Consider the following 72089-nt stretch of genomic DNA (forward strand, 5'->3'; position numbering starts at 1 on the left):
AAGGTTTAAGGCTGTTAATTTGTTTGATCGTGACTTTTGTTTCGGTCTTTATGGTGCATACGTCTGTACTATGTAACCCCATCCCCATGACCTCATTGGTGTGCATTTATCAAAAGACAAAAAGAAAAAGGGGCAACACGTCGAAGTCTTAAAACGCAATTATTTTCCCCGAATCGCATTACTGCATCTGATTAGTACATAAAAAATGAATTCAGTTCCCTTTCTATATAGTAAAGTAATGAAATCGAACATCTATCTATCATCAACAGGTATATTTTTTAAATCAATGAAATTAACAATTGATGAGAATGTTCAAAACACATTATATAGATTATATATTATTATGCCTCCATTTTTTTTCTTCAGTCATATTTTTCTTAAATAGAAAATATCTGTTTTCCTTTTTTAATAAAATTTGAACATGAACAATCATAATCTTAATTAGATAGGTAAACAAATATATATGGGAGTTTAAACGAAAAATTATGGATTTTTTTTAAACTTTGCCAAAATGTTATGTATATTGTGAAATTAAAAAAAAAGTATCATTATGTAAATTGAAGTTAAACTAATCATGAATGATTGTTTTTAGATAGAATTCGAGAAGATAGCTCTTATAAAATGCTTTCAAAACATCAAAGGAAAAAATGGGGTCACCGTACGTTTTTTCGTTCTATAACATAATATGAAAAAAAACTGGTAGATTCCTTTTACTTTTTGAATCGGGCGTCACTGATGAGTCTTCTGTAGACGAACATCGCGCCTCGTGTAAAACATAAGTCTTGTGTCTTTGGTGACTTTTTTTTACCACTGGGTCGATTTCACTGCTGGTGGAGATTCCTTCACTTTTGTGTTGACATGACATATCAAGATAAAATCATATTTATAGATTTACTGTTTCCAAAACTTTGAATTGTTCGAAATACTAAATTCTCTAACCAGGGAATAGATCACCTTCAGTTATCTATATTTGAGAAAACCTTTTGAAATTATCCTCAATGCTCTTAAACTTTATTTGGCTTTTTAAGTTTTTTGATTCAAGGTTCACTGATTAGTCTTTTGTAGAAAAGCACGCCTGATTATTTTACAACTACTAGGTCAATGCCACTGCTGGTGCAGGTAACTTCTCCAAGGGTATCAACAGCCCAGAAGTAATCAGTTGAATTGATATATCATCGATATGGTCATATTGTGTATTTTAATGCAAACTTCAAAAACTCGCAAAATGTTTTGTTCTCTTTGCCGATTGACAAACCGTCCAACAATGTGGTAATATTATGATGTAAATAATGCATCGAATATCCTAAGGATGAAATTGTAAATTCTTAAAGATTGAAGGCAGTGCGCTGCATAGAGAGTATAATACGAGATAATCATAGATTACCACATCTCACATTAAGGCCTCCTCTGAACATTTCAAGGTCCTTACTATGAATCTGCTACCTACCGAAACAACATGAAAACCAGGCAAATACCGTTTTAATCGTTTTTGAACGATTAATCTATAAAGTGTTTTTTTTACAGAAAATAATGAAATTAATTAATTTTGTAGTGTAAAGAAATCCTTGAACGTATAATAAGATAAATTACTACTTTTGATGGTTCTTTCAATCTGGTTGATATTTGTGAAATTTTTTGACTCTCTACACAGTAGGCATCTTATTCAATTAAAAAGCTGCTTACAGTTGAGTTGTTTTCCACTCATTTAAAGCTTACTTCTGCAAGAAAAAAAATATGCTTGATATACTTACTGGAACTGTGATTAAATGTTTAATGCTCTCTTTTCTTGTTGACAACATCTATAAAAAATAAGATTTGTGGTATGTACAAAAATTAGGCAACTATCCACCAGACACGAACAGTCAATACTGTAAACATCTACATGGTATGGTACGACCTACAAAAATGAGCAAAACCCATACCTTAAAGTAAGCTTTGCATGACAACATGTGAAACAATTGTATGATTTATGCTAAAAACAATAAACGAGAATCACAAATGGCGAACACCAAACCACGCCAACGACTGAATAACACACAGCAAACAAAAACATTAAATAAAAGAGAAAAACACAAGTTACCGATCTGAGTGAACTTGCAGTAACAATGTATGTTTCAGGAATAAAGTTAATGGACAGACTAAAGGTATTCTTTGGGCCTTACATTGTGCCCCTTTAAGAACAGACTTGTTCCTACATTGCTATGAATGACATTCAGTAAAATAAAAAAAATCGGTTTAATTGAAAAAAAAAAGATTTATAACACGACCCGTTACCTCGACGGTGTGTTGGCTTGCAATAAAAACTACGATTTATAATTTTGTTGCGGCCTAAGCGCTTCTATAGGATAATCTTAATTAGAAACTTGTACATCCAAAACTGTGTACAGCACGGATGTAAAATATTTAAAAAAGAAGGTCCTAACAAGAAAAGGAAAATCCCATCTAAGGCCAATATTAACTATGGGAATCTTAGTTTCTTAACAATTTCTAAAGTTACAAAAAAGGGTTAGTGTTAAATCATGGCACTGACTACTGAGGTGATGATACCCTGGAGCTCCGGACTACTATTCAACAAGAAGAGATATCGACCAAGTGCTATTATATGAAAATAGAACTTAATAAGAAAAACGAAAGGAATGAATTCAAAGGGAAATCAAATTAATTCATAAGTCGAAAACAAACTGGCAAAAAACGGCAAAAAACAGTACAAACCTAGTGATAAGTCTTATTTGGTAGGTTAAATTCGAGGAAAAGAGGACGTGATTGTGTTTACGACACTTGTAACAAATCTGCCGTCATCTCCGAAACATATTCCCATTACAGTCAACAAACTCGTGATAGTATCCCTAAAATTTTCCTCGGGATAATTCCAACTTCCCCATTTGTAAGTCTTGGTTTAATAACTTCCTTGAAAGCAAAACCTTTTGTCAAGGAAATCATGATAAGTAGTACAAGCTCTAGAGTATCCTGTCAAATAGGAGCTAGATAAACTATATGCACGCTCTGCTGTAATGTTGCTACATAGAAATAGAAATACGAAAATGTAATGATAACACAATAATTAAGATGTTTGTAAATTACTATAAACATTTTGTCAAGGGAGATACCTTTAAAATAATCTGATATAAACAGTAATAATAATCCATTTATAGATAAAGATATTTTAGATTCAAAGGAAACGTCTATGCAAATATTTGCGCCAAAATCGACGACTTTTTTATTCCATGTTAATTTTCCTTTTTCTGATAGTGATGTTCCTTTAAACCCTTCTTACGATGTGTATATTTCCCAACTGGTTCGCTATGCTCGTAATTTAGTGACGTTTTCGATTCAATTGAACTATCTATAACTGGTTATTTATTGAGTAGGTATTTGGTAACCGAAATTTACTCAAAATCGTAATGAATTCACCAGCTGAATTGACTATCAATGGCAACTGTAAGCACTTTTGGATCGGTACTTTATGTCTCTTGACTTTTTGATAATTGGTTATTATTTTGTTCATGTCAATCTGCCTATCTAATGAGTGAAAAGCTTCCCAACTTATTTGTAGTTTGTTCTCATGCTGTGCATGTTTACCACTGTTCCAGGTTATGGTGCTCACAAACAGGTTTAACCAAGCGACATTCTGTATGTGCCTATCTTAATCCCGGTGTTTGTAATCCAGAGGTTGTCGTTGATTGCTGTCTGCCACATTTTTGTTTTTTTTTCGTTTATTGTTTTATCATAAATTAGACCGTTTATTCTGCCAATTGTATCACATTAATTGTTATGCCTGGTCATGTTATAGCTTGTAGACGGAATGGGTTTTGCTCATTGTTGAAGACCTTATGATAACCTATAGTTACTTATATCCGCGTATTTTAGTCTCTGATGGATATTTGTTTAGTTGACAATCATACGTAATCGCCTTTATTTTATAAAGATTTCGAAATACGAACTTGAAAAATCCGCTAAGCCGCGTTTGTAATGTCACAATATATGAATAATTCGATTGGGCTAATCTAACTGGAATATATCCTTGCTAATCCAACAAAATCAGGACGGCGTCCGTAGAACTTCCAACGGGATGACTTTAACTTTTATGTTTGGAACTATTGGTTCAATAGAGTCTGTGTAAGCAGCAAATTGCTATTAAAAAGAGGCAAAAGAAACCAAAAGGACAATAAAAAAGAGTCGTACAAAAAAAAAAAAAAAAAAAAAAAACGAAAAAAAGTTAACAGACAAACAATAGTTCACAAAGCACTACATTGAAAACTAAATACTGAACGTCAACAGAAACCCTACCAAAATAATGGGATGATATCAGGTACTGCGGTAGGGTAGAAAAAACATGTTCCACATGTTGTACCTGTCGTGTTGCTTATAACATGTAACAGTTCGATGAAAAGTTTCATTAGGTGATGTCACAATCAAGGAAAAGAGAACGGGATTGTAGTTGTGACCCGTCTTTAGCACCTAAGATCACCCCCGGTATTTTGTTATGTACATGTTGCTCAGTCTTTAGTTTCTTATGTTGTGTTGTGTGAACTGTAGTTTGTCTTTTGGTCTTTTTTCTTTTTTGACATGCCTTTATCAGTTTATTTTTTACTTGTGAATTTGAATGCCCCTTTCGTTTCTTTCGCCTCTCTTTTGTAGTATAACACATGAAACGCGCATACAGCTGACGTCTATAAATATTTTTGTAGAACATAGGAACTATTATGTGATTAACATTTCCTTCAGTCGAACCCAAAATGACATGTCGCTGTTTTTCCTCACATCTAACGAAACCAGTTTTACATGTCGTCGTTTACCCGTCAATCAACATATACTGAAATTTCTCAGGATCAGCTTACTCTTCCGGAACACCTGAGATCACCCCACAATTTTACATGTCGTCGTTTACCCGTCACTCAACATAATCTGAAATTTAAATATGATATAATACGAACTGTTTGTTTAAAATTGACTTGTTTTGTAGATGTCATTACTTGAAAGAAAACTTCTACAGTTGACGCTTCTATTTGTTATTTGGTCGGTTGTCATGGAAACGGCAAGCGGGGCATGTTGTCGTTCAAGGTTCGGAAAGTATTGCTCGGATTGCACTCGCACACATTTTTGCTGTGGATATCGCAGTTGTAACATATTCTGTTGTGGGTGTGAGTGTCGTAAAGCACCAAAGGGGAAACGTTGTTACGTAGGTGAAAGTAGATGCTGGTGTTACACAGCCAAAGGAAAACGTCATGTTACATTTGATACTACAGATATTTCTGCCTATCTTACATATATTGGACTAGATATTAACAAGTAAGTATAAACTTCACAGATTTTCTCAATTGAAAATTAAAAAAAAAAGGTCACATCATTAATAATTATAACCAAACATATCTATGATATTGTTTTCTGTATTGCTGTCCTTTAACGTTTATTCAATCAATCCTTTTGTTAATATGAATGGCACTTTTGTATACAAATGTTTCTTAATGAATGTATTGCTTTCAGTTAAGAATAAAAAAGACTCTTGGCGATGAAGTAAAACATCATTCACAACTAAAATAGATGAATAGATGGTGGTTTAAAAGGGCATAATTCAAACTTGATTAGACCCTTGGTTATATAGTAGGACATCATTTAATCTTGATTAGACAGTTCGTTTTTATAGTAGTACATCATTGAACCCTCGATTAGACACTTGATCATGTAGTAAGCCATCATTGAAACTCGATTAGACCCTTGGCTATGTAGTGGGACATCATTGAAACTCGTTTAAACACTTGTGTATGTAGTAGAACATCATTGAACCTAGAATAGACACTTAGCTATGTAGTAGGGCATCACTGAAACTCGATTGGACGCTTTGGTTATGTAGTGGGACATCAATGAAACCCGATTTAACACTTGGGGTTTTAAAGGGCTTCATTCAAACTCGACAAGACGTGGAGTGGAAAGGCATTATTCAAACTTGATAATACGCTTGGATATGTAGAAAGACATCATTAAAAATCGATTACACACTTGGTTATCTTGTAGGACAACATTGAAACTCAATTAGACACTTGGTTATGAAGAAGAACATCATTGAAACTCAATTAAACACTAGAGGATGTAGTAGGTCAATGTTGTCAATATAATGGAATTTGATGCGACTGTCGTACAAGTGAGAGGTTAAGCGCTATAAAACCAGGTCCAATCCACCATTTTCTACATTTGGAAATGCCTGTACCAAGTCAGAAATATGACAGTTGTTGTCCATTCGTTTGATGTGTTTTATCATTTGATTTTGCCATTTGATAAGGAACTTTCCGTTTTGAATTTTCCTCGGAGTTCAGTATTTTTGTGATTTTACTTTTTTTTATCATTGAAACTCTATTAGACAAATAGTGAAGTAGTTAGGCATCATTCAAAACACAATAAGACACTTGATAATGTAGAAGGATACATTTCAAAACTCGATTAGACAAAAGCCTATGTAGTAATGCATCACTAGATTGGATTTTTTTCTTCTTATTTCTTATTTAAGTGCAAACGTTTTTGGCTCAATATTTTGTTGTCGCAACATGTGTGTATGTGTAAAGCTATGTCATTGGTTGACAATGTGCAATTATATCTAACAATAGATTCATTAAATGAATGGTTTACAAAAAATTCCACAAAACAATTCACCAAAAACTAAAGATAGAACCACACCAAACATCTAGTCAGCTTAAGATGTCATTTCCAAAGACCATACGGTGATAAACCCAAGTCCTTTTTGTTTTTTAACTGTTACAATAATATAACTAATGAATCGTATTTATTTTTTAAAAGATCAATAAGACGAGTGCAACTTGTTCATGCTGACCATAAACATTTACTAAAGGATGTTTGCTACTCTTGTTTTTTATTTTCTTTAGAAATTTGGAATCCTCTTTGTAATGCCAACAAATGTTTTGTTCCCAACTCAAATTTTCTTTTCATAATTTTATTACATATATTTTAATAAGCCAATTTGAAAAATCTATTTAAAACAGTCTTCTATAATTGTTTACTTTTTACACATTGTGACTTGGATGGAGAGTTTTCTCATTGGCACTCATACCACATCTTCTTGTTTCCATTATATAAAAAAGCTACTTATTTAGAATTAAAAGAGCGAACATCTTTAGGTATTAGATTAATATCAGATTTATACGTATTATGCAATTAAATAAGTGACTTAACAAAATCAAACTAGCGTTTTATATGTAAAAAAGTCATATAAATTCCTCAGGTTTATTTTTTATTTTCACTTTGTACCTTTACAAATCTATAATGCCTGGCGATAGAAATCCCTTGGGATTTCCAAGATTTTTATTTATTATAAACAGTTAATGTATTATACAATAATTGAATCTAATATATTTCAAAAATTATTTTTAACTCTTTTTTTTTCCAAAGAAATGGGATGATGGAACAGTTTGAGTTCAATAAAGCCTTGGAATATATGCATATAACGGACAACATGACCGTGCGTCATCATTGGTCCATCATGGACGGAGATAAAGATGGAATTATTTCTCTGGAAGAATTTGATAGAGAAAAGTAATATTTAACTAAGAACATAATTCGTTTTATATCTAAAAGTGAAGATTGAAAAGGCAGAAAGTATTCAATTTTGAAATTAAATAAAACAAAATAGTGCATTACTTCATGTTTTTTTTTTGGTTTCATTAGAATTATTTTTACCTTCGCCAAATATCGACAAGTTTCGTATAATTACATTGTTTTTTTTTATTTCTGAATTTAATTTTATCATTGAGTAAATACACAAGACAACTAACAATGGGAAGATGATAAAGAGGGGTCGAAAAGTCGAAGATAAACAATACGATGACAAAAGTAAAACTACGAAAAAACCAAAGTCCACAAAACACTTCACACAGAAATTAGCATCATTTGTTTTACATTCATCACTGCGGGTTCTTTTATAGCTTGCTATGCGGTATGAGTTTTGCTTATTGTTGAAGGCCGTACGGTGGCCTATAGTTGTTAACTTCTTTGTAAATTGGTCTGTGGTGGAGAGTTGTCTCGTTGGCAATCATACCAAATCTTCTTATCTTTATAATTAGTTTCTTCTTTACTAGCGACACCCGCTGTGTTATTTTCATTAAAATACGTTTATATGTTATGTCATGTGATAAGAAATCGTACAATGGCAGATTGGTGGATGCCTTTTTTGAAACGTGACGTGATTACAATAGTCATCATTTATCGGTTTAAATTTGAATATAATTTTTTTTTCGGGAGAAAGGATAGACTTCTAGAAACAACACAGAAATTGAAAAAATCATATAAAATAGCATTAAATACAACACTACAAAAGTAACAAAAAAACCTATAAAAAATTTTAGATTGTCATATGTCATATTGACATTTAGATAGATAAAAATAACTGTGATGTCAACATTAATAGAAGGCAACCCAAAAGCTCAAAACCAAAAGACTAAAAGAGTTATATATCACCCAAAATCTTCTTAGAAATTTAACAGAAATATTTAAATATTTGCCCACATAATTTCCTAAAGGCAAAAGCAACACGAATTCCGCAAGTTGGCAACTGACGAAGTTCCTCACTGGACACAGAGCTCCCATTGAAGTAACTGAGGCTGTTGCCTCGATAAAAACAGTTTAGAAAAAAAAAAAGAAACAGTAACTACCCCTTGTTATGCAGTTCTAATGGACGTAAGCTAGAAATATTTCCTGAACATCATTTTTAATAGCATTCAAAGCCGGGCTTCAGAGTTTTTGTAAAACTAACTACTCTAGTGTAAATTAGATGTGGATACCAAACAATTTACTGTTTAGTCTATTTTTGGTAATATATATTTGGCTCGGAACTTATACATCCCGTCATTGTGTTATTGTGCTATAGTAAGTTTTTGTATGCCTTTTTTAGTCAAAGATGTTCACTACTAAAATTTGCATTCTCATTATTGACGTCTTTCAGTTTATAATGTTTAATACACTAAAATCGTGTAAAAATAAAGTTTTATCTACTTGTTGTTGAGAAACATGGATCTTTCCAAAATACGTTATGAAATTAACATACAACTATTAAAGATACCCGTCCATTGATTTGATTTAATGAAGGTTCTATACAAATATACCCTTGGTATTATCGAAAAGGACATTAATATAACAGAGGGTAGTTATTATAACAACAGGACATATTTCAATATTCCATTAAATTATACTCCTTTCACAATGCGAAAGAAACAAAAGAACGTTGGTAAATGGAAAGTCTACATGACAATACATGTATAGTATTTGATAAACCGAAATTGTAAATTGCTGTTTTTTGACAATATAGGTCTCTGTAGTCTTCAACGTTGTCTGAAGCAAAGGTAAGCCTATTCTGTACAGTCTTTATGCATGTATGCTAGGAAGGTATTCATTTTATCGGTTATTTGAAAAGGTAAGCGTTTACTGTACAATCGTTAAACATATCTGTTAAAACGCAAACCGTTACTTATAACTGAAAGATCAGGATAAAATAAAGAATATGTCCGGAAATGAAATACCATCGGTTTACTCTTACAAATTTATTTAATTATGTGTTAAAATTGGACCTACAAACGAGTAGACGATTAAATTACATTATTGGCGACATGCATATTTATCAATATGAACATTATAAATTCAAAGGTTTTCTCCAAATAAGTAGCGGAAGTAAAGCAGAAGGATTAAATTTGAAGAGTAGTTATGTAGACTTGATGTATATTGATACTAGATATAAAGTGTATGACTGCATAACAATCGCATTAGTATAAAACTATTTTAAAATCTATAAATGTATATTATTATGTAATATAAGGACACAGATGTTACACTTTGCATACTAGAACTAAGTATCAAATTATCGGTTAATAGACGAACGCATTATTGAATAGTAACTTTACCGAAAGAAAGCTAAAAGTACATATTTTGCTGGTATAGAAATCGCGTGCAGTTCCTCATCAAGTTATTCTGTTACAGTTAAATCTAAGATATTGCCATTGTAAGATAATAAATATTAATAAATATTGAATTACTTTACCCTATGCTTCATAAAAATACGGGTGACAAAAAGTAAAATTCCTATTGCATTGATTTTTAATTATGATTTCTTAGGATTTCAACGTCACAAAGAACAAAATTTTAGAATTTTCACTTGATACAGAGATGAAAGAATGTTTAAATGCGGAAGTTATGTTGAGGTGAACAAATTCTATCTACAAGTAAGCTTTTTATGTGTTACAATTGCAAATACATTTGATGATCTCTTAGTATTCAATGTCTAGTTCGAGCAATTATATTGAGTAATTAATGATTGAACTGCAGTGAATGGAGCATTACAGTAAGCTAAGGTATCATGTACGTTGTAAAATATACAATATTTCGACGAGATAACTCGGTTTACAAAATAGAAACACAATAAAACAAAATACAAGGAACAAGCTTCACGGCTAACTAACTGTTTGCAAACAAATTATAAAGATTAAAACATAAAATCCGCATGAAACACACGTAAAGACTATCAAAGAGAACAAAAAGTCCAATAAAGAAACCGAAAACGGAAACTCTAATCAAATCATGAAAAATCATCTGATAATGATGTATTTTCCATTTGGTAACTGTGGTAAAAATTTGAATTAAACTTTAAAAGCGCAATATCTTGAACATGTTGAATATTTGACTGAGACATAGCAAGTTATATAGGAATCGAATTTACGTAAACGCAGAGTAACTCTTTGTTCGATGTTTTTTTTAATTGCCTACTGGATTTGCTAAACATTGCTCATACATTGAGTTTAAACAATGCAATGTGCTTCTAACTTAAAGATATTTATGATAATAATTATTTTACAGCAAAAATACTCAAATAATAGTGATGATACAACACTATAAAATATTTTTCTCTGAACTAACTAGATGAATAAGCCAACGGGAATGTGGATAGAAAACAGTGTAGTTCTGACAAAAACTTGTAAGGTGTAGAAATCTTGTATTATAGTTGTATAGGGAGATAATTCATTGCACTTGGATATCAAAAGTAGACAATAACACTATAAGATTCACACGAAGAAATGTAAAGACCAGAATATTTCAATGAAAACAATAACCGAACAATTATAATCTAAATTTGGAAAGAAAAATGATTGATTAATTGTTGTTTGATTGTCGTTCAGTGGCAAGTATTTCATGAATTATTAACAAGAGAACAAATTATCAATTAAGACAATAGACATGTCCTTTAAAAAGGAACGACCTATACGAGGGCGATGAATTTGAAATGCCATTGGAAAATGAGTGTATATTTAATAGAGACAGACCTTAATATACAAATCAGGAGATGTGGTATGATTGCCAATAAGACAACTATCCACCACAGTTCAAATGAAGTGGGTATTAGCAATTATAAGCAACCGTATGGCCTTCAGCAATGAAAAAAAAAACCATAGCGTATCATCGGCTATTATAAGACTACTGTAAGATTTGTTGCAAGTCTGACAGAAAGACATACAAACCTTCGGGATATATATCAGCCATGCCTGAATAAATGATAACGACAATACAGGTAATCGACAGGTTGTAGGTTTCCCCATTGCACCTACTATATCGATCATTCTAATAAACTTACTATACAGTAATTAAAAAAAAAACATTTCGAATTTTTTTTTAGCTTCTAGTAAGTATTCTTTGGCTTATCTATTCGTGCTGTTTTTCTTTAATAAAGCATATTAAAATAATGGAATTAACAGTTTGTGAGGCCCAAATACACTTTGATAAATAAGTGGTTCTTTTTATGTCTGTTGAATTCGGTTGACAATTTTGACTTTTCGACTCTGTACACAAAACTTCAACACAATCTTTTCAAACAGAAGTTCTCTAATTCAAATAAAGGGTTTATTTAGAAATCTGATTGCACATTCAGTTTCTGCAACACATATAAAGCCTTCTTCTTTAATGTAAAAGGGAAATTCGCTTGATATACTTACTGGAACTGTGGATAGATGAATAAATGTGCAAAGTTTCTCCTTTACAACATCTATAAACGTTTTGGCAATAAAGTTTATCACATGTTGCGGGCATTTCTAAATCGGGACCAATTGCGCCCCTTTGATGACAGACTTCTTCCTGTATTGTTATGAATAACAGTTTATTACCAAACTGGATTAACATCCGGATCCATCTTATATAAATTCAAAAACACTTACCGTTACCTTCATAATATATTTGCTTTAGATAATAAGAATTTCCTAAGTTTACCTCGGATATTTACCCAGAGAAACTTACTTAAAAATATCTTATTAAGACCACAATAATTGTCCTCTTTTTAATTTGAATATTTCAATTTCATACGGGAAACTTTTTTTCAAGAATTTACGACAAAAGAGACATTTTTTCGTTCCATATTGAAAATTTACCATTTTGGACGGTAATGTCCCTTTGGACCCTTCTTACGGTGTGTTTATTTAACAACTTGTTCGCTATGTGAGTGTCTGTAGTCTCGTTTCAGAATTCAATGAACGTAATTTGTGCATGTTACTGGTAAATAATTACTTATTATTTTAAATCTTTACTAAATGTTATCATAGATTTGGTAAGGATGTTTAAATATACTTGTAGAGTTCGTGTCAAATACGAGATATCACATACTTATTTTAACAGTGCTATCATTTATAGAGACCATACATTTTTATACGACCCTTGTTACTTCATTAGTCTTTTGAATACCGTTATTCTTTAGGATTATAAATTCAACACCGTAGCACAATCTGTAAACATTATTTTAATTGGTACCAACATTGACTTTGTTTTAAAAAAATAAACAAAAATAAAAATATGTTGCTCTATATGTAAAATTTTGAGAACCTATGATCTTATATATTGTCAATACTGTTAACTTAAATCATGGCATAGCACAAGATCTTGCGTTTCTCAAGCTGTTTATGACGTCTTTACACTTAATCCATTTGATGTGTACTGATTGATACTTTATTTTGTGATAACATTATTTATCTATTGCTGTTATTGGCTTTGAAATAACTTTCGATAACTGCAAGTACTGGTATATCGGTGCTTTGTGTCTTGTGTTAGTTGTATTTTGTGCTTCGTATCAATCTCTTGAGCTTTCCATTTGTAACTCTTTTTTACATTTTGCTCTTATAGTGTGCTGTTACACCATTGTCCAGCTAAGAGGATGGTTGAGCGCTTACACATTGTTAACTATGCCACATTATTTGTGTGCCTGTCCCAATTTAGGAGAATATAATTCAGTGATTGTCGTTGGTTTGTGTCTGTCATATTTGTTTTTCGTATAATGAATTTTTATCAATTTGGCCTGTAGTTTTCTCGCTTGAATTGTTTCACATTTATATTTCTGAGCCATTTATAGTTGACTATACGGTACGGGTGCTTCTCATTGTTTTAGGCCGTATAGTGACCTAGAATTGCCTATTTGTTTGTCATTTGAACTCTAATTAATATTTGTAGAAATTGAAATCATCCACATCCTCTTATTTTCATACCTATGGCTCTACTTGCTTGTATGCCGACATTGAACAAGGTCATACCCTGATAGAGTGTTTATGACGTCTTTACACTTGATGTATTAGATGTGGTCTTTCTGATAAGTTGTCTTATCTATATGTATTGTTTACTAATTGTTAGTGGCTTTGAGCTAGCGTTTAGTAACTGCGAGTACTATTAGATCGTTTCATTGTGTCTCAAGTTTTTATGTAAGTTTTTTTTTTATTTGTTTCGATCTGATACTAGTTTAAGACCTTTTTACCTGACTTGTGTCTTGTATTGTGTTGTTACAGCTATATAGTAGGGTGCATGAGGTAAAAGGTTTCGCACCCGGTTACATGTTTCGTCACGTCATATTCTGTATATGCCTGATCCAAGTCAGGAGCTCGTAGTAATATGGTTATCGTCTGTTTCTGTATATTATAATTCTGTATTGTTTGTTTTTTTGTACGTTAATTGAGCCGTTTATATTTTTTCGTTTGTCTTACGTTTTGTCATGTTGGAGTCGACTATACATCTTGGGTTTTATGATTGCCAAGAAGATAACAATCCAATAGTCCATACGGTAACCCATATTTTTCTGAATCCTCCAGCTCCTCAGTTGGAATTAATTGGATGTCTATAACATTGGCAATCATACTACGTCTTGATTTTGTATTATTTTTCAAGAGTATTTTTTTTTGCAGGATGTAACTGTTCAAAGATTTTACCATGGTAACTTTAAACATTTATCAAAATAAGTATATTTATCAAATGCCTAACACATGTGTAAATAAATAAAGGCAACAGTAGTATACCGCTATTCGCATTGGTTGTCTATCCATATGACTATAATTGGTCATCATATCCACATCAATACCTTAACACAAGAATGTCAATTATCATAATTTGTAAGGCAAATCGAGAAATGAACAAAATTATGTATACATGTAGCATTTATATTTATACATTTCACACATGTGTTAAACATGTAAAATGGTACTGAATACATTACCCATGATGCATATCTCTAAAAGTAAAAATGACAACAATGTACTGCACAAATTCATTGTAACGTACGTTTTTTGTTTGGATAGAAAATTATGATACAAGAAAAAAAGTTGATGACGCAATCAAGCACACACCCGAAGGGTTGATTGTTAGTCAAATTCCAGTCGCAAATAATAAATTGCGATAACGGCGAATGATCTTTTGATATATTTACTATACTTCTTTTATCATTTGTCTTCACAATATTAATTTCTTCTCATTTTCAAATGTACAAGAAATATTGATTAATTCAGTGAATATCTAGTTGAGAATTTGACATATGCAATGCTTTTTAATACTTGGAGACGAATAAATATAATTTAACAGCTTGTTACCTAATGCTATTAAGAATTAAACTACATGCTGAAGTAATTAAGTATTACATGAATTTATCAATCATACGGATCAATGTTACATGTGTACATAATTTTGTTCATTTCTCGATTTGTAACTATTGAGATAGGAACACCTCACCCCTTCTTGCCTTTTTCTCTGTTGTCATTTGCGTTACTTCTTTAAACCTAAACAATGTTTTTTTAAGTATTTTGTGACTTAATGTTTAGCTATGGGCTTTTTTTTTTTTTTCGTTGTATGTGAAACTTTCAACAATGGTTGTATCTTTCATTCATTTACTCACGAATCGGATTGTCCATTTAATAAATTTACGACTCTAGAAAAGTATACCGATATAGATAAAAAAAATTACAAAAAGAGAGTAACGATTCCATGGGGTCAACCACTAACTATAAGTGGAACATAAAACCACCATTAACATCGCCAAATTTAAGGGAAAAAGGCTGGCGAAAGGACATACATGTCAACAAAACACTACAGAGAAACAGGAATAAACAACATTTCCCCAGGTCCCTAAGGAAGAAAAAAATTCCAAAAAAATACACAATAAAGAGAATTGGGCATTTCGAGAATATGAGCATTTCGTAATTCGATAATTTAACCACATTTTGCACAATAGAATACATATTAAAACATCAATACACTTGTTGATATTTTTCCTCAGTAAAGCATAAACCTGGTTCGTGTAAAATTCATCCACTTGGTGCTTTCGGTCCGTGTATTGAACTATGTAGTACAGAAAGCATTGTCCAGGTATAAAGAAGTGTTAATCAAATGGTTGTGGATATGATTGCTTTTTTTCCAAGTGAGACAATATTTAAGCCTAATCATCATTACCTTAGTTTATTTCAAGGTTCAATGTATAATTTAATGAAAAGTAAAAGTGTGTGACAACTATTCGATTTACGAAAATATTCATAAAAATCTTGAGGATTTACATAATTATAAAATGATAGTTAATTGACACTTATAAAAATTATATGTAACTTATCATTTTGGCCAATTATCTCACATCCACCGTTATCTTAATTAATCTTTCCAATTTATAAAATAAAAATCTCAGTCAACCCAAAGCCTGGTACTTGTCCTTTTCTTCCACCTGATACCGTCGGTACGTGCGCTGAGCAATGCAGTGTAGACAGCGATTGTCAAGGTGTACAGAAGTGCTGTTCTAACGGTTGTGAACATGATTACTTCTTCCCAGGTATGTCATACATATGAGCACAGAACAACTAAATACTATACATTTCTGATTCCATCTCTTTTCCATTGATTTGATTATGATCACATGATTTTTTTTCTTTATGTTTTACCTTTTTCATTCCTTCTTTGTTGATTCCCCGCCAATTCTGTTGTCGCCTTTCTTTCTCCTCTCCTAATGTGCATGAAATAATTTCGTCGTGACGTTAAACAACAACTCATCATTGTCATCATGTCATGATGTTTACAAAGATCAGTGTAACGTTTAACGGCATTGCGTGTGTTTATACAATTCATGCATTGAAACAACAGAGGACATGCACATCACACTCATATTCACACTCGTTTAGTTCGTTGTATGATTTTTGGAAAAGCTAGATTTGCACACATTACAACATAAATCTACATACATCTGAATTACAACAATCGATTCAAATATTTGAAACTCATACGCTATACCTACGAAAATAATAGATATTAGATAATCTTTCCTGATATACTATTAATAATTTGAAGCAATAATCTAACCGCAGAAATGGTTTTAAGATATAACGACACGTTAAAAAACAAAATCAATATTTCTTTCTTAGTCGCTGTAAAGCCTGGTACCTGTCCAGCATCTGATACCTCCGAGACATGTGTTGAATTATGTAGTTTAAACAGCGATTGTCTTGATGTTAATAATTGTTGTTCTAACGGTTCTGGACAAGATTGCCTCTTTCCAGGTATAGAACGTACAAGAGCTGAAACAAAAGCATTTACCTGAAGCCTTGTTAAACCACAAATATATGCTGATGATTCTGATGTGGTAACAAACCTAGATTGAAGTAACTGTGCTTAAGTTTCTTTAATATTGTGGGCACATTGTTGATTCCATGATATTGTATTATGTTTTACAAAATGCATTTTTCATAATTCGTTTATAAAAAAAACCCGTGGATATACCTTATAGTCATTATCATAGTCGTTTGTTTCAATAAATATAAAATAACAAAAATATCGATCTCCAAGGAAAATTCAAAACGAAAAGTCCTTTAACAAATGGCAAAATCAAAATCTCAAACACCTGAAACGAATGCCTGGAAAACAACTGTCATATTCCTGACTTGGTACGGACATTTCCTTATGTAGAAAATGGTTGATTATACCTGGTTTTATAGCTAACTAAACCTCTCACTTGTATAGCAGTCGTATAAAATTCCATTATATTGACAAAAATGTGTGAGCAAAACAAACAGACATAATAGGTAAAAATGTCAAAAATTGGGGTACAGCAGTCAATATTGTGTTATAATCTTAATCACTATAAAACCAAACAACTATGTCAACAAAGAAAAATAAAATGGCATGTAGACACTCTAAAGACAAAACACATAAGCAAAATAGAAAGACAAGATTACAAAAAAAAAAAAAACGACCATAGTACAAAACCACAATGGCTGGACGTGTAAATACTGAGCCACGCCAAAATGATATCACCAAAAATTGACTATTCAATAAGGGTTAGAAATATATAAAGACCAATTAAAAGAACACTATACTACGTTATTAAGATGATAAACAACGTCAGTACCTAGAATCTATACTTCAAGACCATCATGTATTACTTGAGAAGTTGATACGGAATATTTATCAACAAGGTCTTTGTATCTTCCGATAAAATTTATCATTATGGAAATGTAAACGGTTACACAATTTCGATGGATTCAATAATTGGATGTTGCTTGCTGAATGTCCAGTTCTCAAAGTTAGATCAACTGATATGATAGCGAGAAGAAAATGTTACCTTTCAAAAGACCACCTACGAACCATCAGTTAGTTGTGCAAGGGCCTTTTACGTACATATTGCATGACACTCCTCCTCACACGAGGCTCGGATTTAACTTTCCCTTTCAGACCGCACGTGACCATAACTGTCAATTTAGCTAGATTCATCGAGATCATTGAAATCGCAATGCTTCAGCATTAGATAACAAGCATATTTCCAAAAATCAAAAAAAACTTTAACGCAACATGTAACTTATGTTACAAACAAGTGAAGTTCAAGAAAACGATGTTCATTCGTATTCAAATGTGGTGTCAACAGAGTATCAGTAGTTACTGAAGAAACATATTTTACAACCAAGATTGTTTGGTTTTGTATTTCATTTTTAGAAATGTTTGCACATTTAGGTAGTTATCGAAGACGGAAACAGGAACACATTTCTTATTTTCTTTCTTCGTGATCCGTGTTTTCTAACAAAATGTGAAATCCTATGCTGGCGCTAAACAAAAATATAAATTGTTCTTGCCTATAATATTAAACTGATTTCATTTACGAATCTCTTTTCATTGCCTTGTACAGAGACCTAGGTAATTTCTAACTGATTTTCTGTTGCAGAACCTGAGTTCTGCCCACTGTGTTGTGGACTTCCTCCTTGTTGCAGTCCCTGCATAAGTAAGTACCATATTGGCAAATTTTGAGGTTATTATCTGTAATGTGAGCTTTTTGTGCAGCTACACTGTTCCCGGAAAAATATCTACCGTATAACATAATTATGTCATGTTGTAATATCCAAGTAAATGTCCAAAGTAACATGTATATCGATAACTCTCATAACGTTTACTGATTGTAAATATTTGAAACTCATACGCTATACCTACGAAAATAATAGATATTAGATAATCTTTCCTGATATACTATTAATAATTTGAAGCAATAATCTAACCGCAGAAATGGTTTTAAGATATAACGACACGTTAAAAAACAAAATCAATATTTCTTTCTTAGTCGCTGTAAAGCCTGGTACCTGTCCAGCATCTGATACCTCCGAGACATGTGTTGAATTATGTAGTTTAAACAGCGATTGTCTTGATGTTAATAATTGTTGTTCTAACGGTTCTGGACAAGATTGCCTCTTTCCAGGTATAGAACGTACAAGAGCTGAAACAAAAGCATTTACCTGAAGCCTTGTTAAACCACAAATATATGCTGATGATTCTGATGTGGTAACAAACCTAGATTGAAGTAACTGTGCTTAAGTTTCTTTAATATTGTGGGCACATTGTTGATTCCATGATATTGTATTATGTTTTACAAAATGCATTTTTCATAATTCGTTTATAAAAAAAACCCTTGGATATACCTTATAGTCATTATCATAGTCGTTTGTTTCAATAAATATAAAATAACAAAAATATCGATCTCCAAGGAAAATTCAAAACGAAAAGTCCTTTAACAAATGGCAAAATCAAAATCTCAAACACCTGAAACGAATGCCTGGAAAACAACTGTCATATTCCTGACTTGGTACGGACATTTCCTTATGTAGAAAATGGTTGATTATACCTGGTTTTATAGCTAACTAAACCTCTCACTTGTATAGCAGTCGTATAAAATTCCATTATATTGACAAAAATGTGTGAGCAAAACAAACAGACATAATAGGTAAAAATGTCAAAAATTGGGGTACAGCAGTCAATATTGTGTTATAATCTTAATCACTATAAAACCAAACAACTATGTCAACAAAGAAAAATAAAATGGCATGTAGACACTCTAAAGACAAAACACATAAGCAAAATAGAAAGACAAGATTACAAAAAAAAAAAAAACGACCATAGTACAAAACCACAATGGCTGGACGTGTAAATACTGAGCCACGCCAAAATGATATCACCAAAAATTGACTATTCAATAAGGGTTAGAAATATATAAAGACCAATTAAAAGAACACTATACTACGTTATTAAGATGATAAACAACGTCAGTACCTAGAATCTATACTTCAAGACCATCATGTATTACTTGAGAAGTTGATACGGAATATTTATCAACAAGGTCTTTGTATCTTCCGATAAAATTTATCATTATGGAAATGTAAACGGTTACACAATTTTGATGGATTCAATAATTGGATGTTGCTTGCTGAATGTCCAGTTCTCAAAGTTAGATCAACTGATATGATAGCGAGAAGAAAATGTTACCTTTCAAAAGACCACCTACGAACCATCAGTTAGTTGTGCAAGGGCCTTTTACGTACATATTGCATGACACTCCTCCTCACACGAGGCTCGGATTTAACTTTCCCTTTCAGACCGCACGTGACCATAACTGTCAATTTAGCTAGATTCATCGAGATCATTGAAATCGCAATGCTTCAGCATTAGATAACAAGCATATTTCCAAAAATCAAAAAAAACTTTAACGCAACATGTAACTTATGTTACAAACAAGTGAAGTTCAAGAAAACGATGTTCATTCGTATTCAAATGTGGTGTCAACAGAGTATCAGTAGTTACTGAAGAAACATATTTTACAACCAAGATTGTTTGGTTTTGTATTTCATTTTTAGAAATGTTTGCACATTTAGGTAGTTATCGAAGACGGAAACAGGAACACATTTCTTATTTTCTTTCTTCGTGATCCGTGTTTTCTAACAAAATGTGAAATCCTATGCTGGCGCTAAACAAAAATATAAATTGTTCTTGCCTATAATATTAAACTGATTTCATTTACGAATCTCTTTTCATTGCCTTGTACAGAGACCTAGGTAATTTCTAACTGATTTTCTGTTGCAGAACCTGAGTTCTGCCCACTGTGTTGTGGACTTCCTCCTTGTTGCAGTCCCTGCATAAGTAAGTACCATATTGGCAAATTTTGAGGTTATTATCTGTAATGTGAGCTTTTTGTGCAGCTACACTGTTCCCGGAAAAATATCTACCGTATAACATAATTATGTCATGTTGTAATATCCAAGTAAATGTCCAAAGTAACATGTATATCGATAACTCTCATAACGTTTACTGATTTATTTGTTATGCTGCTAATGTGAAATTGTTAGATATATAAAAATTTTATATTATGTTCTTTTTATCATGTTAATAGAATACAAAGCGTTCTTAAAAAAGTAAAATTATACTGTATTAAAAGAATGATGTGTAAGATAGATATATATTTCTTAATTCCGTCAATTTGATTTAGATATTGATGACTTCTGTAATGATATTGGTAATTACATCACATTTTAATATGTTGCTTTAACTTGAAATTAATAATTCAAAATATAAATTTTAAAATCTAAGCCAAAAATATAGTACAAAAAGTTGTAAAAATCATTCATAATTGAATACTTTTATTGCATCAATTGTATTGTATTGCGCATTATTCGGATGATTAATTATTTGATTCTTGAAAAGTAATAAAACACGTCAATTGCCAATTTTCTCTCGTATGGCTAAATGTTCCGTGCAGTACGTAAAAATTCACACCCACATTCGATCGGAAAGGGGATATTAAAAAATTATTTTTGTTTTTCTTTAGTCATGCTCTGCTCTTGATTCTCGCTAGGAAGGGTTCTTAGTTATAATTTTACAAGACCAAATTCCTGCCCTATCCCGGAACCATCTGTATCAAATCAAATGACAGCCTAAATTTTGATACTTATATCTATATCTTTTCAGCGCCTGCTGATTTATTAGGTCTTTCCACTTTTCGGTGGAAAGACCTATTGTATTTGTTCTGATTATTAGGTCTTTCCACTTTTCGGTGGAAAGACCTATTGTATTTGTTCTGATTATTATTTTTTTTTCTTCTTCCGCCACTTTTATTTCTTGTGTATAAATTTTGTTACGCAAGATGTCGCTTAGATGTTTGATATATGATATCGAACAGTTTATGCGCCTTTGAAATTCACCCTGCGTAACTGAATACTTTTCTTTGTAGGAGTTATCTCCCCGAACACTGTTTTCCTTGTGACTGCATCTCCTCTGTAACCGTAAAAGAAAGCGACAAATTTTATTTCCATATGAGAGTTATTTCCCCTTATGCGTTTGTTATTAGTGATATGCATTTCTATCTTGTAAACCATAAGTGATAGAGACCTAGGATCTTTTGATATTTTTACTAAATTGAAAGTTGCGACATGTCGTAACACATACATTTTGGTTGAAATGGTACGCTAACATTAAATTGAAGTTTTCTCCCTCTTATGTTAAAAATTAGGCGTAAAGTGATATAACTCATTAACCATATATAATTAAGACCTATGGTCTTTTGATTTGAAGCCCTCGGTTTATGACCTTGAAATTGAGCTAAAGGTCATAGGTAAATTTGACGTTCTAGATTTTGACCTTTGCGTTTATCTCGTAAGTATACGTGATAAAACCATAATACTTTTTGCATTACGTTGCAAGCAACTTGACCATGGAAAAGCCAACCGGAAGTGACCTTGTGTAAACCGGAAATAGCTATTTTTTGTACTTATTTAATGTAAAAGTATATCAAACCATATATTTTTGGAATCAGTATCAAGTAAACTATCAAATAAAACCGGAGGTGACATCTTTCAAACCGGAAGTAACAATTTATCTCCATTATTTTGAAAAAAAAAATATATAGAAACCATGTATTTTTGGAATCAGTGTACAATAAACTATCATTAGACGCTGAATATGATATTTTAAACCAAATTTTAATAGTTCTATTTCAAAATAGATCTTTCTGAAAAATTGGTTTTTAATTGTTTATTTGTTATTGTCTTGTGTGAGTTTGAGATATTTTGACACTGGACTTAAGCATGCACCAATTAATCAATATTTCTTGTTTTATTATGGGAATGTGTCTACTATATCCTTTCATAATTAGAACAACATATGTACGAATTCTTTAAATAGAGTTTTTCATATATGCAACCTTAAAATATATATTGTGCTTCCTTTCCACAGCTTGTGAAATCGGAGAACACCAACCAAATATTTACTGCAATAGTCGTAACCAATTAGTGTGTGCTAAGAGTTTTTACTGTAAGATATATTCCCCTTCCGAAGACTTTGGAGTTTGTTGTAAAGGTAACGTATATTTTTGTACTTCAATTAAACTCAAACATATACAATTTATTTATCTGTGAATTAACCTCTTAGATACTATTGGAACATGGATTTTGTCGTCAACCAGAATAATCCTTTTAAACAAGCTTAATTTGAAATTCTGAGACGTCACATTCTGTTGTTTATGTAATCGATTATGTAAGTGCAATTGTTTCTAGCTTATTGACGTATTCTGGATAGTAAAAAATGCATTACTGTTTACAATTCGTGTCGGCACCCTTATCTTATTTTTGATCATTTCTGATAAAAAAGATTTTTTTTCCGATTTTGTCAAACTTTATATGTATTTAGGAGTAATACCACCATTGTTTTTCCCCTATAAGCCTTGTGTTAAATTGGCATTTTAAAAAAAAAATTGAAAAATTTATCTTTGTTTCAAATAAAAAAATACTGGGCATGAGTAAAGTTTTATCCTGTCCAGTACTACAGTGAAAATTTCACATGACATTTAATTGCATATAAAATAATAACCATCACCGGAAGTAAACAAATCAAATGTCCACCCTTTTTATTCCTTTTAACAAGCTTTAGTAATTATGTCACCTCAAGTTTTCAAAATATTTTATAGACACACCAAATAAAAAAGGAATGGTGCTTTGAAACATCCAAGATATATGTTTATGACTCAGAATTTTTTTTCTGCAATGAAATGCAGGGTTAACATCCTACAACTGTCAAATTCAAAGGAATACTTTTTTCGACCCTTTTTCGTATGAAACCGGATGTGACGTACTATGATGGATTCAACATACCAGCGGAATTTAAGAGTAACATTCTTTGTTATTATCTTACGAATTCCTCTATTCGAGAAGCAAGTACGACTATCATACATGTTATATTTACTTCAAAATATTTTGCGGAAATAACTTTTTATATTATTTGTTTGCTTAGTAGTAGCCGTGTTCGATTAAAATTGGTGTGATCAACCATCGCTCTTAATATAGAATACAAATGTATATGTACAAAAGACCACATGATTTTGTTTCAGTTTCATATTTTTAAATTGATTTGTGGTTGTAATTAGGCTAAATATACAGAAACATTGTCCAGATGAATAGGGAGATTGCCGAGAAAATAAATATATTTCACAAATAAACTTTTTTGAAAACTTTCTTTGAAAACTTTGAGGTAGATACTTCAAGATAAATCTTAGATTCATAATGTTCCAGTCTCAATTATGTTATATATGCATCACAAACCACGTGTCCACAGTTAGTTTAAATATAAATGCTGTGGTCATGATTATTAATAATCTGTTTACAAAACTGAGCATTTTTGAAAATATTAAAAATTTTGTAACGCAGGAATAAATACCTTAGTTGTATTTTGAAAAATCTTTATGAATTGTGGGTCATCAATGCTGCTCAACTTCGTACTTCTTTCGGTAAAACATTTTTTTTTATTCGAGCGTCACTGATTAGTCTTTTGTAGACGAAACGCACGTCTGGTGTACAAAATTTTAATCCTGGTATCTATGATGAGTGTTTATACTATTCCAAATTTGATTAAAATTTTAAAATATCTTTTTGTGAATCCAAAAGTGAATCATTAGTTATAATTTTTGCATTTGGAGATTGCAATAAGATAATGGTTTCTATTTCGATTTAATTAGTCCGTTTTGAGTTTCATTTTCTATTCGACTCTTTGCGAGATATCCATTCAAACTGGTTGCAACAGCGTAACTGGCAGAGCCTGTGTCAGTCTGACAAATCGAATTTCATCGACAGCTACTGTTTTTAATTTGATTTTTTTTTAATATTCATTAATTTAACTCATTCCTCAGTTTCGCACATTAATGATGTGGTCAATAATTTGAAAGTCTATCTTGTTTACAAGTTAATCATTTTTGCGTTTCGTGTTAACCAGTGTTTGTGTGTGAATTGTTTTGAATCCTTGACTTTAAAAGTCTTTTTTTTATTACCCCATTGTCCAGCTGATCCATTTCCAAATTCCAACTGTTATGGACATTACCACAGATACTGTAACGATGATTCATCATGCCTTTAAAAGACAAAAAGTTGTAAGCAGGGATGCTCCTACAAATATGTCACTGCTGTTCAATGCATTAGTAAATGTATCTCTTAAAATTAAAAATTTTACACTGTTAAATATTTCTTTTTTTACTTGTGCAGCTTTGCAAAACAATTTTCAAATAACAGGTGATGCCCTTAGAGGGCCAATCACATAAACTTACGATAAAAGTCACTCTAATAAAGAAGAAACTGTATAAACGGCTGCTATTTTGATAAGTAATTATTTATGTTTGAAATCTTCCATCCGTCCGACACCAAATGACTCTCTCCTAATTAGTCACAATTCATTGTTCTCTATGTCTGAGTTCAATTCACCAACTCTGATGTTTGTACTTTAAACTGTTATTGTATTCATGATAAAAACCATACAACAGTAATTAATTAATAAATATTATTATTGAAGGTCATTAACTTAAATTAGTAATGATGGTCAGAAATAAGACCAGGGCGGCCATGTTTGTTGATGGATATAACAAAAAAACATTGGTACTAGTTACACTTATGATTATTCAGCTAAAGTTTGATTGATTTTTATTGTTTTGTAACACCAGAGAGATTCTTTTTTAATTTTGCGAAAAAAAAAAAAAAAAAAAAGAACACAAAGCGATGAAAATAGCTTGCATTGCCCATAGTTAATAAGCAGAACGATATTAAAGGTCATCAATTTGTTTTTCACATATTCATGGAGAGTTAATGATCCAAGGTTTCAAGTAATGGTTAAGTCATTTTGGTCTTGTATATTAAAGATCATTTTGACTCATTACAGTTTTTGTCAAAAAGTCAATATTTTGCAAGATATCAGACAGAAACATTTACACTGGCCTATAATCTATCATGCTTAAGTCAAAAACTATTACGTTGCCAGGCATAGATGGCTATGGAGATATTGCATTGCTGGGTATTGATTTTGGTGTCGAGGCATGTGTTTATTTAAGTAGATAAATTTTGGTGCTGCGCAACAGTTAGTCGCAAAAGTATTCATCTATTGATGTTATATTTTGTAAACAGGCTGAATTTTGATAAAATGCGTTAATCGGTTGACATGAAAACCATGTTTTTTCAGGCCGATTTTTTTTATATGTTGGCGGAAGTATATCGAAGCTACATATTTACTATCATTAATTGCGAAAACATTAGGAGCCAGCTCTTAATTAGAAGAAAAAAGGTTCAATGATAGTATAATTCTCGTAGTTCTTTTATTTTCTCAATGTAGCTATTCACCTCAGCGTGATTTCGTAGACATGTTAAACCTATTGAAGACTATTTGAGTCAAAGTAATCATGAAAATTCTAAGACCAGGCCGAAATCATTAAGATCAGAGGAAAACTGTATTCAGTGTCTTTTAATAAAAACACACCTAGTGTTTCATCAAATTTCACAATCACCGTCTTATTCGCGAAGCCCCAAATGTTGATTGCGGAATAGAAATATTGGATGTATGAATACGCTGTCATGTCCGGTATGAATTGACAGTTAAGTTAGATACCACCTGTAGATAGAGTGCTATGATCTCTGCACGTTAAGTAACCATTGCAATACCTGTGTGAAGGGTCCGGAGGTGACCTTTTGTCAGGTTCAATTTATATTCCTATCCAATGCAATCTTTTTAAAATGGCAGTCTACATTCCTTGCCCTTCAGCCTGGTCGACCCTTTTGTACACGACCTACCTATTGTCTCAATCTCGAAAGTCAAGTTTATGTAGAATGCATTTTCTGTTAACCTTCTTATATTCAGAGATTTCGATTGATTGATTGTTTGCTTCACATCTTAGGGGTCGACAATGATGAAGGACAAAGATAGCCCAACATACCAATACCTTATCCAGATTTTTAAAGCCGGTCATAACCAGTATTTCGTCCAATGTTAATTGTCTTAAAAGATATATCCGCAGACACATGTCTTTAGTCATAGTTATGTATAGATATTTTCACGAGGGTTTTAAGCAATGATATAATTGTCGTCTTTACGCTTTTATGAATAAAAAAAGAGGCTGTAGACACAAAGGAAAAATTAAAAACTCACACGTCGAAGAAAAAGCTTGATAAACGATATAAAAGGAATTCCAGTAAGATTCTCAACGGCTCTTGAACCAATAAGTAAGTGAGTTTTTCCGTTTTATTGGGTGTATAAATACGCAGCTATGTCCCGTTGTGATGGGGACGTTAAAGAAAATGCTACTTTCAACTGTTAAATTTATATAATTTTAGTATTTCAGTTGGCTTAAAGTCATAATGACAGAATATTAAAAAAAAAAAAAAAAATGGAATGGTAAAGTGCATAGAAATATACATTTTGTTAGGTCAATACGCATTTAATATAAAGTGCTCTTTTTGATAACAAAGTTGTTCGTGAATAGTGATTGATGTGAATAATTGTATTTGCTAAAGGAGGTTCTTTACATGATTTTAATAAAGTTTTGTTGAAATGCATTGTGATCCCAGAAGGAATAAAAATAAACCAAATCGATAACATCTGGTTGATGTTATTCGCCTTAGATAATAATTACAGTAAAACAAAGATATGATTATAGTAAAGACATTCTTACAGTAAAACAAAGGTCTGATTGTAGGAAAGACATATACAATCACAATGTTGGTACCTACAAAGCCCTATCGTTAATGTAAGCACATGCTCAGTTGTAATTATGAAGTATGTTGCTCAATTTTAGTTTTCTGTGTTGTACTGTGTACTGTTGTTTTTCTCTTTGTCGTTTTTTTTTTTTGGCATGGCATTGACAGTTTGTTTTTGACTTATGAGTTTGAATATCCCTTTGGTATCTTTCGACACTCTTTTTCTGTAATACAAAGCAAAATAAGCATGATGAGACCAGAGGGTAATACAAGATACCACCGAGAAAATATCATAGATTGGGAATGATGAAAAAATAAGACAACTATCCTCCAACATGTCCAAGGACAAAACGAAAACATTAAAACGGATATTTGCGGCCGTCAAGTCCCAATGGCTGGTGGCAACTTTTCAAATACAGTTCTGTTATTCCTATTCTAATGCACCACAAAAAATAGTACCTAAGAGCTTGTAAAAATTATAATTTTAAGAGAAATAAGAGAACTAAAGGGTCCTTTAACATGTGATCAAATGTTTGTAGCATAAATCGTTATAAGCAACACTTTTTTTTATATTATATATCACCACACGATTGTATCGACTTTTGGAAATGGTTCAAAACCATTGATTACTAATGATTGAGACATTTCTAGTCATTGTGGATTTTCTTGGTGGTTGATAACATGCATAGCAGGAGACACAAACCCTTCCGACAGACCCGGTCCTGTTTCTTTTGGGTCTTACAATGCTCTCAGTTTTTGTTTGTTACCTTGATTTGTATTGTATTATTTCATTTATGAGATTTAAACATCGATTATTGTTGCCTAAATTAATAGTCCATGTTGTTGAAAAAAACGTTGTTGTCTTTGCGTATTGAACATTGTGTGACGTGAACAGAAACCCATACCTTTTCTTTTCAAATGAAAGAAGACTGATATATGTGTATTACCATTCATTTATCAACGTACCCAAGGTGAGACTCATATACGTATATTGTCTTCTTAGTCTTCTTTCGACGGGCAGTCAAACTCTTGCAAAAGTGGGGAGTATGTTTTACGATGCGGCATGTATCAATTCGCAACCACGTCCGGTTACAATGTGAACTCCGATGCTTCGTGTGGAGAGAGAGTACCAAGCTTTTTGCAAGTTAAAAACACTTTCAACAACTGTTTAAGGGATGCATTGGTGGCCAATTGCAAGGCAAAACATGCGGGTTAGTTAACCACAAGCGAACGGAATAACAATTGCCATGTTTATTATTATGATGAAAAAATTATATTTTCTATCCTTTATATATTCGCATAGTTCTTAAGAAACGCGTGTTAGTGAATATTTGGATTATGTTAAAGACTCAGTAACATCATATTGATTTTTTCCAAATCTTAAAAATAAAGGAAGCTCTACTCTGTTTTGTTGACGTGCCAATTTTTTTGGAATTGACCTGATCTACAACATAAGGGACATATGTGAAATTCGAAGTATAAACTAATGGAGAGGTATAATGTGGACACAATAACATCAATAATGGTCGAACATTGACCTCCTGGTGTCGTTTTGGTTTGCTGCATTGATGTTTACCTAGTTAGTTTGGTTTCTATTTACTTTTATTGACATAACAAAAAGGCAACTGGTGTAAAGGATAATTTTTTTCATTTTGAACTAAAGACAATTTTCAGTGTAGAATATTTCTTATGTGTAATAAATTAAGACCTATAAAGAAAAAAAAAAATGGAATTAGTTTAACATCATAACTTTTTAAACTTCTTACAAAATTATTTTTAACACTTGAAATATATCAATACAGACAATTTTGTCTTCATGTGCTTCTCAAAATTCTTGCTTTTAATGAAGTTAAGGTATTGATGCTGTGTTTCAATTATTTGGAAATTGACGATACATGATACAGTTCTATATTTCCTAGGGGTATATAATGTACAAAGATATATTGACATTGACTATAAGGAATATCATAAAGACAACTAAAGTTAATCAACAATGAAATATGTGTGTGACGCATTAATCGTGATATTATCAAGTGAAATATTGAAGCTAATTTGGACTTCCATTTGATGAAAATTGTCATCTTCTGTTTGCTTTATTCCTTTGTTATTGATTGTAATGAATTACAGGTTATGTGAACATAAAAGTACTACTTGAAAATTTGATCCATGAAAGTTCGATTTTCTGTTGTTCCTTTTTTGTATCCATTTTTTCTTTAATATTGCTGATGTTGATTGTGTGTATCTCGTTTTGGTTTTTTGTTCCGGTATTTGAACATGATTATCTTTCCTATATTACTCAACACCTAACTTAGCACATTGAGATAACTAAAGTATGTTGGACATACTGAATAAGACCATAAAAGAGAGAGAAGGTGAACCAGAATAGAACAGAGCACTTCTACTTTCCTGGTGTTTATCAGGGGACTTATCAGGACTACTTGGTTGAACGATAAAGATTTTTTAAAATGCAAATAGAAATGCTACTACGAGAAAGACTGTGCAAATATATTATCAGCTGACAACATCTAAACGACTTCATGGGTTGAAAGTATTCAATACAGGCAGAACTAAAATCTTTCGCGACAAAACAGGCACATCTACTATACTGGTGGTTGTTTATTATGCTAAACTCAAACAATTGGGATACATTTATTAAATGGTAACAACAATGCTACCACCAGAAAAACAAAGACAGTCTCACATACATGATTTTTTATTAGTTGTTATTGACTTTTAACTAGTTTAATTTTCGTAGGGATGTATAAATGCCCTGCCATGTCCGGTGTGTGTTTTTGTTACTTATTTTTCTGCTTTGTATCGATCTGATCAGTTAAGCCTTTTTCAACTGATTTTTATAGTTTGTTCATATATTATACTGTTATGTCCCAAGTCTAGAGCCTGTAATTCAGTGGTCATTTGTTGATGTAGATCACATTTGTTTTTTTGTTCATTGTTTTTTTCACATAGATCAGGCCGTTAGTTTTCTCGTTTGTATTGTTTAATATTTGTCATTTCGGAGCCTTTTATAGCTGACAATGCGGTATGGGTTTTGCTCATTGCCGAAGGCCGTACGGTGACCTATAGTTGTAAACGTCTATGCCATTTGGTCTCTGGTGGGGAATATTCTAATTGGCAATTTTACCACATTTTCTTATTTTTATAAAGACAAGTATATATGAAATCAACACACAAAACTATAAAAACAAAATTGTGTACAGATAAAACTCCAAGGGGACAGAGATACGAATACAATACTTTTAGGCAGTAATAATATGATATTCTGTCATATCTTAACTTAAATCGTTACCTGCCACTGCTCCTTCGAAATCAGCATTATAATCAAGTGCAACCTCGTTGCGAACGTAATCTGTCCGTACGTCATCGTATTCATCGTTTTGTCCAGGACCTCCCACTAACGCACCTTACAATACGTGTGGATTCGGATATTTCATATCTAGGAAATCATGTGAACAAGTGGCTGGAATAACTGGACATGAGCTAGAAAAAAATTTGGTATGAACTATATTGAGATGTTATTGTATGTACTGTATGACCATCTGAGATCACCCCTGTTTATGGTAAGGTTTATGTTGCTTACTTTTCTATGTTGTGTTTTGTAGACAGTGTTTTGTCTTTTAGTCGTTGTTCAACTTTTTGGGTCATGTAGTTGTCAGTTTGTCCTCGACTTATGAATTTGATTATCCATTTGCTATCTTCTGTCTGTCTTCTTTGACAAAGTTGGAAATTGTTTTTGTCTCTGTTTGCCTGTGGTTCTCATTCAGAATTTATACATATATATATTGATTTACATGTATAATTTTTAATATTTTTTTCATTTGGTTCTTTTATAAATAGTGTTTAATTTGTTCAAAACAACAACACAAAGATATTTCATAAACACAAATACATACCAGCGCAATTTGGACAAATGTTAGAGGTAAGTTAATTGGTGATCTCTCGAATCAAGGTAAAAATGTTCATGAAATTGGACCATACAATACTGCATTTAATATAAAAAAAAGTATAAAAGTCAAAATCGAATAATCGACACAGTAAGGTATAAATCAGTAGAATACATGTTATTATCGCCAATATTGTTCTATAATTTCACGTTACACTTTTTGGATAAATACTTAAAATTTTTAGAATATCTAAAAATTGCGGATTTAGGCATTCTTTAAACGTGTTTACAAGTTGACTCGGTTTTTGTTGTTCAGTTTTAAGTTTTTATGTTGTGGTTTGTATACTGTTGTTTGTCTTTTTGTCTTTTTTTTGTTTTTGCAATGGCGTTGTCATTTTGTTATCGACTTATGAGTTTGAATATCTATTTGGTTTCGTCCGTATTCTTCTTCTTTTCACTTGATTATTAACAGCAGTATATTTTCACTAATTGTTTATCAGTGTATAAATAAACAATAGAATAACGATAGTAAAATAAGTAGTTATGAATAAAATATACCGTGTGGCAAACGAATATAAGACAACCACTAAAATAAAAAAGAAAAACATATGTCAGCATACCTTTAATCCAGTGACTGCCTTAGAAAAATCAAGCTGAATTTTCCATCCGACTAAATCTTCAGTCAGGTTGAACATGAAGTGCCCATTGAATCCTCCATTACCAGTGTTCTTCACTTAAACCATTGGAATGTCATCAAGTGCAACCACAATGACAGGCAGTAGACATAACCAGTGAATCATCATCATCATCTAAAGCTTTCGTACACAATATTAAATGAACAAATTTATAAAATATAATTTAGGCTTTTCAGTAATCTTTCAAAAGGTGTTGCCAAAGTTTTATCATAAGCCATATACTGTCGAAACTTGGGTCTTGTACAATAAATTATAAGTCTGGTATCTTAAGGTTGATGACCCCCTCTGTAGACTTGTGAATGACAAAAAAGTGTTATAAAAAGAACTTTCTTGCAGAAGGTCCATCGATCTCTGCAGGCACTCTGGCTTACTTAACCAATCAAAACTGACCAATAGGAAATATCCAATAGTGCTGAAAGTTGCGTCAAACACCAGTAAATCAATCTTTTAATCATATACAGTGAAACATAGTTTCTAATGATACAATAATGTAACTATGCTTTCCATTACTTAGGTTTGCAAGACATTCACTCTGGTTTATGTAGAGATATATTAAATGTGCTTCGCAGACATTTGTTTAGAGGAAAATTTCAAGTGTTAGTTGTCTTTTAACAGATGTTATAGGTCGGTAGTATTTTGTTACCAAATTATAAGCTGCAATGAGTTTTTACACTTTTAAGTTACACAACGCTTTATTTTCACTTGGTGTTTTATTCGCTTAAACAGTAGGGATTCTCTTACAAGAAACCCAATATTCCGGAATTCATTACTTAAAACAGCTAAAATAAAATGCTGTCTTTTCTCTCATTTTTTCCAAACTTATCATATTACTTTAATTATTCTGATGATTTATTATACATTTGTTTTATTTCATTTATTTATTTTCTTTTTCCCTTTTCTTTCTTGGCCTTTGAAGGGGGTCTTTGTTCAATATAGATAGTAGTGCCTTTTTTTTGTAAGTGTAATCCCGGAATCTGGTCATCAATAATCATGGTATGAAAGGTTATTTTTATTTTGAATTTTATACTTGTCGATGGGTTGAACTATATTATAAATCAAAATTTAATTGTCGATATTAATAGGTATCTGTGTCTATGATGTTAACTATATGTATTTTTCTGTAATTAATTATTTACCTTGAATACGAATTACCTAAAGCTTTAAATATGGTATACTCAGAACAAAAGCAAAATGGTTTTGTAGAAAAATTCTAAAAAAAGGAACTTTTCACCGGTATACATGGTTGAGTCTGTAGATATTTATCCGTAAAATGTTGCCCATTTACCTTTCCGTAATAATAATCTGCGACGTCATTGGCACCTTGAATAATTTACTTACCTGTTAAAGGATATTCCAAACACTGACTAAGATAGCACAATACCTTATCAGTGATCCAGATTTTGAACTCCAGTTACAACACTTCGTCCAATTCCAAAGTATTTATCTGAGGACACATGTATGCATCAGTAGATACGCCAGGATAACTTACACGAAGGTGGTATGCGATGACAAAATGGCCGTTTAAACGCTTTTATAAAGAAATTGATATTCAGTGAATGAGTGACTTTTTGCAAGGCATAATTTCTACCTTTATCTAGTGTATATTTTTTGAATGTGGCATAGGGAATTCCATGTTCCAACTTACACATTGTACATCCGGATTCATTATAGATATGTTTTTTCCAGAATTTACATGAAATTTTGAACAATATAACCATATTTGATGAGGACATCTTAATTTTTACATTCTTTTTTATGCCCTGCGTCAAAATGTCGAAGGGCATATTAATTTACCCCTGTCCGTCCGTCCGTTCATCCGAAGATACATGATATGTCCGGCTATCTCCTCCTATAGTTTTTGAGCTACAGCTTTGATATTTTGTAAGTTGCTTCTACACATTCAATGTGTCCATGTCCAATGGATTTTTAAATATTCTCCAAATGCCAGGTATTTTGATTTTGTCCTTTTTTGTATTCAGAATAAAAATAAAAGATAGATTTTCAGTAATCGTGTTCATAGTGTTAAATGTATAATTTCTTATGGTCAGGTGGAGGCATCATGTTTGTCTTACAGACAGCACAACCAATCCATTTTGTACTTCGACATCACTGTTTTTCAACTCTAAAGTAGGTGGAAAAACTACTCAAGCATATGGCAGAGCAAAGTGGGCATCGTCCATATCTAGTTTAATGATAAATTAAATCAATTGAAATATCAGTCTGGCATTTAGGTAGCATTTTGAATGTATTTTTTTTTATCCGTCATCAGTCCATTTGTTCGGTCGTCACGAAATATCTCAATATAAACTGATCATGATGTGGTATGGTTGCTAGTAATACAGCTGTTCCTTAGGGTCTACATGACGTTAATTAAGACAACTTCAGGTCAATACACGGCCTTAAATAATGAGAAAAACCAACACCATCGAATAAGCCCTGATATGACAACATGTGAACAATTCAAACGGTAAAACCAACTGACTGGTTTAGGATAAAACAATAAACGAAAAACCATAAATATGTATTTAATGTTATATATCAGACAGCAAAAAACGACAACCACTGAAATCTTGCAGGCTGTTGACTTTGGACAGGTACATATGCTACCGGCCAAATTATATGTGTAAGTGCTTAGCCCATCCTAACATGGGACGGTGATGTATAAGCGCAACAAAAGTAGGAATTGGCTTGACTCATCGATCAGATTGGCACTTTGAACAAAATAACAACTAAAAGACAAGAGACTCAAAGTATCGATCTAAGAATACTCGAAGTTTGATCCCAGGCAAAAACAATAAATCATGTTATCCTAGACTACAGTGTCACTCATTATACATCCAACGGATGTAGTGTTTAAACGTCATAAACAGTCTGAATAACCTTGTTCAATGAAGATATGTAAGTGTATGATAGCATCAACAGCATGTAGGAACATGGATTTTCATAACTGTATGTAGTACACATTTACTTATGTTTTAATTTAACAAAACAAAATCAATGTAAGTACCGATATAAACAATCTTCAAAGATCGTACTTCGATGGTAAATTGATACCCTTTAAGAATCCAAATGATTTTACATGTAAAGTATTTAAATTTAAACAGAGCGTTTTTATTTTTTTCATTTTCAAGTCTGCTTATTAATTTTTAAATAAATTTTTACTAAATGTTGAGTTTCACGTTGCGCTATCAATAGATTTTCAAGATGACGCAAGTTAAAGGGTTCATCGTTTTGAGTATGCATGTTGCAGAAACGTCATTTTCCATACTGATATAAAAATATGTAGCCACGTCCGATCCTAAGGGGAAAGACAAATTTGATGTTTCGAGTCGGAGCAGTGATATATCTATTCTGAACACGATCGCAAAACCTCTATGAGGGATCAGTAGGTGGCTTGTTGTAAGCAAAATTGACTTCTATCGTATCTACACTCTTTTGTAGTGTCAATACACATTTCCCACCTATCACTACTGTCGACCAACTTCCCAGACCTATTGAATTTATTACTTTTTTCTGCCCTGATCTCGTATAAGTTCATTTTGGCTACATGAACGTTAAGGGAACAACAATCAATCAATAACACAACCATCGAAAAATACTGCATATATAATTGCCAATGAGAAAAACGAGTAACCACAATCCAAATGACGTAGTTTTTATCAACTATAAGTTACCGTACAATAGAACACTATAAAGGCCACTGACATAATAATAGGTCAAACAATACAAACAAAAAAGCAAGTGGTATGATTTATGTACAAAACAACAAACGAAAAACGAATATATAATATGCAGAAACAAACGACATCAACTGAATAACAGGTTCATTCAGCGACGATTTGCAAGTGTCAAACAATGTAGTCAACGATTTTAATAATTGAATAGACTAGTTGCCCTATGAGCCTTAACTGCTCATCTAGTAGAAATATGCCGTATTGATATTTTCTAATTAATAAGAAAAACTGCAAAATGACTGGTTTGGAACTTCAATAACACATTTCTTTTCAAACATGAGTCATACACTAATATCACAGGTATATCAATTTCAGCAACTACAAATTTTTTTCATCCAAGACTTTAGGTAATCATATAATTCCAAGAGGTCTAACATTTCTTCCTTCAGCCATTTTTAATTCATTTTCCGATGATTTGAGCTTGTTCTAGTTATGAACAGGTTTTGGAGTGCAGAACACTCATTAAGGCTCCTGTGTCAAATAAACAATGTAAAGTTTGTTGATCAAATTTCAACCTTTACATATAAAACATCATGTTTATGCTCTTCAACTGTATACTTGTTTGGCTTTATTACTATTTTGATCTGAGCGTCACTGATGAGTCTTATGTAGACGAAACGCGCGTCTGGCATATCAAATTATAAGCCTGATACCTTTGACAACTATTATAACTTTTAATTGTAAGAACATTGAGTTCTTTGTTGTTATTAATTAAGACCAACTGAAAATTGACCCACATTCCAAGTATTCAACAGTTTCCCTGTTTATCCGGAAATATTCCTCTTCCTGATTTTTCATTTTCATACATAGTAGTATTGGGGAAATTGTCTGAATTATGCTTTCTATATTCTTAACTTTGGTTCCTATTTTTATCAATGTAACGTTCATTATTTCTTTGATGTTTTCTGCATACCACAATAATGAAATTCTATCTGACCTTTTCTCTTATTTGTAAAGATTTCTTGTGTTGCTTCTGAACAGTGGTTTCCTGCTCAGGAGATTGCCCACTGGACACTTGTCTAAGAATTGGTCTTTTATAACATGTATAACTTCGGTTAAACGCTTCATATTTTAAAGCTAAATTTAAACATTACCTTGACAAATTGCAAATGCTAATTCTTTGTCATTTAAAGCTCCCCTAAAAGTTATGTAAGCTAGACTATCTCTTACATCTTGTTGTCCATTGGGATATGCTAAACGGACAATCCGTTTTATATCATGGGCCAGTTTAGGTAAACTCTCACCTTTTTTTCTTATACGAGCATCCATTTTGTTTCTATAGAGTTCCATTTGATTCTTTTAACTCAAACCTTTTGCTAAGTGTACTTACTAAATCACCATTTAAAGGTGGGCTATTGGTATTAATTTCCCCTATGGTACTTAAAGCTGCATCTTTTATACAAGGTATTAGTTTCATTGCCTTGATATTCCCAGATCAATTATTATTTAAATTTGCTACTGTATCAAAATGAACTGCTTGTTTTACCACCAGTATCATGGGGTTTAGTTGTATCAATATTACTTGGTACCTTATGTACTCCTGGAGTGAAAGTTTCATTAACCGAACTGGTTTAAGCAATAGGTGTGAATGCATTCTGTCTGGTTGTGACAGTATCATGTATATTTGAAATGCTGGTAGGTGCATTTAGCTTTACATTTGGAATACTTGTACAAGATTCTATCTGAGTGCTTCGATAGAGCCTAAATTTTGTACATTTTTATTAATGTTCATTTGTTGGAACAAAATATTTACTTGTGATTGTACAATCTTCAATGGATCAGTTGACATTGAACCGCTTTTAGCTGCATGTGTTTCAGGTGGTGACCAATGTATTGTTTCAGGTGGTGACCAGTGTATGGCTTCAGGTGAACTGACACGAGAACTTTGTAAACTATGATTGAAATGAATTAGTGAATTTTGCTCACTCATATTGAATGTATTAAATTCAATTTATTTGAAAATTTTATTTTTTTATTTTTTTAAATTAAAATTTTCACACAAGTTAATAAAACTTATTTATCTATCTAAAAGTGAAGAATCAAATTCAACCACCGGACACCAATAATATAGCGTGCAGAGGAACAAGTTACTAATCTAGTTTAATATGTGTCACTGGTAGCGTGATCAAAATCTAAAACTGTTGGTAACACAGTGTATAACTATTGGTAGCATGGCCTAAAGGCACATATTTTATGCTATTTAATAAAGGACAAGAACTGTTTACATCTTGCAAATAAAGTTTAATAACAACATATTTAAATATAGTAACAAAAAAACAAAAAAAAAAACAACCAGAACAACTGAGAACCAACCTTTTGTAGAATTTAACTTTGTGAACATTAGCGTAAAATCAACGGACAGACGTAGTAAAATTTTTGGGTCAAAGTCATAGGTCAGTAAATATAATTAAGTACAGGGGTAAACGTACACAGGTATTTGTATAAAGCAACGCTATGGTATATTCTACAACAGGTCAGTCAACTCAAAATTCCTGGTAGCAGGTCGCAATCTTACTCATGCAGACGATGCAGGGGTTTAAATACCCCATGGGGACCTCTGGGGAACTACGGAATGTTTCATTGGTTAAAGGTCCCCATCTATGGTAACGGGGTTCTCACACCATGCCAATGTGTAATTTCTGACAGGAAACCAGAAAACAGAAAACGGAGACGAACTTATGCCTATCATTCCCACAATGTACAATAACAATCAATACATACAATATAAAGTAAAGCGGAACGCGGTACCTGCGATAGAAACAGTGTCATGTAGTTCATTCATTCAGCACACACGCGATAATGATATAACAAATCACAAAGGAAACGAACGTGTAAAAACAAGTAAAAGGTGTCTGAGTTATCATCAAAAGGAAGAGTAAACAGGAATATCATACAATTCTACATAACCCTTAACCTTATCATTATCCCTAACGTTACACTGCTATGGCGACGATGTTTTTCGACGAATATGCACTTGAGTGACAACACTTGCAAAAAACCTTGGACTCTAAAGGTTAGGATCAAAATGTAAATAAGGTAACCATGTGATCATTTTAGATGCATGGCGTTCATTCAGAGAGAAGAATGGTTTGAAATTACAAAATACACCCAACTGAACGTATCCTTTAGCATCGTTAATGCTAACACATTAGTTTATTCCTACATTCACAATTAAAATATATAAGACAATAAACGTTTAGTTTCATATTAATGATTTCCCTGTATTTGGTCCTGTTTAGATCAATAAAATGGTAAATACTGACTAACATTGTATAATATCAGGAAAGCATTAAACAATAATTTAAAAGTAAAAATACAATATACTTGCGGAGCAATATAAATGCATATAAAACAAATCAGACAATCCTTTAAAATGTATTTAATGGTGTGTTAAAATAAGCAATTACAGCCAATCTTCATAGAGGTCAAAAATGAGGACGCAAATTGAAAACAATGTAAAACTATGTCAATCAGTTTTCAAAATAACCAAAGATAGTAGTCATGTAAATTTTCGAGCCATTAATCGCAGACATTAACACAGGTTGACATGTCATCTACATTACTAGACATCCTTTTTTCTTTGATTCATCGGGTATGTTTTCATGATGACCACCATAGCTAGAAAAAAAAGATAAATAGAAGATCTTCATCAATGTTTTCAGACCTACATGTTTATCATTACTATCATTATCAACTCTTAAACCTTTACGTTACAAAAAAAAAACAAAAAAAAAAAAAAAAAAAACCTAAAAAAGTAGGAGATAAACACCAGTATACAAACACAACATAGACAATCAAAGAATGAGCACCATGAAACCTACACAATAGGGATGATCTCAGATGTTCCAAAAGGTTTAACATATCTTGTTCATTATGTGGCAATCGTGTTGCTAACATAGGTACATGATTGTGGTTACGACAATAGGAACATATCAGTATTCATCTGTGAAACAGATATTCTTTATTGGTATTACTTGTAGCTGTTATGACATTAATAATCTATACATTACATTATCATTTAGAGGCGTGATATTCAAGTATCCAATTTGTATTTGCTAATATCATGAATTAAATGTGTCAAAGTTATAATGGCATAGATACAAAAATCAAGAATGATGTGACCTTCGGGCAATATGTTCAGAACAAACTTGAACGGATTTCTATTTGAGTTGTAAAATAAAGTTATGTTCGTACGATTCTTCAAAAAATACCCTCAAAATGGGGAAAAAAAAACTTTTGAAATATTACATATTTACATTTACCTGTCAATATGTTCCCAGAGAGTGAATTTTTGCAATGCCAATATTTGTTCCCAGAGAGTGAATTTTGGCAATGCCAATCTTAAATTGTTTAAATGTTATACCAACAATTCAATTTGCCGCTTTACATATTTAACACAAGAGAGTGAATGAAAATAGATAAATCAAACACGTAAGTACATAAGCTTTTTTGCAGTAATAATGTTTGCATTTATCATGTTTATATCAACGTTCTTCCTTTTTTTACGTTTGACCTGTTATACTGAAGCGAAAGCTTGAGGCCAACTTGACAAAATTATCTGTTTTCCAAAAAAAATTTAAAACAAATGATGAGTTAGTTTGTGTTTCCTTGATATATAATGGCAGCAATTGTTAAGGATAAATTACAATTATATCGATTTCAATATGTCATACTTACGTCTGCAGGTTATCATCAATATACGATGTAATTCTACAAGTAAGCGCAACAAATATATTAAACGGATGAACATTTGAACAACATATGAATTTAATTCTACTGTTTTTAATAAGTTTCATGAAAAGCTTATTCTTACATTTCTCATTACATATGACACACTCCGTGGTGTGAAATATGACAAGAATATCTAAAAGTGTGCATTATTTAACTTTTTACTGTCTAAAATAGTATTTTGTGGAAAGGTTTGCAGGAAATAGTATCTATTTAACCTATCAAATTAAAGTTTGCGATGCTTTTCAAATACCTTTAGGTATAACAATGCCCAACGAATCAATCATATGATATACGTTAGTTATCATTGTCCTGTTACATAACAAAAGAAACCGTAACTGAAGGACCGGAAGCATCACACGATTAAATTGTTATTGTGTATGAAAAATACAAGTCACTTTAGATTTAACTTTATGAAAGGGGGTTTGATATGTTTTTTCCCTTACTTCATAACATTATTTTTCAATTTTTAAATGATTTTATTTAAATTAATTTATTTTTGTTCTTTTTTGTCTGGCAATACAAACTATTAAGTTAATATGAGAAATTAGAAGAAGTTGTAAATAATAATATTTTTTTTTTGTCAGTTGTTATAGTGATCAATATGAGTCATAAAGGCAATATTTGGTCACTGGTGGACCATCACAGTGATCGATTACTCAATAGCAAGAACTTACTTTCACTGGTGTATACAAATCACTACTATCGAATATCAAAGAACCTTGATATCACTATGTTAACACACCATTAAGCATGTGATAATGGACATTAAACATTAAAGTTGTTATAAGTAGAGTAATAAAATCAGCGTCTCTTACACATGTTTTGCATAAAAACTTGAAAAATTACAATTACGTATGCTTACAATGTTAATTTGTATACAATACCATGTTGTTGTTTTTTAAAAGAAACAACAAGAACTAACCGTATATTTGAATTACAAGTATAACACTCCCATAGACCGTGTTGTTCAAACATATCATCCCCACTGACTATGTATCAAATATACGCGGTTACCATGTGTTCGCGTTTAATCAAAAATATTAATTAAAGTTTATAGGAAGCATTCATACGTTATATGACATGGACATAAACGCAAACGAGTATGTATGGGTATATCAATATCTACCTGTTGTCTGTCGATGATTTAAGGTGATTAGAGATAACTTACATTTTATCTAGTGCTACTGTTGCATCAATATTCTCATATGAAGTCTGTCCACTGATTGCCAGTCCTGTTACACAGTAACATGCAAAATGTTCACAATTAAATTTCGTTAGGTTATATTCGACCTCAGATCTGTCAAAAATTAAAACCATCATTTCGGCCCTCTCCTTAATAACTTCATTCGAAAAAGATAAACTGTCGTAATCATAGTAGAAAATGTCATCTTTAAATTTTATAATTTTTTTTTCTATTCTAGGTTTAATATTTTTGCTAAGTACTGCTGCAGAAATATTGGCAGTTGTATCAGTGGCCGTTAACTCAACAATTTCGAATTTTCTACTGATGTCATAAATATTTATGATAATACCATGATGCTTATAAATATAGTTATTTCTCGCAATCTTCATTCTTCCAAATGCAACTTCAAGTCCAATCTTTAAATCTTTAAAAACATCCAATCGTCTTTCTGTTTTGTACTTGGTCTTCAATCAACAAATAAATTGTGATAATTATTTCCATTACATCTTACAATGCCCTTTTTTGTAACAAAACTTGGCACACTAACAGTGTTTGACTTTTGAGTTTATGTATATGAAAAATGCCTGTCAATATACCTATATGTGCTGCTTGTTTCTCGACAATACTACAAAGGGAACAGTAAGCCTAAATACACTCATAAATGCTCAGTTTGTATTGTTGACTATAAAATCTGAAAGCATCAGACCTGCTTTTGATATAACACACGCAAACAAAAATGAAACTATCAATGGGTAAATATACATGCCTACAGGTAACCGTTTTAAAAATTGGACGATATTTATAGTGTTGTCAATAATCGTTCAATCTTTCTCTGAGACAATGATGTAACAGTAAACCAATACAACAACTTGTAATAAAAAGTGAAATAACAGAAATACCGAACTCCGAGGAAAATAATAATAATAAAAAAAAAACAAAACGGAAAGTCCCTTATCAAATGGTAAAATCCAAAATTCAAACACATCAAACGAATGGACAACAACTGTCATACTCCTGACTTGGTACAGGAATTTCCGAATGTAGACAACGGTGGATTAAACCTGGTTTTATAGCTAGCTAAACCTCTCACTTGTATGACAGTCGCATAGAAATTCCATTATATTGACAACCATGTGTGAGCAAAACAAACAGACATAATAGGGGAACATGTCGATAAACAATTGAACTTGACTTCTCTCACCAGATTGCTGTGATGGACAACAACATCTTAATGTATCGAACTGTACCTTATGCATGTTTAATAATCATCTGCTGCGTTTTCCAAATTTTCTGTGAATTGTGAATGGAAAAACGTCTTTGACATTTTGTTCACCTTGGAAGGAAGCAGTCTATACATGTATCTATTTCGCGAAATTATTTTACAAAAGTTGATGAATATATCAGATGGATGAAATATCAAGAATGTTAGGAATTGCGAGTTATCAAAAACGTACGGCGAACATTGTCTCTCAATTAATCCTTTATAAGGATTAAAACTGATCAAAAGGCGAAATAACACACAAGGTTAAAGTAAAAAAAAAATCGAAAATTAGCGCCAATTATGAATAAGGCCATCTATGTATAAGGTAGATAAACCTGTGGTTTCGAATAGTTTTGTAAACAGAAAGCTTTCAGAAAATGATCATTATAATGATAATTCGTGTCAACACAAAGAACTGTTGATACCCTCTGCTACGAAACGTTAACCAACACTTCCCAGTGATCAAGTTGCTGTAAAAACTCATCAAATATAGATGGTTAAAATTATTTACGCACAACACCTGTCTCGTCTGACACTGAATCAAATACAGAACGCCAAATAATATCAATCCCCCAAAGTACATTTAAGTCTTCTTTGAGAATAAAGAATAACACAATTTTAGCGTGACACCTTTAGACTACTTAGTATTGGGTTTAATTCATTGACAAACATATAAATGTCTAACACACTATCGTTTTTTAGCCGAACAATATGCAGTTGAGAAATTGAATAATGTGGAAAATATTGATTAGCCACTAAAATTTCAACAATTGTTAAAGAACATCAAATGTGTTTGATGTTTTGTTATTCAGTGACTCTCGAATAAAACAACTTAAAAAGGCCAAATAAAATACGAAGTTGAAGAACACCGAGGTTCCAAAATTCCGCAAGGTTATACCAAATACACCATGAACATGTCTATGACATCTTTTGCCTGATAATAATATGTTACATTGTACTCACTATACTATCCTTCCCTGAAAGTTGACAGAAATACACGATTTCATGAAAATAAATATACCCAGTAAAAATATATATGGTATTCAGGACTCAGACAGGGTATATAATGCGAAATTCCCAGCGAAGTGGATATAAACCCTAAGCCGGGAATGTCACATTATATACGCTGTCTGAAACCTGAATTACGGATAACCCCTGCCTTAATGGTTTTTTTGTCAAGTACCAGGTATTAAAAATTTTCAACACTCCCCATGCAGTATATATATTCAGTATATGTTTATTGTTTTAAGTAGAACAGAAAGTAATGATCCTTCTAGAGTTCACTGATGTTCAAGCATCTATCCCCAACTCCCCTCTCACTTTCCACCACCATCCCCACCACCACCCGTTGTTTTGTTGTGCTTTTAATACTCAATCTATCGTTTTCTGTGTAGTGTAGTATTGTGTTGACTTTTATCTTTGTCTTTTGTCGTATTTCTTTTTGGTCGTGGTGTTGTTAATTCATTACTCGACTTATGTTTTTTGTTTTGCCTTCTAAGTATCGTCTTATGTTTTTCGTTTTTTTTTTGTTGCATCCTTTGCGTCAGTAAAATTTCATAGTCTCTGAACTTAACGTTTATTCCATGTATATCGTTTTTATCATGCTAGTTTGAGAAAACGTGTACTGTAATGATTCCTTCTTCGGACTGATGACATTGCAGTACAAATAGGATTTTAGGTACATAAACTTTTGATACCGTATCCGTTTTGTAAACCACTAGATAAACGATATCAAAACATGTGTTGACTACTTTCTAAAGAAGAAAGGGGAGAATCGATCACAGGGTTACGATTTTGTATCTAGCAAAGCACAAACGGCAACCATCAATACATGACGGACATAGCCCGGCTGGGTTAACGCAGTTGTGCGTGCGCAGATAACCACGCCCCTTTTGAATTATCATGACAATATTTGAATAGTCATTCAAAGGCATTTCGATCAAATTCCCTTGTTTCCTACGTTTGTTTGTGGTCTGAGTGGATAAAAATAAACAAGGAATTTTCCAATACACATCGATTAAAAAGTGATAAAATCTGTATAATGTTCAGTATTGTACTTACCTGGCTTTAATTTGAAGCCAACAATAGTCCTCCTTATATCACTAAACCCTTGAAAAAAAAAATGGAATTTACTTTTGAAGACTTCATTTTTATGAATGTTGTAATTGCAACAACACTGTATGGTAATGTACATTATAGATATCATTTATTATATCCATTTTCTATATCATCATCGAGTGATGAAACATTCTTTGCGTACGCCAAGCACCTTTTTCTTGCATGACCATGTCTTATTTGATCTAAACGTAAACGCGGTGTACCTCAACTGTGCATACAAATTGTGAAAATTTTAAGGGTTGTGATAACATTTTATTATCACGTTGATATATTCCTGCCTAAATTTTTTGCAGAATTTTATTGTAGTAAGAAGTAATGCCATTTTCAAACTCCGTTTATTATTCCTTCTGGAATAATACCAACAATATCATATTAAACTATTTTCTAAAGACAATTGAGGAAAAGCGGTCGTAAATATTCGTTTTACTGACACTCAGACATGATTTTATCAAAAATTTGATTGATCGTCATTAATTACAATTTTGCATGAAATTGGATGTAATTCATTATTTATGAATTACTAATTATCGAAAAGGATTACATTTCAATTACATTTTTTTTTTGGTATTTAGTGTCATTATACATGATGAAGAAGAGATGCAAAAGGTAACAAAGGGATATTCAAACCCATAAGTTGAAAACAAAATGACAATTTCATTGGTAGAAAAAAAAAAAAAAAAAAAGAAAACGAAAAAAAAAAAACGATGCGCAGTTCACAAAACACATTAATATTTGAATTTCTTTCTCCAGAAAAGGGAAAGAACAAGTGATTACCAGTATCAAAAGTTCTGGACATTTACATGATTTATGTACATTTAAAGGTTTTATACTATAACTGAATGTTTATCATTTTTTTAATGAGCTTATAGCCAAATGTATAGACATGTTGTATCTTAATTTTCAAACGAGTTGACAATATTCATTATTTTTTTTGTTAATTTGGTGCAAAGATTAATCAAATTAATTAAGGGTGCTATAATCCCAATGACAATACATGTTTGATAGATAAAGTTTTGACTTATTGTCACTTTAGAATAACCGAACACATTTAAACTGTGACATTATGTAATTAATATTGAAGGAAACGGCTACATATTACCAGTGTACAGTAACTTGTCTGCCTCATGGAAGAGCTAATTAATATTTGTTTGAAAAAAACTTAAGTTAATGATTCATGTGGGAACTGTTTACGCCAATAACACTGAAATGATACAAAAACTCTCAGTACTTTAATGTACCAATTATAATCACTCATTCTCAGCAAATATGGACCATTTGCCAATTCATACATTGGAAATGAATTTGTGTAACTGAACTATGCGGAAATGGTTCATGAATATATACTGTGAACGAATCATGAGTGGTTGATCTTAACTCTAACTGATTAAAAAAGTATCGATATTCAAACTATGGGCTCCTGTTTTGAAGAAAACAGACACGTTACAGTCATGTTTTATTTTGATAAATAAACTACGATACAATGTGTTGCTGACGGATTTTTCCCCACACTTTTCTAGAGGTTCCAAAGATTTTATTACAGTATTGATTCCTGATGATCGATATCGAAAAATTTATAATTTTGTCTTGAATTTATAGCTAAATCAAAATGCTGCAGTTAATAAAAATAAAAGAAAAAATAAGTTACCTTTTTGAAAAATATATGTGGATTATTACTCCAAATTTTTCTAATTATCAATTATCAACTACTGCTGTGGTAATTTAGTAGATATTTTGTTGATTATAAATACCTTTGCCATAATATCATCATGAACATAATTTAAAATAAAAAGTAACGTATCTGTTGAGAAATTGGCTTTGATATAAAAACTCTGTAAGTATGTTATAAAACCAATTATCGTGGATAAACTTTGAATATACAATATATGAAACAAGAAACAAGTGTTAAACTCTCAAACTTTAACAAAATCCTTAAAATATAATTCATGTAACGTATCTGTCTAAATTGCATTCTATACATCAACAACGTCAGTTTTTGTAGTTATGAGTGTCATCAAACAGTTCAATTATTCTTTCGACCGATCTTCTGCCTATCGGTGTCATCTATTTTGTACATACGGCTTGATTTACCAGTAGCTGTTGGTGCATTTATGGTACACATGACATCTGTTTGATGGACCCAAATGATATCCAATGGTGCTGGACACTTGAAAAACTGCTACCTCTTTTTCATAAAAGAAATCTGTAGAGTTTCATCTGATCTGTCGTAACACTCGATTATACCACTGCTTCATTTTGATCGATATGAAGATAGTGCTCTGTTCATCCAGCATAAACGCTACCACGTTTACATACTTCACAGTAGCACGATGTATCACGCACAAATATTTTACCCATCCCTTCAGTTCGTATTGCATGTAGCTTCATAGACACAGGAACTGCTTTTGAGACCTTACCAACAAAATATTCAGCGGCAGAATTATAATCTTCATCAGAATAGAAAACATACGAATTTGCTTTCTCAATCTTAATATCCCATTGGAAAAAGTTTCTTGCATCCTGCATGGAGGTCTTTCCTTGTTTTACTGCATCTGAAGCGGTTCGTTTGCAGGTTTTACCAATGCCATCGCAAGGGCCTTTCCCGTATCCCACTTCAAAATAATTCCAACTAGCGTTTATGCCGTATAAGGAGTGGTGATTGGACAGCAAATCAAAAATATAACGACTACGGTAATGACATGAAGGACTATCAGTCCAGAAGTGGATATGTGCAAGTCCTATTAAAGTATCTAGTAAAACTGGAATCAATTTACGGATGATGGCTAACTGCAGTACTATTATGATGATTCAAATCAGATACGAATTCTATGCTTTTGTGGATCAACTTTTCGTCATCCTTGTAATATGCTACAACTGGATGCACAGTAATCGATGTAGAATTCCAATACGCTGATTGGATCTCGTCCATTGTTTGACATTGGCAGTTTTCTGCAAAATCCATTTGGACGATAGCATGGCCGACTGGTAAATTGCTTTTCAGGTCATCTAGGGCTGTGTACTGAGGTGAAATTCGTTCTGTGTGCTGTAAGATAGATTCATATTCTTTTATCATGAACGGGATGAAATTATCCAATGACATTTTCACTTTAACAACTCTCATTTTCTTCCCCATCTACTTCAACCCGTTTCTGCTCAAATTCAACTTCTTGGGTTTTCTATTTTAATTATTTTTTGTGTAAAGTCATTTACTGATACTGTCCTTTTTACACTTTTAGGTTTTGGAGAAATATCTACAGCTAAGGATCTTAAGCATTTGAATTTAGGACTAATACTTTGATGTCTGGTGCATAAGTATGTATTTGTATTTGTATTTCTGGAAAGTAATGATGTGGTTTTGGTCTTAATTTACAATAAATTGAAAAGGATATCTTGATATTCTTGTTTTTTATTACACATTTCTCGTGTATATTTCTGAGATAGTCATTCAGAATTATTGTTTGTCTCTTTTCTGTAGCTACTTTTACTGCATCATTTTTTCCGGGGATACACCTACTATTGTTGTCCCTTTCAAGGAACATATCAACATTTTCTCTCAGCTGGCTACGCATTGTCAGCATTCGTGTTTGTCTTGGTCTTGTGATGTGTTTTGACTTATGATTTATTAATCTTTTCCTGTTTATCATTATCAAAATCTCTTTGCTAAGTTTTCTAGAATATTTGTATTTCTTGATTGTTGATCCCGATATAATTCTATCAATAGAACGACGTTCTGATTCTGTTTTGTTTTCCTTTCGTGCTTCTTTTATTTCATCCACAAGACAGCTAGCAAACTTATACTTTTTAACAATTGATTTCGGAATTTGCTTTTGACTCATCCCGGCTGATCGAATGTCGAAATTTGTCTTTGATTTTGGGGTTAGATTATTGTAATTCTTGCTATCAGATACTATTGAATCTTTAGATTCCCTGGCTTTCAACCTCGTGCATCTTTTTTCCACTTTTCTGCTAGAGCATTTGTTTTCTTTAGTCTTTCCTTCTCCAAAGAGTTTTCTTTACCTGCATTTTTTAGAGCAGTTCATCTTTTTGTAGGAGCTAAAGTTAAATTCTACAAGTATAGCATCTGAACTCCTTGAACGTAACGAAGGTGTAGTTTGTTCTGAATTCATGGATGTACCTCCTTCAGATGATGTTGACGGCCTTACGTCATGGATTTGGTTTGTTGTGTCTGTGCTCACTATACCCTATTCTTTACTTTGGTTTAGTTTTTTCTTTGTCTCTCTGTATTTTCTGCATTAGTCCTTATTTCTTTCTCTACCTTTTTGTAGCTTTTTTGCTGAGGCCGGCATTCTGTTTTCCGTGGCCCTTTTTCTTTCAGTCTCAAAATAACTTCGAACATTATTCTTTTTCCTTTATCTTTAGTCTTTCTGAATTTTCGCTCTTGATTAAGCCATTCTGAAATAAATAAATAGAAGTTGAGTTCTACCTATCATTTACATTACTCTTATGAAGAGAAAGTTATCACACAATACATTTTATACAATGAACATAATACGTTACCATAAAAAGCAGATACGTTACTTGTTGTATATAACCTGAAGGCTGAATTACAACCATTTCATATATATGTTTTCTTGTAGGTTAATGTATTTAAATATTTAATTAATATTTATGTGTTTAAATGTCTCACATTAATTTATAAGTACAGCAGTTATTAAAATATCCAGATAAAAACAATATACTTACTTAATTTTTGATGATGGCCTTCATTTGCGTTCAAAATATGCCGCATGTAAACTTTTTGTATTGCGGGAAATGTTTATTGATAACTAAACGTTGCTGGTGACGAATATGTCAAACATCCGGAACGGTACCGATATAGCGAACGTTTAAGAAAACGTGGTAACGTTTCTGTCGGTATCGTATCTGTTTAAAGAAATATTCTTAGTCTTTTATTTTAAACATAATATTTATAATAGAACAATCGACAGAAAATAATATATACCAACCGGGACATTCGTTTTACTGAAAATGACACAGAATTGTATAAGGGTAGGGAAAAATTCATTTTCTCCTTTTTGTTGTCTATATATTTTTTCGATAGATATTTCCCAGCAGATTTAAAAATCGGATTTTGTACACAATTTACTCGGTATACGTCTCGAAATATCTACAGGGATTTTGCCCCGATTTTCTGAGAATGAGTGCAATGCATTTACGAAAATATACTTACTGCGCTCATTCAGTTCTATGTTTGTCTGAAATGAAAAATTATCATAAAAAATCACGTTTCTTTTCTTTGGTTAGTTGAAACACTCAAATAAAAACTATGGTTTTATTTTCTTTTGTACAAATTATCGTTTGTTTTTGTAGACGTGTATTTATGTAAGTTTTAGATCTTTCCTTCGTTAAAATCATAGTATGTAGGTTTCCAAAAAATCATATGCCTTCTTTTATGAAGTGGTAATATGATAGAGAGTTCCCCCTTTTTTTAAGGTTTTCTCTTAATCCTAGATATGAAATACAATGAAATCACGTCAGGAACCTTGTTAGCAGTTGTCGCATGTACAATCTTATTGTTTTTGTTTTTCGTTTCTTTAATCGGTCTCCATGGCATCTTGTGCAGATTCGGGAATCTTTCATTGACTTATGTCCCGCATATCGTTCATTCCTAGATGCTTTGCCTGCATTTTATCTAATCTGTCTTAGTTTCAAAAAGACGAAAATATTGTTGCTATTATTTTTATTGTTTGTGTTTTGTGAGCCTATTTTAACCTGCATAACAAAATAAGCAGAAAATATTAAGGAGACAGTCAAAACTATAAGTCGAATATAAACGAGAAATAGGGCTATTATGGATGTTGTTAGGAGTAAAATGTTCTTTAAAATATTTAATACGAATATCAACTATGTTCATTACTGAATTAAAAAAAAGAAGAATCTTAGAATTTTTTGTCAGCTTTTTATCGTTTTATCATGTTTATCCATTTCATACAGTAAGTACGGAATGAGTCGTGAGTCGTGAATGATGATACGACACTCATTCGAATTAATAATTAAAGGGGACGATATTTAGGTCCTTTACTAAAGAATGATTTGAAATATCGGTCCCAGACGATGTGTAAGTCTCCTGCTATAACATGGGAACTGGGAACATAAATATATTTTGAATTACCGCAATTTTATATTAAGGTTATATTAATTGATTGATTGATTGGTGTTAAACCTGACTTTCAGCACTATATTGCTATTTTGTGGCGGTCAGCTTTTATTGCTGGAGGAAGTTTGAGTGCCCAGAGAGAACCACTGACTTTAGGTAGCTAACTGAGAATCCTAGATAATCAACTTGCCACATGCGGCACTCGAATTCAAAACCTCAGTGATGGCACGCTAGTGTAGAAGTTCGACTTATTAGACCACTCTGCGACCGAGGTTCCCTTACTAGACTAAGAAACACCAACGTTACCAAACGAGTGACCGAGTATATCAGGTAATCGTGAAGGGCAAATTTATCCTGCTCCACTGTTTAATGATTGTGGAACCTGTCATAAAAGTAAGAGAATGGTGATAAATGAATAAGCATTCAGTAATGTCACAATCAAAGGAAAGAGGAAGAGATTGTAGCTACGACAATTGGAACATATTCGTCGCAATCTGTGACATAGTTATTTCATTATGTTGGTGTCCTTAAAACGTTTAAAGGGAAGACGTCAATCAAACCATTAAGGTAAACAAATTGGAACGCTTGGTTCAAGAGCCTCTTGTAAAAACAACTATCTTTCAAGGAATTCGATATAGAAAAAAGCAAGGTCTGTTAAGTCCACTATTTGAAAGCTGAAATCTTCTCTTTTGCCATATAATTTAGTTCTCAACCAGTCCTCATGTCATGTTTCTGAATCTAATCAATATATCAAACAGACCTATTTGTGGTATCAGTTATTTTAATTTCAAATAGATAGATGCGTAAAACGCTAGTCGAAAAACTTTAAATCATTTTAGTAAGATAACATAATCTTTATAGCGGAGTGTGGATCTAAAGCATAATGCTAGCTTTTTCATTCTTCTTGATAAGTTCCAGTATGAAGACAGCTTCCTATAAATATCAAATACAGTGATCAAAGACTTTTGGTTGAAAATCTACCGAAACAGATCTATGAATGTTCAGGATTTCAAGTTTGTGGGGTTATGCCCGTTAGAAAATAGAATCTACGTCTTTTTTTGCACGATTTGTCCATTATTTGGAAGTTGCCATCCATCCAGGATTTCGACTCACGATATTTGTTCTTTTTTGTTAACAAATTTCGTTGACAATGTCAAGGTCACCATCTATAGGTGTTAAGGCTTACAGTTGTCAATATTGAAATCTATTTACAACTGCTAGTAGCTTGTAGCTACAATAATTGTACTCGCTATATGTATATGTGTAACATGTGTAACATGTGTAACAAATTACTGGAACAGATGGAAAATGTATGAAAGTATTTTAGATTGAACTTATTTGTTATGCACGATAATGCCTTAATTACTGACATCAAGATCCCTGTTAGCAAAGGACATTTTAAGAAGGATCATTTGTATCGTACTAGCTGTCTATTTTGGTGCTTCTAGTAAGCGTTTTACGACAATCCCTATAATAAGACGATTTTGACGTTGTTCCAAAGATTGTTTCAAGCTTTCGAGCTGATATGAATGGTCATGTATATCTTATAGTGTTATATGTACACTGTTGATAATAATAGAGATAACTATATATTTGAGATCAAAGTGCAATGGTCTAGCCTATCTATAAAATTATAATACCAGATTTCTACACTCTACGAGTTTTTGTCAGAAATACACTGTTCTATCTCTTTACTCCAATTAGATTATAATGGCTTATTCATCTAATTAGTTGAAAGAAAATTTTTTTATAGGGTTGTATCTCGTTTATTTCTTATATGTTTTTGCTGCTGAATAGTTGTTATCAAAATATCTTAATAGTAATATGATTAAATGGTGTGCATGGTTAGAACTTCATCTATGAGCAATTCTTAGCAAAACCAGCAGTACAAAATTGGGAATAATACAGAGTTACAAAATCCATGGTCTTTCTCTAGAGATAAATTAATTAACTACATTGTTTGTAGTGAAATGTTCTATCTCCAAACTAGAGGCTCCAAAGAGCATGTGTCGCTCACCTGATATTTTTGTTAACAATTGATGTATGAAACAATGCAGCAATAACACTTTTTTAAAGGAATCTGTGTGGATCAAAATCTAATCTTTCGTTTGATTTTAACTGCTTTCCACCCATTTGAGATTTTAAAAATTGAATTTGTCTATGTAATTTCAGAGGAGAAGATTTTTGTAAAAGATTACAAAAATTTATGAACAATTGTTAAAAATTGACTATAAAGGGCAATAACTCCTTAAGGGGTCAATTGACAATTTTGATCATGTTGACTTATTTGTAGCATCTACTTTGCTGAACATTATTGCTGTTTGCAGTTATCTCTATCTATAATAATATTCCGGATAATAACCAAAAACTGCAAAATATCCTTAAAATTCAAGTGTAGCAACCCAACAACTGGTTGTCTGATTTTTCTGAAAATTCCAGGGCAGATAGATCTTGACCTGATGAACAATTTTATCGCTGTCAGATTTGCTCTTATTGCTTTGGTTTCAGAGATATAAGCCCCTATGTTCTATTTTAGCCATGGTGACCATATTGGTAGGTCGGCCTGGTTGGTTGACACATTTTCTTAAACTAAATACCCTTATAATGATTGTGGCCACGTTTGGTTAAATTTGGCCCAGTAGTTTCAGAGGAGAATATTTTTGTAAAAGTTAACGGACGACGACGACGGACGCCGGAAGACGGACGCCAAGTGATGAGAAAAGCTCACTTGGCCTTTTAGGCCAGGTGAGCTAAAAAGTGGATGCTTTATTTCCTTAGTTGTTCGTCTATTGAAAAAATATCGAACACAGACTTACTCTTCATGTACGTAAATTTCGATTCATATATAAATTTTTATGTCTCAGTCGAAAATTTATGATATTGAGCTGTTAAACTTTAATTAAAATTTTTACCAATCGTAACAAATGGGAATATATAATTATAAGATTCACACAATGGACACTTGAAAACCTAAATTTACTGTAATGAACTTGATATCAGTTTGTCAAAAAGATGCATAGTTTTTTTTTTTTTTAAATTAATAATTGAAAACTTTACTTTTTCCAGCAGTTCGCATTAATGAGTGATTACATTGATTTCCAAATTTACACACAATAATTTTTAATAAAAATTAAATATTGAAATTTATGTTACCCAAATATTGTGTATATATACCCTTTCATTGTATTTTTTTCAGTTTTCTCTTATTTCTATGCTTTATCATCTCGCGACGTTTTCTTTGTCGCAAGAAATCTATGTTAGTAAAATTTTCGGAGTCACGTTTTTCACATTTCCGTATTTTTCGTAGCATTTAAAATGTCCTTTTCTTTGTTATGTTTAAGCAAGCAGTTTTCTCTATTTTGTTTCGTCTTTTTAAATTCACGATAGTAATATAATTTTTTCTATTGACGATTTTACTTAGGTCTTTGTAAACGAATTTTAAAAGTAAGGTCAACAATCAATCAATCACTTTCATAATCTTGGCAAATAGGTATATCAAGGGCAACAATAGTTTAAGCAATTGTTCAAGCTAAGTAGAAAATACAAATCGAGATGAAAAACAAAAATAAATTGAACATACTGGTTGCGTTGACAAGCTACAAGTCTCCTGCTATGTTACCATCATCTTTATACGAAAGCACACTCAGTCAAAATATCACAATACGGATTATAACAAATTATGTTAGTTGACAGAGCAGATGATCATTTCGGTATAAATGTATATGAACGAAAAAGCATGCCACTTGTGAGTTGAGACACAAACAGATCGTATAGGTCAACCACATCGTGATAATGACCGTAAAACTTGTGTAGTGTCAATTTCAGTCGTCTTCCACATTACCCTGCTGGATTAATTTTTGTGTCACAAGCATATCATTTTAAAAAAGTGTGTATAATGTCAACACGCGCGAGCGTAAAATTTCATTTGGTATATGTAATCGCCATACGATAGGTAAGAGGATATTTTATTCCTGATAAACAGGAAGTTAACAATGAGAATGTTGCAATTGTCACGTTTGCTATAGATCCTAATTTAAATTTGTCTATCTACGTCAATATCAAGAGGAAAGTATCCTGAAGACATGTTTTGCTTTAAAAACGATAGTATCTAGCTTTGCTTAGTTCAATTAGTCAAAGGAATATGTTTAGGGATTTTTCTTTCCCAGTAATTGATTAAATTAGCTGTATTTTGCAACACCTTCTGGAATTTCAGATTTTTAATGCTCTTCAAGTTCGTACATAATTTAGCCTTCCTAACATTTTTATATTCGAGCGTCACTTCTGAGTCTTGCGTAGACGAAACGCGCGCCTGACGTCTACATTTTTAATCCTGGTATCTATGATTAGTTTTTTTTTATAATGAATGAATTTCGACTTTTTGCACAAATGTTACTTCTAACTGCAAAATGGAAAGCAAACAATATTTTTTTTTCTTTTTCACTTACTTTTCTGTTATGTCTAATATCTTTTCTATAGATGCTCTCATGACTACTAAGAGCGTCAAAGGGTGAATCATCCTGAAAAATGAACAATAGACTACATTTTGTACACTTTGAAAAGACTAAAATGTGAAGATGATCTCCGGTCTTAAAGCTCAAACCCTAAAACTTATTTTTGATAAAAATTTCTACTTGAAGAAAATATTACTTATTTACAAAAATACTATGGTTAATCACTGACGTAATACAAGAAGGTATGACAATATTAAACTTTACAATAATAGTTAATGTTTCTCTGATTAAAAAATGCTATATCAAAAAAATCCGGAAAACAGCTCGCTAGCAAAAAATCTGTATGCGTCTAAACGTGTAAAGTTCTTTGGTCGTTATCATCTAAATGTCGTATTCTACAGTTTATAAACAGACTTGAGACAAGTTTACCATATTAATGTTTCCACATCAAGTGATTAATCCTCTATAACATTTTCGTTATGTAAAAAGACAAGCGATAGATGCAACCTTAGTCGGTTAAATCTTTAAATACGAAATTCAACAAAAATTTATCTCATTAAGAACGAACGCATACTCTACTGTGGTATATACATGTACATCACGTTAGTTATTCATTGCAAGGTTTCCATTTCTTTTAGTGTAAAAATAGACAGAAGTTGATAATTGTGCGTAGCAAAATCATCATAGATATGCTGCGTTGTTAAACAGTTATATTTGTTTGAATATCTATTATGTAATGTAACTAGTTTGTCTTCAATCCGTCCGTTATCATTTACTTCATTTGGTGAACAAATTAAAGACGTATCTGCTTACATTTTGTTCGATCATGAAATCAACATTGCATGAACATCTGTTTGAAAGTTGCCTTAATGTAATACACAAGCATAAAACTGTCAAGGATAACATGAATTATTATGCATTCACTAGTAAACGGATTTTTTTATTTGAAACGACCATTTTGATCTGAACTGGTCTAAAAGACTGAACAATACTTTTGAGTAATTTAGTAATTTTCAGTCTTTCAATCAATTCTTGATCTTATCCACTGAGGTAAATTTAGAACTGTTCAGTCAATTCGCTGGCAGTCAAGTAAGATCTGCTAAGTCGGTGTTCAGACTATGCAACAGTTTTTGCCTTTAAAAATCAACACCCTTCTGAACTGTCCGAAAAGCTACTGAACAGTACTAAATGGACTGCATGAGTACTAAATTTACCGCAGTGAATAAGTATGAAAATTGACTGAAAGACTACATATGCCTGAAATATTTATTGTTCAGACTTTTCAGATACTGTTAAGATCAAAATGACCGTTTCCGACTAAAACTTATTTACTAGTAGCATTGGCTCACCGGTATGTAAATACATTTCCTACAATTTTTTTTCTGATCAGCGAGAACAACCTGGAATATAAAAAAAGTGAATATTTCATTATCTGCGTAATGTTGCATAATGTTCGTTCCAATTCGACAAATGCTGATTATGCTCGTACATCAACAGTAGCATAAATTGTTTACTTAAAAAGGAAACTGTCTGAACCATCATAGGAAATATGAATATGTGAATAGACTGATGACAAAAAAATCATGAGACATATCCTGCAGACTTTTTGTATTCTAAATTTCTGAAACTGATGTGCACTGAATGACCTTCGGATATGTGCAAACAAGGCTATTACTAATTGTAAATAAACAGGTAAATGAATATAGTATGTTGTTCGTGTTTGTCGTACTTCCAAATTAACACCTTTCCTACGCATTTGTTGCCTATCATTAAGATCTACTTCAAAGGGTCTTCTTCCCTGTAATAAAAAAAAAACAAATAAAGAACAATTGAAACTCTTTTTAAATAGAATTAATAAAATATAAATAATCCATTCATTATCATTCCAGTGCATGAATATCACAAAGAAAAATAGAAATATTGGCATGTTTTATTTGTACAGACATAAGTACTAGTAACTTTAGACCGGTAGAGCTCTCAATTTATGTAACACTATTCATCCTCAGGTACCAAAAGAACAGAATGTGATTGCTTTTATATAAAATTCTAATAAAAATGGAAATATATTGGCACATAATGTTACAATGCCGACAACACATTTGCAATCTTAAGTTTCTATTTCTTCCCTTTAATGTCTGACAATCCATCTTGAGGTCAGGTTTAAAAAAATCATAAATCTGAAAAAAGCTGTCGTGTCATTTATCTATAGATTTGTCGTAAATTTGCAGCTGGACATTTTTATAGTGCTAGTCATGTGATATGATAAGTCAGTGTATTCAGGATACCATGACAAACTGCGTTAATGGGTGATTTCTAGCACAGGTTTACTTCTACGACAGATGAAGAATTACAACATATGGAAAAGTTTAACCGACCAATCAACCGGATTCAATTATTTTCATGTGTTTCTGACCAAACAAATAGGCACTACTAATGAATACTGTAACCTTATTATTTCTTTTGTCAAGACTTGATCCATGCTTAATCAAAATTTCAGATGCAGGTATATATCCTACGGAAAATGCTATATGAAGCGCTGTTTCGCCCTAAAAAATAAAATACCAAACACAATTCCTAAACGATTAAAATCATTGTTGAAAATTTGCCGAAGCTTTAAAATTTTGAGGTAGAAAAGATACGAACCTCTTTAATTTCAATAACAAAGGTTTCTGTTTTCATTTTTTCTGTTTCTGATAAAATGCTTACTCTATGTGTAAACTTTTGCAATTTTTTAGAATAAGATAGACAACACATGGTAAAATTGTCCTTACTTTAAAGAACAAGTAAATATGCCGCTCGGCACATTTAATTTCATATAAGCATTTATTGTCCTTTTAATATTTGAATATAATTTCAAATTGCATGCAGAAAGGTATTTACAGATTTATTTTAATCAGCTGTGAAAGCTTCAGTTATTGAGATTGATATTGCTAAAGATGTAGGAAAAATGAATTTCTTAAATGTCCCCCACCCCCTCTTTATATCTATGTAATTACACTATTGCATTCGGATAAACAAATGACGTTTGGCAAATATCACATGCATGCATTGAATTTCATTTTCTTGATTAATATACATAATTAATGAATAATCATAATCAAAACGAAATAACACTTGGTTCTACATTACAATTCATTAGTAATGCCATTACTATAAGTATGAATTTGTAAGCATAATTCTGAAAAAAACGAGAACAGCCAATAGTCACTTTTGCTTGAGATATTTGCAACATACAATATAACTCAATACCAACATGTTATACAGCGCTTGATTACAAAGGACATTGCACATTAGTCGTTTTTTTAAGAAATCGAATAGTTATTCCTATAATAAACCATTGCGCTTTGATGAAAATCCATCGATTAAAAATAAAGTAAAAAAAGGTTTTACACAACGCTTAAACTTATGTGATTGGAACAGTCTTTATATAATACATTATAATAAAAGTATTACATAAAATGTCCGCAAATTTATAAAATTAAAATTACTTCTGTATCAACCAAGTTCACGTCTGCATTTCTTTTTATAAGTAATTGCATAACATCAGTGCGGTTCAATAATGCTGCCAAATGAAGTGGACTCCAATTCTAAAAAAAAAAACAACCTTGAAACACACATTTATATTCCTCCTATCATCTTCTTTGTAGCAAATTATAAAAGAATTAATCAATTCCATTGCCTATTCATATATTTGTTTGTTTAGGAAAGTTAAAACTTTATAACAAAAGATTGTTTTCACTTTAAATTAAATGAAGTACGGTTTGATTGATTGAACATGTTGCATTTTAGATTCTAAGCGTCAGGGGACAAATATTTTATCATATTCCAGACCATAAATGGCTTAAAGCAGATGCTCAAACGAGAAGTTAGAATATCAAAAACGACATTTGTAAGATCAACGTATCATCACAAGGTATTCCAAACGAATTTTAATACATCTGTTCATTCACTGAAGCATTAATTATTATCATGTTGCACACCTTTAGTAAGACACGAAAATTTCAAACGACTAAGTTAAACAATACAAAATGCTAAAAGTCGAAATCTATTAATCTTTGTTTGAATTGACTGATATATTACTCCACATGATTAATAAGTCTAAGAGTTGACCTCAATATTTTTTTCGGCATTGTCTGAAATGTTCTTGAAAGAGTCTAAATTATACTCGACATCATTTTAGATTGTCTTTAAATATTCTAGTTATGTAACAGTCTCGACAGTCTCATCTGTGTCTGAGTTTGTTTCGGCACATTCTTCGACAGTCTGAACTGTGGCTGAGTTTGTTTCGAAACATTCTCCACAGTTTAGAGTGTGTCGGAGTTTGTTTCGACACAACATCGATAGTGTAAAGAGTGTCTGGGTACGTAATGACACTTTCTCGAGTCCAAAGAATTTCTGAGTTTGCCTTGCCACATTTGTTTTGTGACAAAATGGTCAAGGATTCTAACACCAATGTTTCAGGAAAATTTTATATATATGTATATGTATATTATAATATAGAAATACTGTTATCAGCTTTAAATCATACTGCTTTTAAAAAACCAAGCATTAGAGATAACTGTGCAAGCGATATGATATGAACATTTCTGTTTTTTTTTCAATCAATACAACAACCATATAGATAAATATTATCTTAAACAAAAGATATTTGATGAATTGTCCAAACATACTATGTGTGTTATTAAGTCCTCGTGAAGTCTAAAGTTTTTTAATTTTTACATTGTAAATACTAGTAAGATTGATACAAAAAAATGTGAAATGTGTTTTGCGATGTCACATTGTCCACTGATATACTACATGATCCATCTATTTCTCTAGAAAACAAACAACCTTTCACCATATAAATATTTCCGACTTGCACATATCAGACATAAATCAAAGTATCAAAATTTATATAGGTAAGACATTCAAAACGTTTTGACTTGCAGTCGTTTTGTCTTATTGGCATTATCAGCAGATTAATAGAATAACTTATTGAAGAATTCAAATAGAGAAAAATATTCAACGAGTGACCGAACAACACATTAGTTTACGAATGCGCGTAGCGCATGATTTAATTATCAGTATTGTTCTGTCACGAGTTGAATATTTTTCGATATTTTATTCTCTGATTAGTTATTCTTTTTATTACACTGGCAAATGGCATTCCGTGAAATTAAAGTAGAAAATGTAAGGAACTATATCTTTTCGTACGCATTCACAATTTGTTTTGATTCGACGTCATCGACAACGTCTGACAACGCCTATTGTTGTATGACGTCAGAGGAGTGAAATTACCTCGTTTATTTCACATTTTGAAAATATCGGTTTTTATTTCATTTTAAAATCAATGTAATCAATGTTATTTATTACAACCAATTTAAAAATCTTTTTTATTCATATTTCAAGAACTTTTATTATTAATGCTCAAGTTATGTCAGCTTCTATTAACAACATATACACAGTCTCTGATTAAATGTACTGACAAACAACTGTCATTAACTCTTGTCTGCAGTGTCGCAAGCCACACATATAAAAAAAAAATGCATTGTCATTTTTTAAAATATCTTAATTTCTTGTTGAACGTTTTGAAAATAAAATAATTGATAAGCAACCGAACGATTTCGTATATAATTGGATGCACATTTTACAAATAGTGTAAGAGTGCACTTTGAAATAAAGGGGATATAGTTTTAATATGCAATAAAATTTTTTGCTTTAAAAATGTTTATAATAATAGCAAAAAGTTGATTGGAATTTAATCAAATTTCAGAAAGGACACCACCTAAATAGGAAAGATTTTGTTTTTTTATAATGTTTCATCAGAAAAATATTGTACAGATGGTACATAATGCTTATTTAGAAAGATTGGCTGTATGATCAATTATTTGAATGTTATATCTGCGAACCTCATTACAAATAAAGTCTTTCTCTGGAACCAACATTATAATAATAGACAAATGACAAGGTACGATTAGTATCAGAGAAAGGCCCTCATTTTGGTTTAAACTAAAATTGTTATTAACCATACTACTATATTTTTAAAATTTAAAACCTATATTTTTGTAAACGTCAATAGATTTGTCAACTTCCGCTGATTTAAATTATGTTTTGTTGCCGTAAACACCTCAAGATTCGCAAAAAGGGTAGAAAAACGGCAGTTGAGAAATGTTTTTTGTTTGCATTTTAAACTTAGAGCGTACCAACGGCATACGATCATATTTATACCTGACATTCATTGAATATAAATTTTGATGCAGTTAACATAATACATAAGTGGGCCGTAAACAAATCATGAAAAAATCGTCGTTGTTTTCATTGAACCATCCAAATATTGAAACGAACTACTGACCGGAGATGATGTTTGGTATTTACTGGATTCGACGATAGCCTTTTTCTCTGTACTATAATGGTAAGTTTTTTTACGACTTAAATGTTACATCCACGATAAAAAGGAACACAGTACTCCTGTATTCATAATTGCATGAACTTAAAGTGAGATCTTAACAGACAGCATCGAGTTCCGATACAAAATCCAAAATGAACTTTATTGAAATTTTGGAAATAATGAAATTGAAGTTATTTTATAATTATATTATGAACACAGTGACACAGACGTTAATCATGGATTGGCACGATGAAGAATATATACGTCTTTTTTAAAGTAACTTATTATGTAACTGCTGAAGTGTAAATGGTATAAATGCTGAATTAAGATCGGAAGGAGTTCAGTTCAAATCTCACAATGCACTAATTTTTCATTAAAAAAAAAAAAAACTCTATATTTTTTTTTCCTCTGCTCAATTGCTTACTATTTTTAATTTTTCCGCTTAATTTAGTTTTCCACAAATAAGGAATGGAAATTTTCAGACAAAATGTGCATTCAAAACATAGCAAGCAGGTTATAAAAAAGCAGATATAGAACTTGTTTTAAAAAAAGTATGCTTGCCTTAACTATGAGTTAGTACACAATGCACATCTCAATGGACAATAACACGTAGTAGATTAGTAAGACATATGTTTTGATTCAGTTCAAGAAACATGAAATATTGCTCTCAAAGTCATGCTATTGTTCAATTTGTACATTTAAACACATTTGGAGTGTTTGACCGATACAAAAAGTAAAGATGTGTTCTTTTGGCTTTGTTCCATTCGGACGTTGATATTGTAGAATCGTTGTTTCAAAGAAAACATTAACTCACCTTATTATATATTGTTGTATTAACTGAGGCACCTCTATCTAATAACGACTGAACTTCTAAGACGTTTCCATTTTGAACTGCACAATAAAGTCCCTGAAACAAATTAATGTTTATTATTTTAAATTAAACAGACAATTACACAAAACCTTTCATAAGATATATGGTCAGCTACTGACCCCCTTCGAATACATAGATTGTTAGTAATATACAGAAGGGTTGAGGCTGAATTTCGAATCCCCTATGGAGTTTACAAACCCTTTATGGGTCCGTAGGGGTACAGTAGTGAACCGTATGACTTGTCGCACACAGAACATTTCCTGCAGAGTTTTGTAAAAAACAAATTATGAAATACAACAACATTAATATATAACGTCACCATTGATAGTATACATGCACGTGACGTCATGATACCCTATGAAATATACTAGAATTGTTTACAGAAAGAAAAAAACGACAACACCAGTAACAATGTCAAATGAACGAAAGGAATATTTATTTCTTTTGCTTGTTTTTTTTCTGACCTAACTGAGCCTGTATGGCTCTTATGCAAGGTCCACTGTAGATAATGTTATGTTGACAAATATCATCATTTATGGCAATATTAGCAAATTCTCTTCAATGTTATGGGAATATTTGAAATATAAATCTGATCTAAAATGCAATTGGAAGTGCACAGCTTAATTTACAACTCTTCCAAGTTTTAATGTATTCGAGTGCGCAATACATAAACAAGAATATTTATTCATTTTCAATAATGTCTAATTCAACTTTATTTAATTTTTATCTTGATTCAATGACCATTTACTTTGTACTCAAGTCATATTGGCGTTCACATGAAATTTTCTTTGATCTTTAAATGTTTTCATTTCGCCCGTTTCCAAATATTTGAAATATTGACCGCAAACACCATATATTGAATCTCCGCAAGATTTTATTTCAAAGTCACTAACCTTTGGCTCGAATCGAGCTCTGGTTAAGTGTTTTTTTAAGTGTTTAGGTTATCTTCGGCTGTAAATCAAGTTTCCTTCCGGTTCCAATTGTTTAATAGTTTCACTTTCATGTAGAATCGGAAGGTTTGATTTATTAGTATTAAACACGTTCGGTAAATACGGGTCGTGTGTACTAACGAACGGTATTTTCTTTAAATTTTCATCCGCGTCTTTCACTTTCGGAGTTCGTAATTGTTGTTTTGCTTTGCGTATTCCACTTTCGACTAGACCCTCTTGGTATAACTGTTGTGTTAAATAGCATTTCAATTCGTTAAATTGTACGTCTCGAATATTATTGTCCGACACTATAGCACAAATTCGCCTGGTCATACAGTAAGGTATGTTTCGTTTTGTATGGGACGGTTGACACGAATAAAAATTTAAGTATTGATGGGTGTCTGTGGACTTATAATAAATATCCGTCGTTATTTGTCTGTCTGATTTCAAGATGAGAATATTCAAAAATGGTAGTTGAATGTTACTGGTTTCCATGGTGAATTTAATCGACGGATATAAGGAGTTGATTAGATCTTTAAATTTACATTTATATAAATCATCCTCTGAACTGCTCCAAAATATTATGCAGTCATCTAAATATCTTTTCAAAAACTGAATGACATAATAACTGGAATTTTGGTCGTATTGGACAGATATTTGTCGATACATCTGTTGCTCTAAATATCCCATTTCTAAATTGGCGTCGGTTGGGGCAACTTTAGTTCCCATGGTTGTACCTTTGATTTGTCTGTATCTTTTCCCATCGAAATAAAATGTATTTTCTTCCAGCACTGTTTTGATTTCCTCTATGCGGTATGGGCTTTGCTCATTGTTGAAGACCGTACGGTGAACTATAGTTGTTAATTTCTGTGTCATTTGGTCTCTTTTAGAGAGTTGTCTCATTGGCAATCATACAACATCTTCTTTTTAATATCTAGTATAAAGTTTGTTTTGAATCTAGTGTCAATTTCATCCCGTTTTTCATCGATCCAGTATTTTACGGCTGTAAAACGTAGATCGTGTGGAATATTTGTGTATAGACTTGTAACGTCAAAGCTTGTTAAAAGTGTTTCTTTTGGAACTATGGCAGGAATGTGATTTAGGAATTCCATATCATCTTTGATATAACTTGGAAATGACGGACATAAATGTTTGACTATAAGATCGATTAAATGACTAAGTCTTTGAGTTAATGATTCCGGTCCGGCTACAATTGGTCTTAATTTCAGATCGGCAGGACGGAACGTTTCAACGTAAACATTGTTTTGATCGCGAACAGTATTTTGTATTTGTGCACTTTCATGTACTTTTAGAAATCCATAAAAATTACTCTCTTTCGGATCAAAATCACATAAGTGGGCTATTTCCTTATCGGTTAAACATTGATCATAGTCTTTTATCAGTTTCTTTATTCTCTTTTTAGTTGCATTTTACGGGTTATTTGTAAGTTTTTTTCCAATACTTTTTCATTATAAAAAACAGTATCCATTATGATAATGGCTTCTCCTTTATCTGCTTCTTTAATGATTATGGAGTCGTCATCTTTTAGACTTTGTAACGCATCCTGTTCATTTCGGGATAAATTCTGTTTACATTTACGTGTACGGACGGAAAATTTTGTTATTGTCTCAATGTAAGTATCTAAATAATCGTCTTTGCCCGGTTTTGGGGTGTAATTTGATTAGTTTCTCACGAGAGATTTAGCATCGTCCTTTTTATTCCCGAAATCTTCTTTTAAACGGAGAAAAATTGTTGATATCAGCTTTCAATTCCGGAACGTTTGAATATGGGACGGGAGCAAATCTAAAACCTTTTGATGACAAATTAATTTCATTTTGGTTCACTGTTCTTTGTGAGAAGTTTATAATTTTGGGGTCTATTGCCGGTTCGGTTGAGTTGCAGTTGGAATCGGGTCCGGTGGTTGTAAGTTTTGGCCTCTCCCTAAAAAGGCTATTGCGCACCTCTTCCTTGACCCCTGCTGTTTCCACCACGTTTAGTTATGCCCCACCTCTACCACCGCGATCAGAGTTATCTATTCTTCCACGGCCTCTTCTGCGTCTTCCTCCGCGTCCTCATCCTCTTGTTTACAACTATCAATTCATCATTATTTTGTTGAAAACATTCTGGGGACGGATTGAGGCTTTGAGTGTTCGGTCTCTCTGACGATTTATTCCTTAATGCGGTGTTGCTTATTTTCTTAAGAGTTGATTAAGAAGCAACGGCGGCATATGTTCCCGCATTGGTATTTTGTGAAACATTTGGTTAATAATGGGTGGTATTGTTCTTTACATTATTCTTCTATATATCGTTATTTCCCTTTGTTCTAGCTGGCCGTTGCGGTTTCAGTTTCATTATGGACTCATCGCCATAATTCTTTTCGTAATTTTCGAAATGTTCTTGATGTTTCTGCCACAAAGCTTTGGATTTCTCTTCTTCACGTTAAGTGTCCTGTGTCCACATCTCGTGAAGTTTTGCTTCAATATTGCCTTTACATCTTTCGGATATCTCGACTAATACTGTTACGTCTATTAACATACATTTTTCTTCAAATCGGTGCTTTCTTGTTTGAAGCAGGGATATCTCCGTAGCTAGACGTTGAAGGGCTAGTTGTCCACGGATTTCCGTTTCTTCATGGTGTTTTCCTTTAGTTTCTCGTATAAGAAATTTTTCCATTGCTTGCCACTTTATGTATATTTCTGCGATTTTATCACACCTCAACGCATTGTAGTACGCAATTTTTTTTCTCATTCAAAGACTTTTTCCACATATCATTGATGAGATCTTTTTGCCCTGCTGCTTCAATATTAATTTGAATATCGTTCTTTTCTTGTAAAAAAGAAAATGGTTGTTGCAGTTGATTTGACAGTTTTAGTGACCGATGTCATTTAAGAGGTAACTTGCAATCAAATCACAAATACATGTATTCCATGCAAAGCTATTACTGAGTTGATTAAGTAGTCTACTATCGCTTTTTACAATATCTATAGAAATTCTTCACCAAAGTAAACAAAAATCTAAATTAATAGAAGTAACACGTAGCGATATTCCTGCTTTTAATATTCATGGACCAATTAACCTTTCCTAGGAATGATGGAAAGTACAAAAGGTATTAATCAATTTAGGGAAAATGTAAAAAAGCCACAGTGGCCTCCATGTTGAATTTTGCTGGTATGAGTTGGAATCTTTGTGTTCTATATATTTAACAAATATACCATTACTTACGTTATCGTCGAAATATAAAGGATCTACTTTACAATTGACCGAACATTTGGTGTCAACAGTTTACTTAAAATTTAATAACTATGAAATTAAGTAAGGAACGTTGATCATTACAAATAGGAATTTAAAATCATCAAAATTGATTTTGAGAGATCGATTTCCACATATATTGGTTACTTTTTGAAAATTTTTTTTAAATATGAGAAAATATCTTAAAGCATTTTTCATTTGAACATTGAAGTTAATAACATTGATCAACCTTGACCTTATTCTCCCAAATGTCAAACTTAGTCATTGGACAATTGTATAATTAGATCACGACTAAACGCTGTAACAGATGAACTCACGAAGGATACACACATTTTAAGTATGTGAATTATAGCTGAATAACGTAAAAGATTTAATTCAAAAATTCTTTTTTATAAAAGATCCAGAATCTTTCTTATCCCAAAATTATCTGTAGTAAAACGCAACTGCATATTCAAAGACATATGGTTAAGTGAAAAGATTCAAGATGAAAATCCTTAAGAGGTTGTAGTGATCCAGAAATGTTGGAAACTTGGTTGTCTCTTGACTCTCTGTGTTATAGATGACCATGTATGTATTCAGACTGCCATTTTTAAAAAAAATTGTGATCATGACATAACCAAATGCTATTAATCCACAATTGTTAATTGATATGGGTAATACTACGGGTGGCAATAGTGGAGCAAGATCTGTTTTTTCTTCCTGAGCGCCTGAGATTGTGTTTTTAGAATTTCGTGATAACTGCTTTTATTATACTTTTTTTGGCAAATGTATTCTTTCATTTTGTCTTCGAGCTAGGATTCTTTTTTGTATTTTCCGTTTATTTTGCACGTTCATATATCTTTAAGCATCTGCTTCAAAAGTGTCAAGGACGAAGAATTACGGACACTAATTAGGAATAATATGACCTCAACTCATTATGCTTTGATTTTATTCTTGCTTTACTTACCTGGATTAGCTCCATAATAACACCTTACACCTATACAACCCTGCAACATGAAGTTTAGTGTAAACAATTGACTTTATTATGCAGCTTTATTTGACATAAATATTTTTTCTTCAATATTGTGTGCATGTATTACATGGGTGTTACCCTGGTACAAAAAAAAATGTATCATCTAAAATAGAGATAATCCCAATGTCATCTTTTCGTAAACGGGACACACTTCTGACTTAAAGAAAGTAAAAGAATGGTACCTTTGATGATTTGTTTTTAGAATTATTGTTTTGTTTTAGTGTGATCAACGATAATGTTTAAAATGTAAAATGTAATCACTGATTTAGTCAGTTAAATTTAAAATTTTATTTCTCAATTTGACCAGATCGATGTCATCTTCTTATAAAATTTCAAATGGTCGCGTTAAACCATCGTTCGTATACCTACTAGCACAGTAGATATTGGCACAAGATTTAAAATTGTTTTGCTGTAAATCTATAATCTTAATGCCCCATTATTCTTTTTTTAGTATTCAATAGCTTTGTAAGTCTACAAAATAGGGCTTGTGATGACTTGAAATTAAATTACTTAATATCATTGTTGATAAGTTAGACATATTTCAGATGGAAAGATCATAATGATTTTTTTTTGGCAAGTTATAATATCACATATCAAGTAGAAAATATTCTCTCAGCATTTTGAATGGCCCATACACTGATTAGTTCATAATATTTAAATGTGTTCCCTGTTGAATAATGACGAAGTTTCTATTTTACTTTTAGGGATCATTGAAATAACGATTTTACATTATTTTGTTACTATGATACTAACCTAGAAATTCTACTTACAAATATTCATTCAGTGCAATAACTTCTGATGAAAAGTATCTTATAACTGAAATATAAGCGCATCAACCTTAAACAAACAAACAAAAAAAGTGTAAGTGAAATTTATATGCTTGAAATATTTTCTTCATTCCAAAATCTAGCTGACGGCCATCTATTTTTTTGAGATTGGAACAAAAGTAGTTTTTTTCAAATTGTTTTTTAGTGTTATGAAAAAGCTTGTAATATTCATTTTTGTCTACATAAAACTCTCCATTGTCGTTCAATTCAAAATTTTTGAACAATTAAATACCGAGGAAGGTAAAAACAAACATAGTGTTTCCAACTGCAAATAAATTTGTTCCGATCTTAGCATAGTCATTACTATAATAAAGATATATTCTGACTATATACCCTACAGTGACACCAAAACCATTGCATATAAAATATTTAACTATAAGCAGGCATTGCATGACCTTTATTTAAAAGAATACCTAAAATACAAACTCTAACATGTGAATGTTCACTCTCGCCTCATATTTACAGTCCTTCTTGCCATGTTATTACCGGGGATATAAACATGGTTCCACACGAACTTATCCGAAAGGTGATATCTCATGGTCTTAAATTCAGAGAACCCCAACACAATAATTTGAACCATAACTTCAAAATAAGTACTTATTCCATTGAGGACTACGCCAGGTCATGGGCTAAAAGAGAAGAAATCGACTTGATATTTGATAGAATGTGTTAAAGCAATCATGTATCTGATAAAATTTCTAATCCAAATGTTGAAAAACTGTGTGAATGATCGACCAAAGACAAAGAAGAAGTGAAATGTGTATCATCTCTGCGCTTTAAATAAGTTGCTGTTCTTGCGGACTTAACTCTGAAAATAATATAGTTTTGTAAGTAAATCTAACTACGAGTGTCTTGTAAAATGAAAAAAAAAAAAAATTAGCAGTCATGTATTCACACTTACAAAAACATATCATTTGCCAGGAATGAAATATTGGCGAATCATAAGTCCTTCATCATGTTCATGGTAGCAATGAACATTACATTGAACACCAAATCTGAGGACATGTGGCGTTAAAACACCAAAAATCAAAAATCACAAATAAATCGAATAAGACATACGCAGTCATCTCAGTACCAGAACCTATGACAAACGATACGATTTTCCCCACCTTAGCAGCAAAATACCAACTTCACCTGCATATTGGAAATACGTTTCCCAACTCATTCGGTATTCAAGAGCTGTTACTCAGATTTTATGAAATACTCCAGTGTCCGAGCAGAAAGTTTCTGAACCAGGGTTATGTCAAAGAACTTTCTGTACTTTTTATACCCCACGCAACGAGTTGCGGAGGGTATAATGTTTTTGACCCGTCCGTCCGTCCGTCTGTCTGTCCGTCCGTCAGTCCGTCAGTCTGTCAGTCCGTCAGTCCGTCAGTCCTGTTTCTTGTCATCGCAACTCCTCTCAAACCACACAACAGAATTTCACGAAACCTTTTTAGATAATAAGGACATACTATGTAGTTGTGCATATCGACAGGAAATTAAGATTCAATTCTTTTTCTAGGAGTTACGCCCCTTTGAACTTATTTACTTTAATGTACTACTGCAACAGTTTGTCATCGTAACTCCTCTCAAACCACAAAACAGAATTTCATGAAACCTTTTCAGATAATAAGGACATACTACGTAGATGTGCATATCGACAGGAAATTACGATTCAATTTTTTTTCCAGGAGTTACGCCCCTTTGAACTTATTTGCCCAATATACTACTGCAACCTTTTGTCATCGCAACTCCTCTCAAACCACACAACAGAATTTCATGAAACCTTTTCAGATAATAAGGACATACCATGAGATGTGCATACTGACAGAAAATTATGATTCAATTTTTTTTTCTGATACAATTTTTTTTTTCTTACACTTTTTTTATTTCTCCAATGACAATGTGGGGACGTGGGGTATGTGAGCGCGCTCACTAAGGTTCTTTAATTCTAAAAAGATTCATCGGAAAACACCAAGACTTGTTGATGAATATTCCGTATCAACGTCACAAATATAACATGATGGTCTTGAAGAACATATTCTACGTGCTGATGTTGTTTATCATGTTAATAACGTATTATAGTATTCTTTTTATTTGTCTTTGTATATGTTTAACCTTTATTGTTTGTGGTAATATTCTTTGGGCGTGGCTCTGTATTTAAACATCCCACCATTGTGCTATTATTCTATGGTCATTTTTTTTGTATTCTTGTCTTTCATTTTTGCGTATGTGCCTTGTCTATGCCTTTTTGTTTTTTCTTTGTTGTCCTAGTTGTTTGTTTTTATAGTGATTGAGTTTATAATAATATTGACTGATGTACCCTTATTTTTGACATGTTTACCTGTTATGTCTGGGTTTTTTTGCTCACACATTGTTGTCAATATACTGGAATTCTATGACACTGTCATACAAGTGAGAGGTTTAGCTAGCTATTAAACCAGGTTTAATCCACTATTTTTTCTACATTTGGAAATGACTGTACCAAGCCAGGAATATGACAATTGTTTTCCATATGTGTGCTGTGTTTGAGCTTTTGATTTTGTCATTTGATAAGGGACTTTTTCGTGCGGAAATTCGAGTCTTCAAATCTTTTCATCTTCGTACTTAATTTCGTCTTTTAACATTTCTGATTCGGTTGTCACAGATGAGTCATTTGTTAACGAAACGCTATACTGGAGTACAAAAGCATACTCTTAGTATCTTTGATGATTTTTTTTATAATTACTCGACATTTTCTTCGAAATAAGTGGCGTATTGTATATAAAATTTTTGTTTCTTTTTACAGATGTTCTGACTGTAACACATGCTCTCTTTGCGTTTCCGAACACTTTACACCCTCGAAGGGATCAGTAAGCGGCCTGTTGCCAGGCCTCTTGTTGAATCTATTAAACATACTCTCATTTCGAGTCTTATGAATTTATTCGCTAGACGCCCGTTTTGTCTACATAAGAAGCATGTGTGACACTCGAAACAAAACTGTTTACAGGCCAAATAAAATTCGAACTTAGAGTATTGAATCCGAAAATTTGAAGTATAAAACCTTATAGTTTTGCACAATTTAACATTTTATAAAGAGTAATTTTATCATAAAAAT

The 72089-nt window shown here is 32.0% G+C and overlaps 2 long non-coding RNA genes across 2 annotated transcripts in view; one reads left to right on the top strand and one right to left on the bottom strand.

Moving 5' to 3' along the window:
• The window catches only part of LOC127721231 (uncharacterized), an 8576-nt gene extending 945 nt beyond the window's left edge, over positions 1 to 7631 (top strand). The window contains exons 2-3 of the long non-coding RNA XR_007991085.1: positions 4964 to 5289; positions 7399 to 7631. This is a non-coding gene — a long non-coding RNA (uncharacterized LOC127721231). The remainder of the gene's footprint in view (positions 1 to 4963; positions 5290 to 7398) is intronic.
• Positions 7632 to 45131: 37500 nt separating this feature from the next.
• LOC127722346 (uncharacterized) lies at positions 45132 to 55822 on the bottom strand. Its single transcript, XR_007991706.1, has 3 exons — positions 55750 to 55822; positions 50378 to 50402; positions 45132 to 45180 (listed from the first exon to the last, which is right to left on the bottom strand). It is a non-coding gene; the product is annotated as an uncharacterized LOC127722346 (long non-coding RNA).
• Between the last annotated feature and the right edge of the window lie 16267 nt (positions 55823 to 72089).

This window comes from Mytilus californianus, unplaced genomic scaffold, assembly GCF_021869535.1.
Source record: "Mytilus californianus isolate M0D057914Y unplaced genomic scaffold, xbMytCali1.0.p SCAF_12, whole genome shotgun sequence".
Classification (NCBI taxonomy): Eukaryota; Metazoa; Mollusca; class Bivalvia; order Mytilida; family Mytilidae; genus Mytilus; species Mytilus californianus.